We start from the raw sequence: 68,021 nt of genomic DNA, 5'->3' as shown, positions 1-68,021 counted from the left end.
AAAATAGATTGAATAAGCAAATGTATGAGCGTCTGTGAAAGCTTGGAATTAAACAATAGAGAGGCTGATGGAATATTTATTAATTATTCCTTAACTGACTGGTCAAAGTATTGTTATTATTATTATTATCATCTTTAAACTGTAATGTCTGTGCTTCACGCGTTCTCAAGTGCAAGCAGAACAGTGATGGCAGCAGTTTATATGGACCGCTATTTAAAACTTTACACAAAAAGAAGGTATGCAGCAGAAAAGAGTTTTTAAAATCTCATTTTCTTGGTGGAGTACAGTACACACTTCATCTTCTGAGCGCAGAGAAAAGAAAAGAGAATATGAATGAAAAGAACAAGGACAGTTGTGATTCAGTCTCCCACACACCACTGTGTCCCCGGCTGCTTTATTTTCACATGGCTGTCCTCTACACCCCCTCTTGTTCCGTTTCACGTGTTTCGTCCCGTTTTGCTCAAAACACATAGGATCTATTCTCTAAACTTGTATAAGAAAAACAGGGCGAATGCTGCTTTTGCAAGACCCTACTCAAGTGTGGGATTGAGCATTTAGGCTAGTTTTATCAAAGCAATAACGGTTCCTAACTCTAGCACTAAAATGAGAATGTTGAAGTCTACAAAGTGCGTCTTACCTTGTTGCAATGAGCCGTTGTGTGAAAATGTGGCAGACAAAGATTCACAACCATATTCTAGCGATCTGCAGAGACAAAGTGAATTTAGAGCCGTAGAAGATGTCCCATACAGCGATTTTACAGGTCAAGGCAATGTAATGAATAGATCTGTTCAGCACTGCGTCAGAGCATATGCTATAAATATATATATTTGTGTTTGGAATATTAGTTTACAAGCCATTTACCTCACAAAAAAACAACTGAGAACAAAAGAGCTCAACAAAGCAGTTACATATGCAGCTGCTGAAAGAGTAAGTTGAGAAGCAATGAAGTTGGTGAAGCAATCAACATCAAGTCCATAACAGCAAGATGATGAATTAGCCCGTCAATGTTAATGGAAAAAATGCAACACATCTGCTGTTTTCAGCATCTCAAACATGAGGATTTGCTGCACTTCCCCGTTTTATATCACGATCAATTGAACATCTTTAGATCTGAGGATCAGAAATGGCTATGACTTTTTATTCATTTACTGAATATACAAAAAGAGTGCGTCTTATCACATCGTCTTAATTACGCTGAAAAAAAAATCTAAACGTATTGTGCTTATTTGTGCTGCTTTGTCATATTTGAATGTGAACACAATTTTTAAAATTTGGTTAGACAAGGCAACTAATCTGAGGACAGAAACTTACCTCTACCGACAGGGCCAAAAACATTTCATTGATTCAACGAGCAAGTAACTAGTTTGTCTCAGAAGAAAAATGGATGGCATTTCACTGAGGACATCGACTTGCTTAAAGCTATACTCGTAATACTGCAATGGTAAGTCATCACTTAAATATGAATTTGTGTTTTCCTTTCCAAAGTAAACGCATTTGTATATACCTTGTCCGGTTGTAATAAACAAGGTCTTGTCCAGGTTTTTCTAAGAGCTAATCGCAGCTATCAGTCTAGTAGCGACTAACATTTTTTTTAAAGGACCTGGAAGACAATGTTAATAATGGCAACACTACCCTTGGAAACTTGAAAGCAACCAAAAAAAAAGATTAGTTTGCTTGGTTGTTGTCACACTTGCCTGTTTGGAGTCTTTATTTTGCTCCGAATCTATGAAGTAGCTACTAGCTACTAGCATGTAGCTATAACTTTATACCACAAACAAATCGGCAAGTCTACGGAAGCCGATAAGGGTCATTTGAATTGTCGGAATTCGGTAACTCTCAATGGGTCCAGTAGGCGTCGAGTACAGTAATGTATATTGTTCGTGTAATTCGTTACCGTACTACAGTATGAATGGACTTTCCCATTTGCATAGGCGTTTTGTTTACCTTCTCCATCTCACAAATCTGTCTCCTCCTCCATATCAAGGTCATCGGGGTTGGACACCTTCACAAGTTGCAGTCCTGCTGCCAACAACAATTCAAGGATGTCTGAGTAGGATGAATGGTTTTAGTCTGGGAAGAATCCAGACTGCTCTAATTTGAGAAAATATTTCTGTTAAGTTACAAGAATGTGTGTGTTTGTTTCTGTATATCATGTATGTTGTGGCACATACCTACTAAGCAGCAATATATGGATTATCTCCTTTTCCTAGGATTAATTTCTGAGCTCATTAAGTGCTTTGAAATCTGAAATGACTGAGTTTATCATGTAAAAGTAAATCTTCCTGCACTGTAGGAAGAAGTGTGTTGGATCAGCCCCACTTGTCCACTGACCAGATGTTTTTTATTTTCTTATTTCTTCTGATTAATTTATTATTTTACTGCGTGTCTTCCTTTTCTAAGTCGCAGATGGTGGCCGTACTCGGCTGGAATCAGACGACAGATTTTCTGCCAATTCATGATTTCTTTTTAGGTTCAGGGAGCATTGAAATCTGCTCTGGCTTTTAGTTTCTGCAATTTCAAGCCTCAGATAGTTGGTTTACTCTAATCCGTGTTTGGTAGGTGAGACTCGTCAGTGCGTTTGTGATAGATTTTGAGCTCTCCAATTCTCACGAGAAACCTGTCTAATTGTCCTCTATATGCATGAGCAATATTTTTCTGTCTTTACTTTTCAGCACTTACATTCTTGTAAAGCATCTTTCATCTACTGTATTTTCATCCCATAGGACCACTGCTGAGCATGGCATAAAGACTGCCATGGCATGAAGAATAATGTGGTAATTAATCCAATTTGGAGAATTTAGCTCTCCTATCTGTTTTTCTGATGCATCTAGATTTACAACAAGTTTTTCCCTTTAACCGAACATATTTTAACAGCGTTACCAATTGTCGTCTGCTATAAGAACTGTTACTTACATTGGAGAGCTGTTTTCAACTAAAGTAATTGTATTTGTCTCCATTAAATAAACTGTTAAATAGATAAAAAAAAGGTTCTAAGATTTGACTACATCTTCCTTAACTGACCAGTAGAGGTCTTTTTTTTTCTTCAAGGATCTTTTAGAAGAAAATTTGAGATTTTGTTTGTTATCTCAGGATCAGTGAGATGTATCCCTGCAGTTATTAGTCCTGAGCCCCCTGTTGGAAACCTTTTTTCTTTTTTTAAAAAGACATTGTTTCTGTTCTGTCTTTCTATTGCCAGAGTCAGATCGCAAGTCTTTGTTTTAGGGATAAAGGATTTACCCACAAAAACAAAAAGTGCTGAATTATTCACATATCTTTATTAGTTCTGCTGCATGTTAACAAATGGATGGTTTTAATCAAGCCAGAGCAGTTCTAGTAACATAAATGCAAACAATAATTTCAAAACATGTATCAAATCAGTAGCATTTTTGTTCTCTAAACAATGCAATACTTTAGCTACGTCACCTACATCAAAAGGAACATCATTTTTTGGACAAGGTTGCTATGATTGCACCATTATGATCAGCCAAAAGGCTAACTACATAATTTATAAAAACACATAAAGGAAAGCTCAAATGGCACATATTTTCTCTCTCAGTTCACCATAATATAATAACAGTAATAAAGATGATAATACTATGTAATACCTTAGAGATAAGTTAATATTCTTGAGCAACATCTTTTTATGCTGGCATAAACAACACATATAAAAGCCATGGATTTCACATCTGAGCCTACTGTACATCATAACCTGTGTGTAGGACACCACATAGTGCAGTTAGCCTGAATGCTCTCCTTCATCTTCACTCTTCTGCTTTTTTTTTTTTAAACTTCCTTCTCCCTCTGCTTTGTCTAAATGAACTATACAGAAGAAAGTAAGAGTTTTCCAAGACATACACACATCCTCAGTGTAAAATTTCAGTCTCACAAGCTGTGATGTACATGTACTTAAAGAAATCCCTTTTCTGTTAATATATCTTCACTTGTATTGCCACTTGTCCCTCTATCCTCAATCTCATAAGCTGAAGCTTTTCATATGTATGCACTCATGCACACCTGCTTGCACATTCTCGCTCACACACATTTACAATCTCTAACTATTATAAGTGTTTCTTTCTGCTAGTATATCATACATTCTATAAAATGTTTTACTTTGGGGATACTGACTCCGCCGTCTGATTTCTCGGTCTGTGAATGCACAAAGACACAGTTGTCATAATACTCAAATTCAAACTGTGCATGGCCATTCACGTCCTTTAGGTTCAATGAGGGGGGAAGGTGAGTTGGGAGCTCTGTGAAAGTGCTCCCATGACCCCTAGTGTTCATTTTTAGTCACCACAGCGAATTTGAAGTGAAAGCGAACAAGGTTTTCGTATATCCAAAAATGTATACTATATTCCGTTGGGGCTGATTATCTGCTAATAATACTTATTTAAATTCTATTTGTAGAAAATATAAACTCTCTCGGTCTTAATACCGTGTTTAAGTGGGTCTTGCTTGTTGGACCCTGTGCATGAAATGCCTTAAAAACTGAATAATGAATCAATATGTATGAGACCTTTGAGGTCAACATCTGCTGGGAGCTAAAAGAAATACTCCAACCTTGTGTATTAGTGTTGTATTACAGTGTTTGATGATATAATTAAAGCACTGAAAATAATATTCACACTTTTGATATATATATTTTTTCATCTGTTCCCAGCATCATTCTTTTATACATGCTGGGAAGAATGGTGTAAGGCGCTCTCTGGCCAAAAATGCAACTGAACATCACACACTCTGACCACTAATTCTACTTTTACATAACCAGTGACACAAATTTACAATGAATAAATACCGCATTATATTCTTGTTGATCACTTTTGACAATATCCCTGATTGTCGTGGTCCTTTTCTAGCATTAAATGACACGTGTATTAGTGCTGTAATTTAAGCATTGTCATTTAATTCAGCATTTCATTTGTCTGCCAGCCATCACTGTGGCACACTTTTATGAATACTGATCATGTAAGTTGTAGTGTGCAACTTGTGATAGAAAGGCTTCTTAGGAGGTTGAAAAATCTGTGATAATGATGAATGTAGTTCAGCTTCCTGCTCAGACAATCTGTTTGTTTCTGATAATGTTGCATTTTGTTGCTTTTGTTGCTGTTAATTGTCTATGGTTGCTTTGAAAAGTGTGTTAAACTGTCCATATTTATTCGATTTGAACAGTTTTTACTACTGTACGCTGGAATGGTTTTGTGGGAGAGGCCTTGCCACTGTGAGTTTAGAGAAACGGAGCATTTGCTTCATGGAGTTTTCTCTATATCTCTGTTGACTCTATCCTCTCCAGGCGTGAGGGGCCAGCCCACGGAGGGGCCAGCTGATGGAGGGAAGGAGGACCTTTCTGGTCTTCACAGGGTGGCGAGAGGGTAAGGGCGATGGGGCCAGAAAGGGAAGGAGGACCGGAGAGAGAAGGAGGAACTGAGATGGAAGGAGGACCAGAGAGGGAAGGAGGACCAGAGAGGGAAGGAGGACCAGAAAGGGAAGGAGGACCAGAAAGGGAAGGAAGGGGCGGAGGAGATAGAGGTAACAGGGCTGGTGGTGGAGAGTTAGAGGAGGTGGGGGAAGTTGTGGTAGGGGTGGTAACAGTGGTAGTGGTGGAGGTCGCGGTTTGTTTGGCTCCCAACTGACTCATACGTTTTTCCAAAGCTTGGTTCTTCTGCAGCGTTTCCACGTAGCTAAGCTGCAGCTGTGCCTGATATTTCAAAACTCGTTCCTTCTCATCCTGCCAGGTGTGCCTTTCCTGGTCAAAGTTGAGAGCCTGACGTTCCCGTTGCTGCCGCTCCAGGCGCAACGCAGCCTGCAGCTGCTCTAGCTGTCTGCGCAGCTCGCCTGCTTCATCCCAGTGACCCTCTTGGACCCGTTGTGACTGATGGGTTTCTTGACGGAGTTGCACTTCCTGGCAGAGTTGAGACTCGTGACGTAGCTGGGCTTCTTGACGCATTTGGACTTCATGGCGGAGCTGTGCCTCCTGACGGAGCTGTGCCTCTTGACGCAGCTGTGCTTCTTGGCGAAGTTGGGCTTCTTGGCGGATTTGGGCCTCGTGGCGGAAGTGAGCCTCCTGACGAAGCTGGGCCTCCTGGCGGAGTTGAAGCTCAGGTCGGTTCTGTGGGTCCGAACGCATCTGCATATCTTGTGCCAAGTGGGAGTCTTGCCGCTGCTGCACATCACGCCACTGAGCTTCTTCACGTTGCTGCCTCTCCTGCCTCTGAGCTTCCTGCCTTTGAGCTTTAGCTTCATCACTCTGGAGACTCAGCAGGGTGTCAGATGTGGGGGTAAGTGAGTTAGTAGAGGGCTCGGTTGGATTTCGTGGGCAGTGCACAGCTCCCCATGGTGGCAACAGCCCTGCTGCAGCTAAGTTAGGGCTCACCACAACCTCTGCTCCTCTGCTCACTTCACTTAAAGCACGCTTTAAACTTAGCACTTCTGCCTCAAATACACCCAGCTTTTCTCTCAGGATGGACACCTGTGGAAAAGAAAAGCATAGCATTTCATATAAAACCTAGGACAGTTTTAGATATAGATAGACAGTTGACAGCTCTATGTGTGTTCTGAAAAAACTGCATGACAAACAGTATTTTAAAACAATGTAGACAAGTTGCTCTACATCTCATTCAGTGCAAAGGAGGAATAATATTGCAGCTACTGTATATGATGTCACCCAATGCCCAATTTGTTCAAGACTCACAGTAAGATTTTTTAAATCCCTCCAAAGGCTTTTGAGGATTAAACAGTCAAGAATCTAAATTGAGTGGTAAACATTCAATTCCTGCTAGCTCACTGGTTGTAAATCATTTTCTGACTGGTCTAGAGTTTAATCAACACTGCATTGCTCTTTTTTGCAACCCTAAGGCAGTCAACCGATCATTACAACTGCACAACTTGTCTCTTTTTTTTCTAATCATAGTCAGAGCATAGTGTAAACCTTAACTCCCATTGTTTGTGTTAATTCAATGCATTTTTTGAGCGATATGAACATTTGGAATAGAATAAAAGAACAAGTCTTAACATTTACTTTAAATTAGCCTCCTTGAGTAAATCTTTGCTTTGTGTTTAGAGACTTTATTTGTTAGATATGTCTTTCCCAGTAACACCTAAAGGTTCTCTGCACTCTACACTTTCTTTGCTTTAATAATTAAAAAAAAATTGATGTCAACCTGTAAAAGTGTAAATACAAAAAAATTACTAAATTGTTGATGCATAACAATAATCCTGTGTGTCAGGCTTCCCCTTTTTTTTATAAGTTTAAGGTCAAGTGTACTTGAAAGCCCACCTCTGACAGGGTCCTCCTCAGGTCTCCCTCACATTTCTCCAGTTCCAGACTCTTGGTGCTGTAGGAGTCCTTCAGGCCCAGCATGATCTCCTCCCGCTCCCTTAGCTGGGCATTGAGCTCCTTCAGCTGGCCTCTCAGGGCTACCATTTCACCAGCTCGCTGGGTGACTTCAGCCTGACTCTCCCTCAGCTGCTGCTTCAGCAGGGAGATCTCACCTGCTTTCTGACACACCTGCAATACAAAGAAGTGTGAGTGTGAGCAGCACTGCATTTAGTATTAAAGTGGCAAGCATGCTCTCTGTCTCAGTGGATACAGGCTGGTTCTAGACCTACAGAAATAATGACATGTTGAAACCAGGTATCCACTCCTCTCTGTTTCTCATGTAATGTGTCATGTAAATGACAAAGATGATAAAAATACCACGGACAAAAGTACTGTGGTCAATCAATGAAACAAATGCAATCAATAACAATAATTTAAAAAACGAGAAAATAAAGAAATCTAAATGACTTTTTATCCCAAAGAAACTTCCTTAATGTGGAGGTGCCAGTGCCTGTTTAATACATAACAAAAAAGGTACAAACACAGGACAGACAAAAACAGGTACTCTGCTTGAATACCTAAAAAGTAATTGTTACTTACTTTTTAGATCTTTGTTCAACTTTACAATCGTTACCATGAATACTTAATAGAAATAGTACTACTCCTGGTAAATTAAAGGGATTTTTTTATTTTCAAGTGGGGTTGTATGAAATACTTATGAGCAGTCAGTGTCTTATCATCTGTAACTGTCAGAGCAAATAGTGTGGTATCGGGGAGAAATTCTGACAGGGGAATCTCATAAAATTTCACAACAATTGCGGGATAGTTCAGAGTGCTGGGCACTCGGTTTTACTGTCTCATATATGGTAAAAAATGTTTTTGCTCCTCTGTGGCCCACTTATGAGTAGGTTTTAGCTTAGCTCCCTGTCATAATTCCTCTCCAATTCTCCAAACAGAGAACACTTTGATCGCTTTCCACTGCATGACATACACTGACTACTCAAAAACACTTTGAATAAGCTTAACAGAGATTTTTAGATATGTCATACCAGATGTAGCAATGCCGCTGCCTAAGCCAACTAAGCTTCAGCATGCTTCACAGTTGGGACTGTATTCAGATGATGTGACAAAAATATTTTGTCCCATGTCTCCAAAGGTAATTGTAATTGTCAAGTTTACAAGACTTTCACTTTTCTTTTTCAAAAGTGGGATCCTCTCGCGCTTTCATTCAGAAAGAGTTATCTAAAAAAAAGAAAAGAGCATTTACTTCCTCAGCTCTTTACCCAGCAAATCTACTAACATATGTATCGCTGGTAGCTTTACACATATGCCCTTACACTGAATGCTCATGGATTCACTCCACTTTTGTGTAAGCCAGATAACATTATAAGGAACTACTGTACTCAAGCACAACAACTCCTACACTCAAATCTCACCTCCCACTTAGTTTCCTCCAGACGGGGCAGGATGTCAGCCTGCTCCTTCCTGTAATCCAGGCACTTTCTTTCCAACTCCTCTCTCTGGGCCAACAGGGCCGCCATTTCCTCCTGGAGCCTCCGTTTGTCCTGAGACAGACGGGTTATCTGGGCTTGCAGGGCAGTCTGGGAGCGCTGAGCTCGGCGGGTAACCTGCAGACAAAATATACATAGGAATACAAAGTAAGTTGATGACAAAATATGTGTGGATCAAATATGTGCTTTAAGCAAAGACGCTCTGTTACATATCAAGTGTTACTTGTCATAGATTAGATTAGATTTGGCTTAGATGAATTTAGCCAGTATTTTGACTCCAATATTAACCATTGTGTCTTGGTGATGTATTGGACCTCCAAATGCTATCAGAAATGTAACTGGGACTAATTCTAGAAATTTCGAAAACTCTACGTGAGGGGAAAAAAAAAATCACCATCTCCAACAAACATTTCCTCATGAAGTATTTTGACTGTGACGTCAGAGGGCTGTGTCTGGAAACATAAATACAAAGTCAAAAGTTCTGATGGGCTTTCAGTTTCACTGAAATCTAATCACTGTGAAGGCCATTGCGTATCATTCATATCATCATACTCGTCAAATCATTTACTGACTCAATGTGTCCCATGGTGGGTGGGCCCTGTCTTCCTGGAAGAGACTACAATAATCAGGATGGGAATGTTTCATCATAGTACCCTGTGATGGAAAAGTGATTTCTCTAAGAACCTTTGTATTGGTTTGCATCTCCTCTGGATGCAAAGCATGCCAGCAGAACAACCACCCACACCAAAATAGAGCCACTGGATCCAGTCGATGCAGCGATCAAGGTTTCTTGTTTTTTTCTTTTATTTGGAACTCTTCTATAGGTCAAATATGTAAACTGGGGCTCCTACTTTTGCCTTGCACTACATACGTTTTCAGAGCCATCTGTTCAAAGGCTGCAAACGGGTCAGAGGTAGAAAATATATCCCTGCATGCCTCAGCCAGTGGTGTGTAGGTTCCAGGAGTCTTTCTGCTCCTGTGCTAAGACTTTGAAACTAACATTTACACTCAGCTGGATGGGATGAGATTCAGAATTCGAGTGACTGACATGCTCTACACTCTCCCCATTCGAGCTTATATCAGTAAACACATCTCATTTAATGCAGCTCTCTGGTTTCCTGAGCTAAAAAATGTGACATGTATCTTAGTACTCTGGCATAGCCTGCATGCTTTATGTCCATGTGATTGCTGCTCATTTGAGGACAAAATTCTAATACCTAATTCTTTCTCTCCTGGGATACAATCTCCCTAATAAAACAAGGAATCTCTGCATGCTTTTTGCCTATCTTGACAACTCTTCCTCCAATCTACTTCATACCTGAATGCTGGTTGTTGACCTGAATAATTTCATTGTCGAGTTTAGACTTGTTTGGATGAGAGGTGGTTTTCCCCGTTCTTTGGGCGTTTCTTAAGTAGTTAAACAAACTTTGCAAACAAAACTAAAGACTATTGTAAGTCAGACAAAAGGCTTTCTGTCTTTCTATCTAATTTCTTTAGGCCTAGAGGGGATCAAATGATTCATTCACAAAATTTATCTTGTTCTTTTAAATTAATGGACCTAAAAGGATAAGTTCAAAATGATGAGTGAACTACAGTAATTATATATTAATAGATACTTAAATGCTGCCTTTAAATTAAATATCAGAACACCTATGTGTAGACAGCAGCCAATGATATAAAACATAGCAATCAGTTCAAATGACTGTCACACAAACAATGCTCCATTGGCAGAATGTGGACTTTTGCATAAAATCAGGCAATACTGTACCTTCTGACTGGGTTGTATGGGAGTGGAAATAGGTTTATTTGTGCTTTAGAATGTACAAGATCTAAGACAATCATTAAATTACATTTAATTTATGATGTTTTGTTCTGTGACTGACTGCATTTTCTTCCCATTTAACGAGATAATGAGGTATCTTTAAATAAGAAAGGAATATTTTGATTAAAACTTTTGTTTGATCAATTTGCCACTCACAGAGTGATACTTCAGCAACAACTCATTTTAGTTTGATACACTCAGTCCTTTCAGAGTTTGTTCACAGATCATGGAATTTGTTACCAGTTTTCATATAGGTTAGATTAGACCAAGATGTGAGCAAAAAATTCAAACAAAACCCAAAGTGCATCGTGAAGTAATGCGGTCACCTGCTGCAGGCGAGAAGCATAGTTCTGTCTCAGTTCGTCCATCTGTCGCTCCCAGACACGCTGCTTCTCCTCAAACACCTGAATGATTGCTGCCTCACTTTGGTCCAGGTTCCTGCGCATATGCTGCACCTGGGAGGAAGAAAAGAAAAGGATTCAGGTCTACTGACTGCCACTTAAACAGTAAAAGCACAAGAAATCCAACTTGAATAACAAAATGTGACACTAACTACTTTCTGTTGTCAGCTGCCAAAAGAACTGCACAAGATGCCGTTTGCCTTAAAAAAAAAAAAGTCCAACTACGTGAAAACTACAAATTTTTCACCAAACTCAAACTTTTTATCATCTTGTGTTTTGTGTACCAGCAACACTTACAAACAGAGAAAATAATTTTTCTGAAGTACGAACACTTTTTTTAGTTGGAATGCTTAAACCGCATTTATCATCCAAAGCTAAACAGCTCAGTTTGAAGATGTTAAAATCTCACCCATATAATAAGCACCAAACAAAGGAACGATGAAACACTTTTTGTTGCATAATTTCAATGGAAATAACTAAAAGCAGTCCTCTCTAGGATTTTAACTCAATCAGCCAAGTCACAACAAAAGCACTGAGTTTTGATGTATCTATGAAATTTGATGCCTTCTTAATGGAATCGGCATGAATGAAATCCTATTTAGTTCCACTGTACTGGAAATTTTGAAATCCTCGAGAAATAAAATCAACAAAAAGTGTCAATGAATTCACCACAGGTAATATGTGTAAGATGGCTCTTTAAATGTAAACAAACTCTTCTTTTTTAACGGAGAGCTCACGAAACACCTGCAAGTTATACATTTCTGAATGAGCTCATACCTCTTGCTCTTTCTCCCACAGGCGGTCCTCAAGGTCCTGGATGATGTCATCAGATGAGGGAGAGGGTCGAAGAGGTGCTGGAGCATCGCTCAGGTGGCTTAGCCTCTGATAGGATGAGGAGCTCTTTCCTGAGGATGACCGGCCACTGTCTGAGGCACTGAGTCCATTCTGTAGAACAGAGCCACATTATGATGATGATGACGATGAGGATGATAATGATGATTACGATATAGCAAAACGTGGTAACAGCTGGGTGTATGAAACACCCAAGTAAGCCAAATGAGCATGGATGATAGCTGTACCTGGTAGCCAGGCTTTTCCAGCTTGTCCAGGCCTGCACCTGCCCCAGCCATGCCCAGCCTGTTGATGTGGCTGGTAGAAGCACTGAGTGGCCCCAAGACTGCTGGGGGTCCACAACCAGACCCCGAGCCTGTGTAGGTGGGCAGGCTGGTCAGGGAGTTTCTCCCTGAATCTGACATCCCTCCCTGAACCACTTCATTACCATTTCCCCCTCCCTCACTCCTGCTTACCCTAACTGGGCTGTCCTGGTCCAGGAGCAGGGCCTCTGGCACCTCCCCTGTCTCTCCTCCGTCTCTGCCTCTTCTGCCTACTCTGCCCTCACTGAACCCTTCACCTCTGGCTTCAGTCTTTCCCTCGCTCCCAGTCCCTCCTGCCTGGCCCACCAGGTTCTGCATGGAGTGGAAGCTCTTGGGAACCACCGGCTTGAAGGCAGAGGGACGAACAAGGCCGGAGTTGCTCTGCATCGCCTGCGAAAGAGATGATGGAAAGAAATAGGGATAATAAGGGACATATGAGATACATAAGCCGTAACTCTCAGAGAAACTTACACTGTCGCAGATGTTTCAGTGAAAAAATTCTTCATTGTAATGTGTTTAGGATGGCCAGAGCACAGAATATACATAATACATGTGATTCTCTTTGATTTTTGCAAACTGTATGTCTCTTATTAAAGGATAGGTTTTTATGGTTATTATCAGTCATGGATCACAATGAGGGGAACACTTTTGAAAGTGACTCCAGTGAGAGAAAATAAGGAGCATTTCTGGGATTCAAGCTTCCCTTAAGAAAGCAAATGCTTAGTGATATTATGTAGCTTCAGCCTATAAGAAGTAAAGAAACAAATGAAGCTAGTTTTGTTCCTTTTTTCAATATATTTAGCAAGAAAGTGTCCATTCTGTACTGCTAGCCCCCCACAACAACTAACAGTATATAATAGAGTATCAATTTAAAGAAAATTAACAAAAATCATAACCACCTATTTTTTCTATAGGTGAAAGTTAAGCGTTATTAAATAAACTATTTATATGTAATAATAATTTATTAAAAATAAATACTTTATTTTTTTAATAAAGTATTTTTCTATTCTATATACATCAGTGGTGAAAGTATGTGAACATTTGCTTTCAGCCTCTTGTGTAGCAATAACTGCAAAGGAAATGTTTCTAGGAACTGTTGATCTGTTCTGCTCATCAGCTTGGAGGGATTTTTGACCAGTCAACTCTAAGATGTACATAGATTTTTTTCATATGAACTGCTGGCTTCAGGTCCTTCCACAACATTTATGTTGGATTCAGACTTCAACTTTGTCATCCCATATCACTGAATGTATTCTTCTTCTTCAATCATTTTGGGATAGAAAGTTCAATGGGTTGTTGTCTTTTTGCAAGATTACATTTCAATTTAGATTCACTTCATGGACAAACATTTTCTCTCAGGTTTTGGTGGTATAATTCAGCATCGCATTTTTTGGCAAGCTGTCCTTTCTAGGCCAGATGTAATAATACAGGCAAAAACCATGAAACTACCACCACCATGTATTACAGATGGGATCAGGCTTTTATCCTGGGAGGTGGTGCTTTTGTTTCTATAAGAATAATACTGATCTAGAACCAAAAAGCTCAAGTTCATCCACAGTATATTTTTCCATCAGCCCTCTGTCTCGTCCACTTGAGCTTCAAAAAGCTGCAGATAGACCTGTCGTGCAACATTGCTGTCCCATGTTTTTCACATAATGGCAAGAACAGGCTGTAATTTGCTTTAAATACTTCACTCACATATATATAATATTGGGTCATTTTCATCACTAAATGAGTGTGTGTTAGCTGAGTAACTGTTAATTGGGTAAAAACACACCAACTCTCCTTAAACCAGGAGAGTCCAGAATCCTCACAGCAGGCTAACTCTTGCGAACAGTTCAACTAAGGAGTTAGTTTTCCTGTTTGAGTGAGTTTTCCTGCATGTTTTTTTTTGGAATTCTAAAAGACTAAAAGAGGTCAGGAGAATAGTTTTATAGCCAGAATAACAAATTGAATCTTATGTCACAGTTTTTCCACAGCTGTAATCACCGTTTGAAGGTGTGGACCTCCACACTGGGTATCACTGCCCTAAATGCTGAAGTACCTGCTCCAGTTTTCCTGACACCGGCATGATCTTGGGCGGGTTGTGGTTTGGAGGGTTATGGCCAGCTGGATTGTTCTCACTGTCAGTTCTGGCGGTGACCATCTCTCGGTGGTGGTGGTGGTTCATGCCAACGCTGTTCTTCTCACTTGCTCCTCGACCCACAATGTTCCCACAAAGATCCAAACTTGCCGCCTGCATCTCCCTCTCCCTTTCTCTCTCCATCCTCTCATTCTCCAGCCTCTCCCTCTCCCGCTCCCTCTCTCTCTCCCGCTCTCGTTCCCTCTCTCTTTCTATCTTCTCCCTCTCGATTCGCTCCCTTTCCCTCTCCCTGGCCCTCTCCCTCTCCCGTTCCCTCTCACGCTCCAGCCTTTCCCTCTCCACTCGTTCCCGCTCCCTCTCCCGGTTCCTTTCCCTCTCGCGCTCCCGTTCTAGCCTCTCCCGGTCCCAGTCTCGGTCCCGGTCCCGGTCTCTCCCCCTCTCACGCTGCCTCTCCCTCTCCCACTCCCTTTCTCTCCTGCCAGCTGCACCACAGTCCAACTGGTTGTTGTTGGAAGGGGCTGTCATTGTACATTCAGTGTGGGTGGAGGAGGCTGTTTCAGTGGGCCGATCAGTCCCGGTGCAGGTCCCAGTCCCGATACTAACACTCCCTCGTTCATCACTAGACGCCGTCCCGTCTGATATAGTCGCCGGGGGGCGAGGCAACCGCTCTGCACTGCAACTGCGGTCGGCAGGGCAACGGCGAGAGAGAGGAGGGGCTCGGGGCAGGGTGGTCCTCGTGCCCACGGACTTCATGGCAAACTCCTGCTCTCCTGCCACCCCACTGCCAACACTGCCCATAGTGGAGGTCAAAGGTCAGGGATTAGAGGTTAGGAGTCAGGATTGGGGAGGGTCACAGATACATTTGGAAGTAGTGTGGGTCATCACAACCTAATGCAGGTAGTGGGGGCACACACACTAGAGGAACACAGAAAAACGAAAGCAGTTATACAATATTGTAATTGCATAATGACTAGTTATACAATAACAGATGCAGAATAGGCTCCAGCCCACATACAGGGGGTAGCGTGGTCCTGCTACCATGATAAAAATGAAAAGGTCAGGTAGATAAGTCTGGATAATGATCAGTAGATTGAGGGGATAAATGCGGTTTAAAAGTACAACTTGGTCTCCAGTTTGATGATCATGCATACACTTTTAAGGTAAAAACTGAAGACTCTCCAAGTTCTCCCCAAAGTTGTGTGCAGAGGTTGAGGGATGCAAAACACAAATTACACAAACTTTTGCATCAACCAACTCATTAAACTGGAGAAACAGGGTATTCTATCAGGTGTTTGGTGGTTGGCTATTTTTTTAGTTTTTTTGTTTAATTTTTGAGCCACAGATGCAGAAAAAGGAAGAGGTCTAATAAACTTCAAAATATATCCCTACAATAAATTCAGATATTGGAGAACTTTGACGAGTTCAGTTTTCACTCGCTCTGAGAGAACTGAAATGTTATTTTAATCCCACTGGTTTTCTTGTTTTAGAATTCAAACCTGTCTTACTTCCTCATTGGTAAGATTTCCACAGACCAGACTCCTCCAAATATCAACACAAAGTTGCAAAAGAAAACATTACCTACTTCACCTATTCAGAATCTAGATGTAGTAGTTCAGTACATCCAGATAGAATATAAATAGAAATCCAAATAGATACACAACTTTATCCCCTTTCAGAACCAAACTTTAACTCGCTGTTCTAACAGGCCTTGTATAGCACCTATATAGTCTAATTGAGCACTCAAAGTGCTTTTACTCAACAGGAGGCAACGTGGGGTTCAGTGTCTTGTCCTAAGACACTTCGACATGTTGTCCAGGTAAACCTAGGATCAGACTACCAACCTTCCAACTGGCAGATAATTGCTCTTCCTCATGAGCTACAGCCGCCTAATTTTCTAATTACTGTCTCTGCATGTACTGGTGTGTACTGTTAAGTGTAATTTTTTTCTTTTGTGCAGTTTGCTAAACATGCAAGTACTTGATAGTGCTTTTTGGGGGATTGAATTGTATGTTCAATGTGCAATACATTGGATGTACTCGTAGTGAATGAGAGTCTGTATTTCACATGTGCTCTCGTTTATTCTCCAGTGCTGACTATGCTATGTTTTTAAAAAATGTTTTTTCTATGTTTTATTAATATATTCATGAATTGTGTCTCTCATTGTGAAGTGCATTAAGTTTACATACAATGAAATGTGATATATAGATATAACCGCCATTGTGATTATGGGTTAAGGTAGTGATGTAAAGATGCTGTAAATGAAAATCACAGATAAAAACCTTTGGATTCATTCATGCTTTACAGCTGGAGGGTCTGAGACCTCAAAGAAAAAGTGTGTCAGTTTCTGAGACAGGTCTTCATCAAAATCTGTGTTTTTAAAGGATAATAAAGTATGCTAAGAATATTTTAAACAGTTTATGGTCCTGGATGGAACTTTAGAGTTAAGTTTATGGTAACTTTTGATGCAGTAGTTGCGAATTGTGTACACATTCATTTAAAGGCAGTACAATCCAACTCGAAACACCCAAAAACGTGAACACAAAATGTCATTAAAAATTAGCCGACATTATCACCTCCGCATTAAAGCTAGAGTTAGAAAAAAAAAATAGATAAATATTGTGGGGCTGTGTAAATCTATAGAAAGCTGCCTTGTATCCACGTTGAAGAGGTAGTTACTAGTTTGTGATATCAAGATGTGGCATCATTTGTAAATTGTTTCTTTTTCACCCCTCAAGTCTAGATTCTCAATTGGTCAAAGTGAGCCACTGCTACTTCCAAAAGCTGCCTGTGCAGCAATTAGAGGTTTAAATCAAATGTGAATTGATTAAGTGATATGTACCAAACAAACCAAATACAAACTGAAAGGTAACTACAAAAATCTATTTAAGACATCAGTCTTACAGAGAGAATGTCAACAATTTCTGCTGTTCTAATAGTCTGAGTTGATATGGAGCGTGATCACAAACAAAATGTTTAGCTAAATAATCTTATTCTCACGGACAGTTACCAGGTATTCACTGGCTTATGAGTGTAAGAGGCTCAACAGCAGGTATATTTTTTTTTGTAAAGAGACAGGCCTATTCCAAATATCTGATATAGTGTATTAAACAAATGTAAGAAACAACTCCCAGGAAACAACTCAGCAGCAGTACTACCTACATCTACCAAAGTAACCACAACGCTGGATCAACGTCCTTGTAAAATTGTTTTAGGGAAGATCAGGATGTAGCTTTGCTGTGTTAGACTGAATTATTTTCAGCTCGACAAAGTTACATTTCAAGATTGTAGCATTACTCTGAGAAGTGTTGCTAAACTTTTGAAGCATCTCACGATGAGCACCCTGATGGTCTTAGCGGATGTGGATAACATTTCTTCCCCATCTGGGTACATCTTGGGACTTTTGCTGGATGTCATCGGCAGCTATTTTTGTTTATGTCTTGTTAGCCATTCACTGTCTCCAACCCAGTAACTGCAGTAAGGCCATTTAGCATTACCACAATCAGAAGGTGAGCAAAAAATTAATCAAGATCTAATACACAGCGGGGCAATATAACCATAAAAGTAGGATTTATTGCCAGGCTGTTATTACCCTTCATTTCAGCTTGTTGTGCATACATTCATGTGAGTGGATAAGAGGACTGAGATGTTAATGCAGTCACAAGGTACACTGAAGGTATTTAGGCACATTCACATCACGAAAAACACACAGTCCCATAGATAGATAGATAGATAGATAGATAGATAGATAGATAGATAGATAGATAGATAGATAGATAGATAGATAGATAGATAGATAGATAGATAGATAGATAGATAGATAGATAGATAGATATGCAGTCATGCCAGTGCACCAGTGCACCTCCCCTTCTTAACCCATTTACTAGAGGTTTACTTCCACTTGGGTGAATAGTAGTAGTAGTAAAATACACAGGCTATCTATGCGCTGCTCTGCCTCAATCCCCTCCCCTCACGACTCCCTCGCTCTCCCTTTTCTCTGCATCCCTAGGCGGCAAGGGCGGCTTTAGCAGCATCCGCATCAAGCCCTGAATCCACTGCGCTCCCAAACAATTACTTGCTAGGCCTGAGACAAAGAAAACAAACCGCGCAATCCTCACAAAATGACAAAAATAAACAAATCTGGATCAAAATGCACAGCGTCATTGACATTGACGACGTATCATGCAGTGGCTTTGATTTACCGATTGTAGCATCCCGGCGGTCCATCATCAAAGGCTACTCACTATTTTGCAGCTTGGCGGTTTTTAAGATGGCAGCCCCAATAAACAGTATTGTCATCAGACGGCAGCGTCTTTCCTGGTCGGCTGGGCAGTGAATTATTCTGCAGTGGCTGCTGTGGCTCGGTTATATTAAAGATGCTGTCTTCGACCGCTGTCAACGTCGGATGCTGATGATGGAGTCGGTCGGTTGATACGCGCATCAGCTGAGAGACACACACCCACCTCTGGCCCCGCCCCCCGAGCTGCATGATACAAACGCCCCCTTTTGGCATTCATCCAGTGTTCTCCCTTGGGAATAGCCTATAGAGTCATATATTGTACAGTCCCGTGGATGAATGGATGGATGTGACAAATGATGTAAGACTATCACAGAAAAGCTTGTTCATAATGTCACATGGAACATAAATTACTGAATGATAAATATTCACCTCTCACATTAACTCATTTTTGGTAGCTTGGAGGCCAGAACAAACTGTAGCCCAAACGCAACCCTCATTTAGGCTGATCCGGAGGATTGCCTTGGAACAGAAGTGAGTTTTTGAAGAAAAAAAATGTCCTCATAGGGGGACCAGGATATATTTTTAATAGTCTGCCCCAGGAGCTGCTGCTGCAGTTCGACACTGCCCCCTGTGCACCTCCATCAGTGTTTGATTTGGAGCTGCAACCAAGAAGGACAGAACTAGACTGCAGTAAGGACTGCAGAGCACATAATTGGAGCCCTTCTGCCCTCTATCCAGGATCTGTACTGCTCCAGAACTTGAAAGAGGGCAGGCAGCATCATGGAAGTGTCCTCTCACCCCGCACACAGTCTCTTTGAACTGCTTCCGTCTGGCAGGCAGCTCAGAGTCCCCCAGACCAGGACTAACAGGTACCGGTGCAGCTTCTTCCCCACAGCAGTCACCTTGTTGAACAGTTGAAAGAACACTGGAATTACTTGTATGTGTTTATGTACTTGGCGAAATAAAGCTGATTCTGATTCTGATGAAACTCTTCATCCACATGTCAAGATGTGGGGATTTAGACAGTTAAAGCTAAAGGTAATTACATTTTTGAAATGGAAAAAAAAGTTTGAATAACTGAAATCAAATATCCAATAAAGAGCAATCCAACAAATTTGGTGAAAGAGTAGATGCATTGAAATACAACAAAGTATTACAATTCTAAGCTTGAAAACTATATTTTTCTCCCAGAGAAACTATGCAAAACAACTGCTGAAGTAACTCATCTAAGATATCTGCATATCTAACACTCTCTGGCTGCATTAGCAATAGATGAACTTTGTATATGTTCCGAACACAAAAGAATTATGGAAATAAAATCAAATAATGATAAACATCAGTAATATTCTATACTCGTATGTAAAGGATGTACAGACAACACGATTCAAAGTCAGTTCAGACGGTGTGTTTTAAGAAGCTACGTGACACCAGAAAGGTTGGCGTTTAGGGACAATCTGCTCATCTAATTTCAGAAATGTTAATGCTTCACTAACTGAGGTGTTAATAAATTCTATAAATTCCATCAGCAAACTTGGCTCTTGGTCGGAACACACTTAACGCAGTCTGTAGCAGTTGTAGCATCCCTCAGTTAGGTTGTGTTGTGCATCATGACTGTTTATTATTTTTGCTTTCCTCACTGCCTCTCGTGTGTTTTCTTACACCTGTTTGACCTCCATTCAGTGTAATTTCCTATGGTTCTTTTATATTCACTTCAAGGTTTTTTTTAACCACATTAGTGTTCTTATATGTGAGTTTAGATCACAGGTTTGGATATTAACAATAACATACAGTCTTGAGTGTGGCCTTTCAGGCTGGAGCTCATACTTTCATTTGAATCACATAACTTTAAAATTGTTGTGCTATTTTTCAGCATTACAGAAAAGGTTCTTACTCCTATCTCTTGACCAACTCTTGCTTGCCAGAGATGTTGGGAAAATGTGCTCTAATGGGCCCTCTGTAGGACAGGAGATGAACATTCTGAGCACAACATTCCTTTCTAATAACTAGCTACACTGCAGGAGAGCTGTGGTAATTTCAAAATTAAGGCATGCACCAAACATTACTATGTCCTGGCATGAATGGTTGAATATGACTATCATTCAACGTGATCAGTGACACCATAGACACTTCACTGAGCAGGCCAACAAGGCAAAGGGGGCCGAGAGATTCAAGAAGTCAGAGGAGCCTTGGTCTTAAATAGGAGACGGAGACATATAACAACCAACCCAATGTTTATTCATTGAAAATAAATAGTAACAAATATATGTAAAATGACACAAATAAAACAACACACCCCGTGATGGACTGGCAACCTGTCCAGGGTGTACAGGTCACCTAGTGACAGCTGAGAGAGGCAAAACACCCAGCTGGAGACACAACACAGCTCCATTTGCATGTTTTTGATGTCATGTGTGTCTTTACACATTTTAACTAGGACTGCTTAAAAGGTACACAAGCCAAAAAGCGTATCGAATTTAGCCATCAACATGATCACGTTTCTTCTGTTTATTGCTCACAGTGGGCAGTGATAGGTGCTCCTTTGATGTGATTTGCCACCCATTCACAGACGCAGCTTTCTATGTTCATTTAGGCAAATCAAATGGGTTCAGTCTTGTCCCATAAAAATTCCAAATGTCTCATTTTTTTCTGTTAAAAGTAGCTTCATTGTCCATGAGTTGGCAGTGTTGTAGTATGTGTTGGCTTTTGTTGAGTCTCACATCTTCAACACTGATGCAAGAATGCTGGAGAAAGGCAGTGTCACGTCTTCTCAGTGAGTCAGTAGCTCCCTCTTGCCAGAACAGGGCGCTATATTTCCATGCATCCGTGTCTGCCGAATCACTGCACTTACAGAAGAGAAGTACAACTTCTCTGTGATTTAAAAGTTTTCTGACATGTTTGTTTTATCAGTTAATTTGATAATTGCCATAGAAACAGTGCGGTTTGATAACCCGTCATTATGTATGTAAACCATGTGACCTACAAAAGTTAAGTGCTAGGTTTTGGATGTTTCTTTTAAAACTTTTATTACAATGATATACTTCTTTGTTAACTGTTCCTTGATTTATTTTGTGTCTTCCAAAAAACCCAGTTAGGTTTGTTCTAATAGCGGGTGGTATCAATGTGTCCTGAGAGATGATATACCAAATATACCATTGTTGTCAATATTCACTTTTGATGTTAAAAAAACAGCTGAATTTACCCAAATGCAGTTTTTTTCCTGCATTATTTGTGTACTTGTAAGGTTACTGTGATGATTAGAACAATTCAACTTAGAAAGAGAAAGACAAACAGGTATATGTGTCATTTTGTGTCCATAAATCTCTCTTTTTGTTTTGACAAAATTGAACACTCCACCTTTAACAGGGATTTTGTGACCACAGATATGCCACTGTGAAAAATGCCATGAAATTGTACATGTAATACATCCATTGATGAACAGGGCTCTTCATTATAAAAAACATATATCGGGAAACAATGTATTTCTGAAACCAATCATTTGTAAAGACTAATTAATATTTGGTCTATGAAGCACTGCAACCCAAAAGATGTAGTGGAAATTGTAAGAATGTATGTATGTAACAGTAAATTAGTGTTGATATTAAATAAGTCATGTAACAATTAGACAAAGAGAGCATGTTGGAGAAAGCACCAGAACAGAGTAGAGGCTGTGAGACAGAGCAGCTCTTTTTCTGTCAAACCTCCAGCAGCTGTTAAACGTCACCAGCAACTCCTGATGGACAGGCCCAACTGAGGGATGAAAATAACCCTCATGGAGAAGGGCAGCTACCAAGTTATAGTCAGGGGGTGGGAAAAATTTCTGCCAGCTGATTGGACAAAAGTCAAAAAGTGTGAAAAGACATCCGAGAAAATGGACATACCTGATGCACTGGCAACAAGTGTAAGCGGTGCCGTTTCCACACAGGGTTGTTTATTTCATTAACAAGTCTATTCACCGAAGACGTTTAATTTCTCAGTGGCTTAAGGAGACAAATCACCACCAACCCGTTTTCTGTTTCACTTGGTACAGTTCAAGAAGTGTTTGGCTATTTTAGTACCTTGAGTCAGGAATGTGCAGTTGCCATTGAAGAACGCAGAGAGGATAGATTAGACTCCGAGTCCCTCAACTATCCTGTCTTTCTACTGAAACAGCCTTCTTCATCATCTGTCCACCAGAGTCTCAGGAACCAGCGCATCGACAATGGAGAGCGTGGCAATATTTGACTCACCTGGGAAAGGGAGGGGTTTGAAGGCTGCCAAGGAGTTTTGGGCTGGAGATGTAATTTTTTCTGAGAGCAGTCTTGCAGCTGTTGTATTTGACAGGTACAGTGTGAATGCAAGTTGTGGATAGTGGGCAGTGGGTGTGTGTTCAATGGGATATTTACGCTATTCAGTCATTTCCTCCCCTCTAGATTTACTGTCCAGCCACAATATCTTACACATTCTTGTTCGCAAAGACCAAGCTGACTTCCATCCATCCATTTTCTATACCGGCTTAATTCAACTGTCGGGTCGTGGGTGGGCTGGAGCCTATCCCAGCGATCCAACCTGACTTAATTTACTTAGTTAAGATCATTTTATTTTTATTTTGATCAAATCATACTCTTGATGAAATTATTTTGAAACAGAAGCTGTGGTAGACAGGTAAGAAAAAGTTAACTCAGTCGTATCTTTAATGTTTTAAGATATGTTTGACAGGCCAGACACGTCTGCCTGCTCTATCTCAGAACTCTTTTTAATGCTGGTCATGTTTTCCATTGGGAAAATTATTGTGACTTTGACACGGAATGTTATAACACTCATGACGAAAAAAAAAAAAATAATCACGGTGGCCAGGTTGACCTGTGGCACATGTTTCACACTAAATGTTTGCAGTCCCTATTTAATTCATCGGCACAAACATCTCTAAACGTGTGCTTACGTAACGAGATCCACTCTCCATGAGTTGCTGCTGTAAATTTTTCCACAAACACTTATGGAGGAAGGAGGAGATGGTGGAATGTGCAAATCCACAAACGTTAGTTTGAGACTCATTCATTAATTTTCCTCGCAATTTACAGTCAACAATTGTGACACGTGTGGAAAAAGCATACCTCATATTGGTTTTCTGTTGAATCTGTGTCAATCTAGATGTGGGAGACAATCTCAGCTCCAAGTCCACTATATTTTTATGGAACAACATAAGTATATTCTGAAGATAAGATCTGAGGACGAAAATAACAGAAAAAAGAAATTTTGGTGGTTAAAAACTTATTTGCTAAATTTGCCAAACTAAACTGTTGGGAATACATGAAAATGAAGACCAGTAGCTTATCATACCAGCTCATTAGCCTCCACAAAGAACAAACCAACATGCTTAAAAGTCATTTAGGCTTTTAAATGGTGTCATTTATTGATTGTTGTATCTTCTTTTTTTCTGCAGTCTCGCAGAACGTATTTGTCACAGCTGCTTCCGCAGACAAGAAAAGCTCCAGAGATGTGGCCAGTGCAAATTCGCTCACTACTGTGACCGAACTTGCCAGCGTGCCGGCTGGGCTGAACACAAGCAAGAATGCAGCGCCATCAAAGCTTATGGAAAAGCACCAAATGAGAACATCCGGTAAGATGAAATGAAAGAGTCTTATTGGCACTTTTATTTCTTCCTTTTCGTCCACTCTTAACAAGCTGTCCTAATAAATCATTAAACAAGAGAGCCTGTAAAAAGTTTTGTTTGTTGCTTTGTTGTGGTCACTTCAAGGCGATTTGGACGAAGAAGAAAAAAAAGTTTCTTTTTATTTCAGCTTGTTTCAGATATATTGTCCCTCCCCCCCTACAAACCAGTGATTATTGGTATCTGATTTTACTGTGACCACACATGTCCTCTTCTTGGCTGTTCTTTCATGTGGTCAGACTTCTGGCCCGCCTCCTGTGGCGCCTCGACAAGGATGGGAGCGTGGTGTCTGACACACAGCTGATCACTCTCGAGGAGTTGGAGGACCACATTAATGACATGCAAGAGGATGAGCTGAAGGAGTTGAAAGTGGACATCCACAACTTCCTGGACTACTGGCCCCGGACCAGCAAACAGCACACAATCGATGTCATCTCACACATATGTGGAGTGGTGCGTTTCAATATGTAAATCAATATATTGTCAGATCTTTATCGTGGCTGTAATTGGTGCACTGCTTTCTACAGTGACCAAGCAAACCCTAACCCTAACCCAAGTGGAATGAACCACTTACCTAAATAAGACAATGTAGCCTAAAGAGTTTCTGTTTGATAGTACCAAACTTGCTTAGAGTTGACAGTCACGCAGCTTTACTAATTAAGTAACCTCAACATTATAGTTGGCCCTCTATGGCAGTAAGTTAAGCCTGAAATAAAAAATGAACAATGTATACAATAATACTATGTGGAAAACCCTAAAGCAGACCTTTATGCTATGCATATCATCCATGTAATGTACTAAATTCTAAATGTTCCACTTCTTCTCCCAGATCAACTGTAATGGCTTCAGTGTGAGTGACCAGAGGGGTCTTCAGGCAGTAGGAGTTGGTCTTTTTCCAAATTTGTGCCTGGTGAACCATGATTGCTGGCCAAACTGCACTGTGATCCTCAACCACGGCAAGTGAGTGAAAAAACAAAATTCTCCTCAGTGATATTTGGCAACTCAACATTCAACAGTTTGCATTGAGCTTCAAATGATTCAGACTTAATGAAAAAAGCTACGGAATTAAGAGTTGTTGTGCGTGTATATGTGCTTGTGTCTGTGTGTGTGTGTGTTTGTCAGGTGTCATTTGGTGTAAAATGGTTCCTGTTTGTCTTTCAGTCAATCGGCTGTGAATACTATGTTTCATTCTCAACGGAGGTGCGTTACCTCAACCTAAGCCTCTTTTAAGTGTTATTTATGAAGCACTAGTGGGACATTAGACTTCTAATAAACAGATTATATGCACATAACCCTCTTCATCCTTTGTAGAAAATTAAAGTCATTGTCACTCTTGTAGTGTGCACTTGTAGTTTGATGGGACTCTGTTTTCTCATCAAATGTTCTAACCTTCTTTGTTCTTATTTAGTGTAACAGAAGGCTTCACTTTTTCACCCACACATATCTTTATCTAACTGCTTGTCATATTCTCTCGCAAAGTGTGCTGCTGGTTTGTCACTGTGTATGTCTATCCATCATGACAACACAGATGGTTGTAGGAGCTTTTATTTCACTTTGTTCATCTCTAACGCCACATGATAACATCTCTGTAAATACAGTTTTGATGAAGGTGCTCTTAGAAAGGATACAATTTTGAAAAATTCAGTTGTTGCTAACCAGAAAACTGGTGTATTTTTTGTTCTGCAGATGGCTTCCATCTTAACTGTTTTGCACAGCAGCTGACAACAGTAGTCGTTGCTCTGCTCTCGTCTGCTGGAGGAGCAGCTGTAGGGCTGCTCCAACCAGAAGCTGCAGCATGTAGAGAACTGGCTCCACTGCTGTGGAGGTCAAGATAACTGCGAATGGCTGCAGGGCAGAGCAATCATCAACAGCTGCAGTCCAAGACAGAGATACTGGAGTCTAGCCATGGCATGTGAAACTAAAAAGAGGCAGGTGAAAATCAAAGCAAGGACCTGACCAGCAGTCAGAGTACCTGCATGGGCTGTGTGCTCTCAAAAACCGCTGTGTATGTGGTGGTGAGGTCTTAGATATTAATCAGCTCCTATTGTCTACACAGTTATATGATGTACCATTGGCCAGAACACACCGGCACCCAAAGTGGGAAATTATGGTTAAAGTAACCAAAACCGTGGATTTACACAGTCAGTTGCATGCTGCAGTACAGCAGTATAGCACATGCAGCATAAGAGTGGCTTGAGTGTGTTTTTGGCTTAAGAATCCACATGACTCTTCTATGTTTCACATGTCAAAGAAAATATCCTTTAGACAGCAAATGGCTACATTTTTAAAACTAGAAAATAGAAGCACCCCAAGAACAGGCAGGTGCTGATCACTGGAGATGGATGAAACACATTTCATTGATGACTGAATGTTTTTATTTATACAGTCAGCTTATGCTAGGTCACTTGGAGAAGAAAGCGACAGGTCCACATTCTGGTATATTATGGCAGCAGTTGAGTTTTGCTAACCAGACTTTAGAAGGGGAAACACAAGGCAGATAGGGGCTAATGAGAAAGCAGGGACTGAACTTTCAAAATTAAATTCTTACAAAAAGCACCTTTAAATATTCTGATTTATTTATGTAAAAAGAAAAAAAGAAAAAGAGTTAATTCACAATAAGTGAGTTCACTCACTTATTGTTAAATAAAGTGTGTCATCATATTTCAGACATTCACTAACATCTCTCCATCAATGCTTTAACTGGGCTGACTGAACTGAAAGCCACACTATGGCGCAGGGTTTCATCATCAGTGGAAAAACTGTGAATGAAAGACCAAATGAAATCACTCTGCACATATTTGACTATGTTTCTGCTCCTCAGGATTGAGTTGCGTGCTCTGGGTAAGATTGCCGAAGGAGAGGAGCTTACAGTCGCTTATGTGGACTACCTGAATTTGTCAGAGGAGCGACAGAGGCTTCTGAAAACACAATACTTCTTCGACTGCACGTGTGAACACTGCAAGAACAAAATCAAAGATGATTTGAAGATGGGGGGAAGGGAAGTGGATGGAGTCAAGGTGTGTGTCTGTTCTTTTACTGCACAGAGCAAAAAAGACTAAACACTCCTGCGACATTTAGCAGTGAGAGGGGTGATAAGGACAGGCGAGAAACATGAGAAGCAGCCAGCTACAATGACTATTTAAAGCAAAGATAACGCACAAGTGGATTCAGCCTTCTGGGCATTCATACATGCTTTCAAGAAACAGTTAGTAGGGGTCAGAGTAGAGAAACCGTCTGTTCAACAAGAACCAAGTACCATTTATCTACTGCCTTACCATTAAAAATCAATGTTCTCTTATGTTACCTAATTCCACTTGCAAACATGTTTTAACATATGACACCACTGTTGTGTTGTAATAGAGAAGCTGCTTGACATTATCTTAAGCCGTTCAACTAAACAGCTGTGCTTCAGTCTACTCTGTGAGAGAGTCTGTGAGAGAGTATATGTGTATGTCATCTGTTATAAATAGAGAATGTTGGCAAAAAATGTTAGAGGACTTTGTCACATGATCTCTAACAAACCAAAAGTCTGCAGGACTGACCCAGTAATATGCCTGAATTGATTGTCAAGTGATAACATCAATTACAAAGAGTTGTCTTGGAGTAAATCTTGTTTGTTATCATCTTTATCAAGGCCTTGGATGGTGTCACTATGACAGAGCGAAGGTCATTTTCAGATAAAATAATAATCAGGCCATCACTTTTATGGAACTATACAAGGCCCACTTGTGTTATCTTTAAAAAGAAATAACACTTCCTTTTAAACACTTCCTTCTTTTTTTTCTATTTAGTCACATATCAATCATTCAGTTTTCTTTCATTTTAACTTTACTATGGTGCGTTTGACCTGTCTTTCCAATCTTACAGCCTTCAGAGGAACAAGTGAAAGAGGCAACGAATTACTGTTTTGAAACCTTGGAGAAGATGGACGAGGCCAGATTAAATGGTGACTACCACAAGGTATTGCATATGATCACCCTCAGAACCAAATGGCTTTATGAATATAAATGTATTTATAATTTATAACTTTTCTTTGCATTGTTCTCCTTTTTGTAAGGTGGTGAAAATCTGTAAAGAGTGCATCGATAGGATGGAGCCAGTTTTAGCAGACACTCACATCTACCTGCTGAGGATATGGAGCACAATGAGCGAAGTGAAAGCTTATCTGCAGTTCTTTGATGAAGCTGCAGATTACGCCCGCAAAATGGTGGAGGGATACATGTGAGTGCAAAAGCACTCATTATCTTCCTGTGGTGCTCATGAACACTGATTCTACTGTGGTACAGAGGTGCAAAACAAACAAAAACATGAAATCCCTCTGCATTTCAAAGAGCACAATAACATTTCAGAACACAAGAATCAAACAACATTTTATGAAAACATTTATCAACATGCGATTTTCTGATTTGTGTTTTCTGTTTTGTTGTGTTGACTGAAAGTTCATTTCTAAAATGTTGCTTTAAATTCTTTTAAGTCGTTTTGTTTATAGAAATGTTATGTTCTTGGTATTATTTTTGTATTTTGAACCTCAGGGCCACGGTAATATTCAAATAATGATGACAAACACATCGTATTTCCAGATAAACAAATCTGGGTTATTAAACATATCTCCCCCTCTTGCAGGAAGTTGTACCACGAGAACAATGCTGCTCTTGGTATGGCTGCCATGCGAGCAGGGGTGACACACTGGCAGGCTGGGGAGATAGAGGTGGGACACGGTATGATCTGCAAGGCCTACGCCATCCTCATGGTCACACATGGCCCCACACATCCCATCACCAAGGACCTTGAGGTAAACACTTTACAATCACACAATTCGTATTCATTTAATCCAGCCTTTATTTAACCCAGCAAGTCACGAAGAACAAACTTTTAGTTAAAATGACAGCCTGGAAAAAGGCAAAGCTTTCTGAGGAAATTAGATAAAAAGAAATTCCATCCATCTGTTTTCCATACCCGCTTAATCCAACTCAGGGTTGCAGGTGGGGGTGGAGCCTATCCCAGCTATTACTGGGCAAGATGCAGGGTACACCCTGGACAGGTCACCAGTCCATCTTGGAAGTAATGAGAAACAATAGTACATATTAAAATTACTTTTTTTTTTTACCGAAAGAAAATGAATAATGCACTTATGCTCAAGAGGTGACCAGAGACCTGACTGCAAATGTTAAATGTTCCTTAATATTTGTTTGTGTACATTAGCAGGAGTTTGCTCATAAATCGAACATTTAAACGGTTGTTTATGTAGATTGTTTCTAGTGACCCTGATTGCACTGAAAATTTAGTTTGGTTAAAAAAACAAATCAGAATTTTTTTCTGCAAAATTTGAACCTATTTCATTAATAACAGACTGGAGTTATCTTAAATTTGCCTTTTGTATTTTGAAGTTTTCATTCCAATTTCTCTACAGGCGATGCGCGTTCAGACAGAAATGGAGCTGAGGATGTTCAAACAGAACGAGTACGTTTACCACAGTATGAGAGAAGCAGCTCTGAAAAACAAACCAATGACCATGATGCATGAACCAAAGTCTGTGGAGGAGGGAATCAAGAACCTTTTCCACCGGAGGAAGTAGCAAAATCATAGTATTGCAGTGGAGAGAGCCTTTTGCCATTTTGGTGTGAGTCTACACATTTTAGTCACACGGCCAATTTCTGTATTGCTCACATTTTGTAGTAACACTTTTCATTAAAAATATGTCTTGTCACACCTGTCGTTTATAAATGCAGAATTCAGCAAATATGTCTTTCCTATGAATGAAAAAGCTTGTTCACTGGAGCTCAGTACCGATACATGTGACTGGTTCAGCATCTCACTGCCAGAACAGATACTAGGATTCTGATACTGTGGACGAGCAGTACATTTAAGCAAGTCCTAGTAAATAAAAGTGCACCTAATGGGTTTAAGTGCATGCTTGTTTACTTGCCACATTGCATTTTGGAGAAACCTCAGTATGTGGCTAGTTTGATTTTACCTTTTCAGTGAGTTTTGGTTGAACTTCATATCAGTGAAGACTGTTCATAAAAATTTGTTGACTGCTCTGCAGCTCCAGCAAAAAAAGAGAAAAGAAAGTTGTCACTAGTTGAAGTATGTTGATCCTGTGGAATCCTTACAGCACACAACTGGACTTTGCAACTCTACCTTGTGCAGATCTGCAGTCGACCCCTTAATGCACCCAATGCTTCTTTTAAACCCTTCCGACTTAGTCACCTCGTGAACTTTACCCACCAGCATGGAGTGAAAGATGCAAGCAGATTTGGTAAAAGAAAACTACGACAGCAGTTGCTTTTGTTCTTTTATTATCATGTCAAGTGTACACATTTAAATGCGTTTGCTTGTCCTCTTGTATACAATGTTACCAAGAGTCATAGTCTGTTGAAAGAAGAAAACAAAAATTAGTGTTCAAGATGTAGCACTGAGATCAAGTTACCAATCACCTCCATACTCACGTTGACAATTGTGTTCCCATCCACCAGCTCTGTGAGTGATTCTATTCCCTTCAGACAGACTTTCAGCTTGTTGCCTTCACGCTGAACGACCCCCTTTGATACACAGGCCAAGAATTAAAAACTTGGTGTTCAAATCATTTTGAAAATGATGATTCAACAGGCAGTTTTTTTGTTTTAAAACGTATTGGTTTACCTTGACCTTCTCTCCAGTCATCGTCTCCAGCTCAGTCTCCTGTCCAATGGTGAAGGTGTTGGACAAAACTTTTGAGCCAGTAGTAATTGTCACTTTGAAATGATCACCACTCTCCTCAATCTCAGAGATACTCTTGATGTCTTTTCCTTTCTGGATGAGGTCATCAGGAAGACCTGTGACAAAAAGCTAGTTAGAACACTTTAAATAGTGTGCGAACGCTCTAAAACAAAGATGATTTTACCAAAAAAAAACAAAACATGAAACTTTACTGTCGACTCAACTCACCCATAGCCTTCATGAAAGGCTCAAAGTTCTCCTGAGACTCCAGTTGGTACTTTCCAGAAAAAGACATGGTGGTAGAGAGCAACGATAGACCAAAAGGTGGTTATCTGCCTCTTTTATACTCACAGACCACAGCTGCTCAATGATTAACCACAGGTGACACCAATTAAGGCAGCGGCAGGCCACTTCATGCAGCCGCGCTCACAGAGAAGATCGACATAGTAGAATCTGCTAAGTATAAATAAGGGAGGAGAATAACAATAAGATTATTGGTAGATACTGGAATAATTAAAAGAATATAGAAAAGAAAGAAAAAAAAATTTAGTCCAGTAGATGGCGGCATATGCGACACCAAGGATGCCAGCTGCCATTAAACATCAAAGAAGAAGAAGAAGAGAAGATCGACCACAGCAGATAAGAGCCAGCAGGGAGATAAAAGAGGTACAGAACCAATTGACCAAAGTTTGGTAATCCTCAGTGTAGAGAAAAAAGAAGAAAGTAGAGACAGCATTTTGCTGGGTTAAATAAAGGCTGGATTAAAATAAACCAATGACCATGATGCATGAACCAAAGTCTGTGGAGGAGGGAATCAAGAACCTTTTCCACTGGAGGAAGTAGCAAAATCATAGTATTGCAGTGGAGAGAGCCTTTTGTTACCATTTTGGTGTGAGAGTATACATTTTAGTCACACGGCCAATTTTTGTAGTAACACTTTTTATTAAAAATATGTCTTGTCACACCTGTCGTTTATTAACGCAGAATTCAGCAAATACGTCTTTCCTATGAATGAAAAAGCTTGTTCACTGGAGCTCAGTACCGATACATGCGACTGGTTCAGCATCTCACTGCCAGAACAGATACTAGGATTCCGATACCGCAGAAGAACAGTACATTTAAGCAAGTCCTAGTAAATAAAAGTGCACCTAACAGGTTTAAGTTCATGCTTGTTTACTTGCCACATTGCATTAAGGAGAAACCTCAGTATGTGGCTAGTTGTGAGAATGCTTTAAGGCATTCTCACTATTGTTTTCCTGTTTCTCTTTTTTGGCACTTAACTACTCCTGCAATCTTTCACCGATTTCAACAATTTTGGTATCAAACGTTCAGCTCCTTCAGGAGATTTATGCTATGACTTTTGGTGTTGATATCTTTTACACTTTTTAAACTATTTAACTTTTAATTCAAATTTTCCCGTCATTCAAATGAATGGCAATTTCTTTCAACTCTTTAAAAACTTCCTCCTCTTTCCAACCTAACTACTTCAACATACATTCAGCTGGAGACACCATTCAAACTGTAAAATGTTCACAAGACATTAAGCTATTACCAAATTATTCAGCTTTTTAAAATATTAAGTCAATTTTGAAATATGACAGTTTAAAAAACATGAAATTTTTGCTCCTTCTTGATTTTTATGAATGAGAAGATTAGAGTGGCAGACTGATCATTTTAACATTTTCTGATTTTCAAACAAATTCCTCTAACTTTCATGCTGTTTAACTCAGACAAACAAATTATACCTTAAAATGTAGGTACACTTGTCCTCTTTCAGCTGATGCAACTACTAAAGAGCTCACATTTACAGAATTTCAGCTATGAGCCTTGAAGCGAGAGAAACCTTTCAATTTCTCTCACTAACTCCAATGGAAATTTGGTGGAACGCCAGAGACAGGTTCAACTGTGTTCAACTCGCTGCCGTTTAAATTTTTTTCACTCCTTTCAAATAAAAACTACATTGCTGCGTTCCTCCAAGCCTTCTGCTTCTTACGGTCTTCAAATTATTTTCCTCGCTCTTCCGGTTTTCTCACAGGAGGTCATAGTATCCAAAATGCAATTTCTGCAGGTTATACAGGGAGAGAGCTGTTAAGCAGCAGTTGATTACAAACATTCCTGTCACTGATGACATCACTGATGACATCACTCTTCCACTCCCTGCTGTATATTACACTGAAGCCATTTTAACTATTACTCACTTGATTTCTGATAAATTTTCACTAGATTCAGCTTTTTGAGCATGTTCAACTAATCCCATTCAACTTAAAAAGCAGTCTCACAGCTGTTTCGCAGGAACAGCTTTTTCTAGTTTGATTTTACCTTTTCAGTGAGTTTTGGTTGAACTTCATATCAGTGAAGACTTTTCATAAAAATTTGTTGACTGCTCTGCAGCTCCAGCAAAAAAAGAGAAAAGAAAGTTGTCACTAGTTGAAGTATGTTGATCCTGTGGAATCCTTACAGCACACAACTGGACTTTGCAACTCTACCTTGTGCAGATCTGCAGTCGACCCCTTAATGCACCCAATGCATCTTTTAAACCCTTCCGACTTAGTCACCTCGTGAACTTTACCCACCAGCATGGAGTGAAAGATGCAAGCAGATTTGGTAAAAGAAAACTACGACAGCAGTTGCTTTTGTTCTTTTATTATCATGTCAAGTGTACACATTTAAATGCGTTTGCTTGTCCTCTTGTATACAATGTTACCAAGAGTCATAGTCTGTTGAAAGAAGAAAACAAAAATTAGTGTTCAAGATGTAGCACTGAGATCAAGTTACCAATCACCTCCATACTCACGTTGACAATTGTGTTCCCATCCACCAGCTCTGTGAGTGATTCTATTCCCTTCAGACAGACTTTCAGCTTGTTGCCTTCACGCTGAACGACCCCCTTTGATACACAGGCCAAGAATTAAAAACTTGGTGTTCAAATCATTTTGAAAATGATGATTCAACAGGCAGTTTTTTTTTTTTTTTTTTTAAAAACGTATTGGTTTACCTTGACCTTCTCTCCAGTCATCGTCTCCAGCTCAGTCTCCTGTCCAATGGTGAAGGTGTTGGACAAAACTTTTGAGCCAGTAGTAATTGTCACTTTGAAATGATCACCACTCTCCTCAATCTCAGAGATACTCTTGATGTCTTTTCCTTTCTGGATGAGGTCATCAGGAAGACCTGTGACAAAAAGCTAGTTAGAACACTTTAAATAGTGTGCAAACGCTCTAAAACAAAGATGATTTTACCAAAAAAAACAAAACATGAAACTTTACTGTCGACTCAACTCACCCATAGCCTTCATGAAAAGCTCAAAGTTCTCCTGAGACTCCAGTTGGTACTTTCCAGAAAAAGACATGGTGGTAGAGAGAAACGATAGACCAAAAGGTGATTATCTGCCTCTTTTATACTCACAGACCACAGCTGCTCAATGATTAACCACAGGTGACACCAATTAAGGCAGCGGCAGGCCACTTCATGCAGCCGCGCTCACAGAGAAGATCGACATAGTAGAATCTGCTAAGTATAAATAAGGGAGGAGAATAACAAGATTCTTGGTAAATACTGGAATAATCAAAAGAATAAAGAAAAGAAGAAATAAGAAAGAAAAAAAAAGAAATTTAGTCCAGTAGATGGCGGCATATGCAGCACCAAGGATGCCAGCTGCCATTAAACATCAAAGAAGAAGAAGAAGAGAAGATCGACCACAGCAGATAAGAGCCAGCAGGGAGATAAAAGAGGTACAGAACCAATTGACCAAAGTTTGGTAATCCTCAGTGTAGAGAAAAAAGAAGAAAGTAGAGACAGCATTTTGCTGGGTTAAAACAAACCAATGACCATGATACATGAATCAAAGTCTGGAGGAGGGAATCAAGAACCTTTTCCACCCGAGGAAGTAGCAAAATCATAGTATTGCAGTGGAGAGAGCCTTTTGTTGCCATTTTGGTGTGAGAGTCTACACATTTTAGTCACACGGCCAATTTTTGTATTGCTCACATTTTGTAGTAACACTTTTCATTAAAAATATGTCTTGTCACACCTGTCTCGTTTATAAATGCAGAATTCAGCAAATATGTCTTTCCTATGAATGAAAAAGCTTTATGCTGCTGGTGGTCACTGGACGCTACAACTCAATGTTCACTGGAGCTCAGTACCGATACATGCGACTGGTTCAGCATCTCACTGCCAGAACAGATACTAGGATTCTGATACCGCAGAAGAGCTGTACATTTTTTAAGCAAGTCCTAGTAAATAAAAGTGCATGCTTGTTTACTTGCCACATTGCATTAAGGAGAAACCTCAGTATGTGGCTAGTTTTTTGATGTTACCTTTTCAGTGAGTTTTGGTTGAACTTCATATCAGTGAAGACTTTTCATAAAAATTTGTTGACTGCTCTGCAGCTCCAGCAAAAAAAAGAGAAAAGAAAGTTGTCACTAGTTGAAGTATGTTGATCCTGTGGAATCCTTACAGCACACAACTGGACTTTGCAACTCTACCTTGTGCAGATCTGCAGTCGACCCCTTAATGCACCCAATGCTTCTTTTAAACCCTTCCGACTTAATCACCTCGTGAACTTTACCCACCAGCATGGAGTGAAAGATGCAAGCAGATTTGGTAAAAGAAAACTACGACAGCAGTTGCTTTTGTTCTTTTATTATCATGTCAAGTGTACACATTTAAATGCGTTTGCTTGTCCTCTTGTATACAATGTTACCAAGAGTCATAGTCTGTTGAAAGAAGAAAACAAAAATTAGTGTTCAAGATGTAGCACTGAGATCAAGTTACCAATCACCTCCATACTCACGTTGACAATTGTGTTCCCATCCACCAGCTCTGTGAGTGATTCTATTCCCTTCAGACAGACTTTCAGCTTGTTGCCTTCACGCTGAACGACCCCCTTTGATACACAGGCCAAGAATTAAAAACTTGGTGTTCAAATCATTTTGAAAATGATGATTCAACAGGCAGTTTTTTGTTTTAAAACGTATTGGTTTACCTTGACCTTCTCTCCAGTCATCGTCTCCAGCTCAGTCTCCTGTCCAATGGTGAAGGTGTTGGACAAAACTTTTGAGCCAGTAGTAATTGTCACTTTGAAATGATCACCACTCTCCTCAATCTCAGAGATACTCTTGATGTCTTTTCCTTTCTGGATGAGGTCATCAGGAAGACCTGTGACAAAAAGCTAGTTAGAACACTTTAAATAGTGTGCGAACGCTCTAAAACAAAGATGATTTTACCAAAAAAAACAAAACATGAAACTTTACTGTCGACTCAACTCACCCATAGCCTTCATGAAAGGCTCAAAGTTCTCCTGAGACTCCAGTTGGTACTTTCCAGAAAAAGACATGGTGGTAGAGAGCAACGATAGACCAAAAGGTGGTTATCTGCCTCTTTTATACTCACAGACCACAGCGGCTCAATGATTAACCACAGGTGACACCAATTAAGGCAGCGGCAGGCCACTTCATGCAGCCGCGCTCACAGAGAAGATCGACCACAGCAGATAAGAGCCAGCAGGGAGATAAAAGAGGTACAGAGCCAATTGACCAAAGTTTGGTAATCCTCAGTGTAGAGAAAAAAGAAGAAAGTAGAGACAGCATTTTGATGTATACAAATGGGGGGATGGATCGCAAAAGTCCAAAACAAAAGTATGATGACATTGCATGTATCCTGCCCCAACAACTGTCCACGGTTTCGATCACTTTCCTAGTTGATGTTTTCTCACATACTTATTCCTACCTTCCTTCCATGCACCCTGAAATCTGTTCCTTCTTTTAATTTGTTATTTTTTCTAGACAGCTTTCACTAAGGTTTTGTTTCCATCTTTTGTCCAGGACTTTCTCTTTTTCTTCTTGTCATCATTTGAAAATGTTTAAGATAAATCAGTTGTAGAGATTTTTTTTTTCTTCCCAGTGAATGTCTTATTTTAAATCAAGTTGCTACAATTTAGCTGCAGTTGGGCTGCAAATACTGCTGGAAAACATGAAAATGCAGATAGTACTTATAAGATAATGTTAAAAGAAAAACTGCTTAGAAAGATTTCACAGTGTATGTGTAAGTTATACTTGCAACGATCTTGTCTTAAAATGCATGTTGAATTCATGTTTTCTGGGATATCATTGCTCTGTCAATAATCTAAAGAATACTTTACTTTTTAGCAATTGGTAAAACCCTCTTTGTGCACATTTGCACAATGTGAACTATGGTCAACATTTGACTCCAAAGGTACTTTAGTCAGATGTCATTTTTGAAGATAAGATTTTTTTTGAAGAATATAGAGAGCACTCAGAGTACAGACTAGCTGTAGCTAATATTTAGCTAAATATTTCAGTCCTGTACAACTTCAGCGTGAATTTATAGTTATGTTATGATAATTCTTCCTTCTGCTGTCTTTAACCTTTTTTTGTTTTCACCTCAAGAATATGATATGGTTTCACCACGAAGTTAAAAAAAAATGGACCAAAGGTGATAAGATAATCACCTCAACTGTTGCAACATTGATATTGTGTCACTGGAGGTACTAGAAAAACACACAGTGAGGAGGATCTTAGAGATTAAGACGGCTGTGGGCTTTGTACGCTAATGATAGCGGAACACAATCGAACACAGATCCTGACAATACCTATGCTGAATTGTTCTTTAATGTGTAGCAGATATATATTTTTTAATTTTGAAAAGTGTTTTCAATCAGGCACCTTTGAAATAAAAAGCAACGTCTTATACTCTCTCCAAACTTTATTTCAGCATGCAGATATCTGGATGATCTGTCTGTATTCATCCCTATTTTCATACATAAAAATATATTGACGGAGGCACTCTACAGAAGCATTCCAAAGCAAAGAGCAAAAAGTGATGACAAACATACAGAAACACAACTATACAGTATGAACTCTTTGTTCCATTTATGGTCCAAGCAGCAGCTCATTGGTGGGTTCGGTGAGAAGTGCGGCCAGTCAGATGCAGGAGCCTGAGGATGATATCGCTGGGGTCGCTGCCTTCGAACTGGCTGGTTTGGTCATATCCATCCTCATCAATGAGGCAGGATTGATCTGTGGTGCAGCTTTCTGTGGCAGGATTTTCACAACAATGCAATAGATGCTATTACTTCAATAATTTTTTTCAGCTTTACACTATTTGATTAGCTGTATTTCTTTCAGATCAACAGGGCAAATTTAGAAGTTTACCATAGCTGAAGCAATACATTTAATTCCATATTTAAAAAAAAATCTATTTATCTTCATTAGGAATCGATACAAAAAAACAGTAAAAACTTTAAAATGTATTCAAATGTAAGGAACTGGAATGAAAACCAAATTGCACATGCTACAGTCAATATTGGAGAAAGTCACATAGATTAATCAAGTACTTTTTCTTCTTGAACTTTATAATATGTATGAGAGAGATTTTACCTCTAATGAGAATGTAAACTAAACATATGTCTGTCAGCTAATAAAATTTTAATGTTTAAATCTTAGTGAAAAATATTAAATATGACACTACAACTTGCTCTCTTGCAGACTGACTAACTCTCATGAGTTGAGCAAATTTGGTTTAGAGTACAATACTTTTGTTGGATTACATTAAAGGCAGGTTGAATTACAGAACTTTTACTTCCCAGGAAGTATTTTGACAGTTTGGGATCATTGGTTTCTGCTCATGCTTATATACGCTAACATTTCTGACCTGCATCACAGCAGAGTCCTGTAGCAGCACAACGTCCTCCCTCTGACCCACAGGGTCTACCTCCTGCTTGGCAGGGAGTCAGCAGGTAGTTCTCCTCCACACAGTGAGCAGCCTCTGGGGAGCCCAGTACACAGCCCAGACCCTCCCCACAGCAGATGCTGGGGCCAAAGCAGTGACCCCTGTCTCCAGGACCACAAGACATGCACTAAAGGAGGGGAAAAGCGGTTATTCTTGATGTTTTACTGAATTTGAACCTCAACTATTTAAAGTTTGTCTGTGATGGAGGATGGTTCCAACATTCTTTGCTCCGCCAGAGATTTCCATCTTTTTTTCCACTGATGTTTTCCCTACGTTTAATTTTTCTACTATGACAGCTCTTACATTGGAATTTGCAGCCTCAAAATGAAATGTAAAGATGGATAAAAGCAGCTCACCTTGCGCAGTGGTGCGTCCATGATGGCCCTCTTACCACCAATGGGGCAGTTAGAGATGTAACACGCTGAACATACAGACAGGAGGAAAAGCAGGCAAACGTAGACAGCAGCTCTAGTCATTTCTGTTCAAAATGAAGTTAAAAACAGGAAAGATATTTAGACGTATGTCAAAATCTAAGCCACGCAAATGTTCCAAGATTAAACCCTACTCAATAGTTTCTTCAAGTTTCTGTTTAAGTTGCTCCCAGGTGATTGCTGAGGTCTCTGTCTTGTCTGGTACTACAGACATGTCTTATATACTTCCAAAGCACCTTTTGAGAGTGACAGAGAAAGCCAAAAGCCACTTAGAAATCCGTAATGAGCCCTTTTTAGTTACAGTCACCTCCTAAGATGAAGCTGACCACTGAGCAGGGGGCAGGTCAAAGGGCCAGGAAGTTTCGTGGCTCGTTTTGCTACTTTTTGTGAAGACTGATTAAAGAAGGGCTCGTGGAGCGTGACCGTGCATGTTAGAATTGGTTGGAAATCAGGGAGGTCAAGAAGGGCATATGGAAATAAAATTATTCATATTATCAGTGGGCATGAGGGTGGTCCAACTTTGATCTGTTTCTTTAAAAAAACAACTACATTTTTTAAGAACATTTCCCTGCCATGTCGAGAGGAAATCCAAAAGCTCCTGGATTACAGCTGGACTGAAAGGTCATGAGAAGAGGCCTGTTTCTGTGCCTCGGCCTGCGGAGTCAATGCCACGTTTTTTGCAGAGCAGATGTATGTAAGCTAACGCACTGATGACGACAACAGAGACACACTTTCGATTTTCCTTTTGTGTTAATAAAGTGTTTAATTCCTCACAGGAACTGACACACATGTTGCCCAGGTCTTAGGTTAATTGGTCTTATGAGCTAATTAACACAGCTAATGATTGCCCACAACCCATAAAAGACCACTCCACCTCCACAATGATAAGAGCTCAATTACTGCAATTTCCACCTCTTTTCAGTTAATAATAGATAACTGTTATGCTAAAAGTGAGCAGCAGGAAGTCGGTTTATTTAGATTTCATACCCGGAGTCAGCTCATACTACATGACCGCAGTCACAAATAAGACATTGAAGTGGAATGAATTGGACTCTTGGTCACTCTTGCCTCCTAGTGGTTGTGCAAACACATTTAATGTATTTATGCCTACATTTCTGAGGGTTTGTTAGTGTTTTCCTCCGCCATGCTTTTCCAAGGGATAGACAGTATAAAATAATAAATCTATAGGGTAATAAACTACAAGAAAACCACAAACAAGGGAGTGAAAATAAAAAAAAAGGGGTAACAGAATGTGTTTGTGTTGTGCAGTGCTGTCACAGCTCACGACCCCTCAATTATGAACACTATGACCTGATATCTGACTGTTGCCTTTGTCTCTTGCAACTAACCCATTCAGTTCAACAGACATATTTTAGATTCAATCTAAAAAAAGAAGATTTCACTCATGTAATCTTATGAAAACAAAATATAAATAGCTGAATGGTTTTAACAGACGGATCATGACCCATCATGACCTGTCACCTTTCGGCTCTTAATCATTCAAATCGTATTGTTTGTTTATGAAACATCAACTCTTGCCTCCTCACGGTCCTCCAAAAGTCGTGCAAATCCCTATTTCATAGAGAAATGGAGATGTCTATCTAGTGTTTCCTTATTTTTCTGCAGGAAGGCACTAGGCTTGTTGACTTCCTCTCCCCTCCCTTCCTTCCTTCTCTCCGAAGGTACTCATCTGAAAAATGAGAACAAAGTGATTGTTCCTGTTCTCTTTCTTAAGTCACTTCAAATGCTATCCGTGGACGGGCGGCTCATTGTCAGGAGAGCTGCAGTGCAAGCAAGAGGAAGAGAACGTTGGTTCAGGTACAGCAGCGGCAGCACCTCAGCCACAGCATCACAGAAAACACACTCTGCTACACTCAGCTGGTAAGTTACACATAAACAGGCTACCCTGCAGCTTCACAGGATACACACTTGCATGGCACGGACTGGTATGTAAGGAGGAGCTTCAATTTTAATGGATTGTTTGGAATGTACACTGTGGCAAACAGGCAGGAGTCTCTGCGTGGAGCTACTTAAGCAGGAAAAGTGAAGAGCAGTGTCCAGGAGAGCATTTAAGATAAAAACTTTGCTTATTTTTGAGGCTGTTACAAAATACCAAGAAGAGGCTGTATAACATTCGTCTTGCACTCTGCATGTGGATTATTTTCCCTGTACATCACCTCTCACACATTTACATCCAATTCTCTGTAATGCATTTTCATCATCCACCTATACGAAGAGACATCTCTTGATCTTGCATGGGTTGCACTGTCTGTTTCATGTAGATAGATTTACAAAATCATCTCAAAACCTAATCTTTTCAGTGTGCCATTCTACGCGTTCTTAAAGTATGTAAGTCCGGATGCATACGTTAAGAACAGAAAAAGTTGTGTAATTGAGGAAATCAAGATTTGCAAATTTGCTGTTCTGGTAAAGTTAATATATTTCAAGCATCTGTACCAAAATAAAACAAAATGAGAGCCTCTAGATTATGAGCATTCATGACGTTTAATTTAATTTAATTTTTTTTACCTTCATAACTATCTTTAGGTTTTAGTTTAGAAAACTAAACAAGACATCTTAAGATGCACACTTTCTCTGAATGTTCCACTGTGTTCTGAGCTGCTTGAGCATGTAACCTGGTGATTGATACACCTTGAAATAATCTTCACTCGCCGATCTATATCTGTTCAAATGTGAATTTACATCTAATATGGGAAGAGCAGTTTAAGCCTCTGCATAAGCAACCAGGATTCTTATCTCTAATAGAAAAAAAAGATGATGTTGGGGTCATGGTACAGTGCATCGGAATAGATCTCTTCAGATATTTATCAATAAGCTGTGTATTAGTTATAGGAATAGAATGATGATAATGATGTGAACAACAAAGTGCTATTTTGAATGTCATGCAGAAGTAAGACAGTTCCCCTTTAACAGTTACCATCTTTTCATCCACAACAATCATCATCTACCTTAACGTACGCACAAGCTGAAGTTGAGATATAATTTATATCCCCATCTTGTTGTTCTGATTTCACAATTCGTGCTGCTTCCAGAGATCCGGATGAAAACACCATGTAGCACAGACAGTGAAGGAGAAAATGGAGAAGTTCTTCAATTAGTAGGAAAAAAAAGATGAGCAGGGTAGAGAAAAAAGAGATAGAGAAGCGAAAAGTGCATGCAAGAGGTAAAGGTGGCGATTTCATAGAGAACTTCCTAATTTCAGGAGATCTGTGAAAAAGAAAGAAGTGAAACGTTTCAGGCTGAGCACTGAAAGGTGTGGGTGTTGACAACACAATGCACCCACAAGGATTCTTCCCCAGAGCTCTTCTGAGTAATAGCTTCGCATCATCAACAGAAACCAGACACAGAGTCACTGCATGCCCTTTCTTCTATTCTTCATCCAAATGATGTGTTTGATACTGATACCAGATGTGAAATTGTGAATTGGTGAATATTTTGATTTATCAAAGGTTTTTTTTTTTTCCTTCTTCTTCTCTGCTGTGGCCAGAGTGCAAAACAAAACAACATAGGACAAAATACAACAAAATTCCCTGCCCAGTTTCACAAGAATATGAGTAATATGAACATTTGTGCACATGTGGAAAACACAGTAATGTAATTCATGGTTAAAAATTGTGGGATGGAAAAGCCTTACTATGGTTTTGTTTTGTATTGGACAGCATCAGTGTTATGAGACTGAAACAACGACCCAGGAGTTTAAAAATGTATTAACATGTTTACTTAACCATGTGACCTAACCATGTATTTTGAGCATCTAACCTCACCCCTTATGTATATCTGGAGATTCTAAAAAAAAAAGAATTGGAACTGCACCTGAAACATAATGGATACTCCTTTAACCTATGCTCTATATGTCCACCAAATTTCATCAAATCTGCATCAGTTAGAAAGTGTCTACCCTGGCTGACATGCCAACAAACCAACAAACAAAATGACCTTAGTGAAGGTCAAAGACTCCATGCAGCTTGTCTATTGATAAATTATTATCATTTTAATCTAAATGATGATAATGATAAATGTTCAAATGACTAATTTAGGTTTAAAAGAGCTCTTCACTAGTTGTGTGCTGAGATTTCTGTGCATTTCTGTTGCAATTCAAGAAAAATCCATTCATCCATCCATTTTCTATACCCGCTTAATCCACTTTTAGAGTCACAGGGGGGCTGGAGCCTAACCCAGCTGTCATTGGGTGGGATGGAGGGTACACCTTGGACAGGTTTAAAAAATCTGAAAATCCAAATTGATGGATCAGAACTGGAGACAGGGTTCTTTTAATTCCACATCTAATCAATATAGAATTGACAGAAATGACTGTCAGATATTTGCATTTGTGTTTTGAGTTTATATGGCCCCAAACTGAGATGAGGTGAAGCCGCAGATGTCTGGGAAGCTCACTGGTTTTCCCCCGAACCTGCAAAAGACTACAGTATGTTCAGAATGTGTTAATTTAGTGGATTTTTGGTTAAAGACAATTAAACACTTTTCTTTTCTGTGCAGAAAAAAATATGGAAAAAGACGCGGCAAACTTCTCACCAAGTGGAAGTCCTCCCCGTAGAGATGAGCTGCGACAAACATCTCAGCGCAGTTTCTACCTAAGCCCAGCCCCGCTTTATATCAAGCCACCAAGGTTCTCCCCAACCAGTTATCCTGTCATATCACCCACCAGAGACACCTACAGTCCTTTCAGCTCACCTGCATTCTTTTCTATGCTTGGCTCCGGGTACACCCAAAAGGAAGGATCCCAAAAACGGAAAAGAATTCCTCTCAAAATGGACGCCCAGGAAGGTGAATCTCCTGATAGAGAAGCTGAGGAGGCAGAAGAGAGCAGCAGTAAGAAGACAATGGACCTCTCCCACAGCCCCTTCTCCCTCCTTCCTCGATCCATTTCCTCCTCATCTTCTAAACCAATCCCAGGGATGATTGAGCTCAACAGGCTGCAGTTTCATCACAGATCACCAGGTGTGAGTCTACCTGTCCAGGTGAAACAGGAGCCTCTTAGTCCATCCCCTGTTTGGCCCCCCTCTCCTTTCCTTCTCCATCCTCCCTACTTCCCACCCCTTCCTCACAGCCTTCTACCATTCCCCTTCTTCATGCCCGGGCCTGTCATGCACCTCTCTCCAGGTGCTTTCTACCCCAGAGAGGACCTCCGCTCCAGTCAGTCTGCCTGTGACGGACCTCCTCGAAGTGGGACAACAAGCACTGAGAAGCTCAGTCTCAATGTGCACGTGGACGACAGCTACTACGTGGATGTCGGTGGGGACCAGAAGCGGTGGAAGTGCCGCATGTGTGAAAAGTCTTACACCTCCAAGTACAATCTGGTCACACACATCCTGGGCCACAGCGGCATTAAGCCACATGGCTGTCACCTCTGTGGGAAGCTGTTTAAGCAGCTGAGCCACCTGCACACACACCTGCTCACCCACCAGGGCATGAGGCCTCACAAGTGCCAGGTGTGCCACAAAGCATTCACTCAGACCAGTCACTTGAAGAGACACATGATGCAACACAGTGATGTGAAGCCATACAGGTAGCTGAATTTTCCCAGGCAAATTTTACTTTTCATTGCAACCCTTCTTTTTAACCTCCTGCTCCTCATCTATATTTTCTTTCTGCAGCTGCAGCGTCTGTGGTAGAGGTTTTGCTTATCCCAGCGAGCTTCGTGCCCATGAGCTGAAGCATGAAAAAGGGCAGGAGAACGTGTGTGTGGAGTGTGGTCTGGATTTCCCTACTCTGGCCCAGCTGAAGAGGCACCTGACTGTCCATCGTGGTCCCACCCTGTACAGGTGATCATGAAATCCCTCTTTTGTTCATAACTGAGTTTATTTTAAGATGTTTTAGCAGATGCTCATAGTCTTAGAAATGTCATTTTACTGGTGACCAGTAAGATTAGCATCATTACTAGAAATAATAATGTTTTGTAAGATTTGGACAGAAACAAATAGTTTGTTTACACCTGCTTTTACCATTCATTATGTTCAGCTAACCTGCTATTGTCTGCTATTGGCCTCACACTAAGCAAACGCAAGAGAGTAGTATCAGTTTTCTCAAGCCAAAAATATACAATAAAGTGCATATGCATTTCCAAAAGAACTGTATTAGTGCATTAACATTTTGTTTTCTGTATTTGGCTCAGTATGAACATTGCTTGTTGTTCCTGCAGGTGCACGGAGTGTCAGAAGACTTTCCAGTATCCAAGTCAGCTTCAGAACCACATGATGAAACACAAAGACATCAGACCGTACATCTGCAGTGAGTGTGGGATGGAGTTCATCCAGTCACACCACCTGAAACAGCACACGCTCACTCACAAAGTAGGTTGAAAACAAACCAAGGGGAGAATAAATGTCACTATTTTTGACTGGAGTTGGCAATAAAAACAGGTTTTAGGCTTTAAACTGTTGTAACAGTCACGGTTGTCACTGTTTTATTGTCAAGGCATTTTATTTATAATTTACATTTTTAACAGAAAAGATGATCTACAGAGTTTGGACGCTAGCCAAACAGGTTGTTCACAGCAGCTTCAAAGCAAAACCTCTTTAAATTCTGCCTCTTAAAATAATTTATAGCCTCTTGAATTTCAGTTTTCATGTTGCATTCCCTATTTCAGTAGCTTTATTGGTAGCTTCTTATAAACGTATACATATTTGCTGCATTAACCAGGTCCAGCTCCTTAATGAAACAAAAACATTGATCATTCAATGTTAATTTATTTTTTTGCAAAATCTTATAGATATATGCATAAAAAAAAAAGAGAGAAAAAGATTCAAGCAAAAGATTGACTCATCTTTCTCATGCCACTCATTCTGTCACTTCAGGGGGTAAAGGAGCACAAGTGTCGTATTTGTGGTCGGGAGTTTACGCTGTTGGCCAACATGAAGCGCCATGTCCTCATCCACACCAACATACGAGCCTATCAGTGCCACATGTGCTTCAAGAGTTTTGTCCAAAAACAGACCCTCAAGGCTCATATGATTGTGCACTCAGACATCAAGCCCTACAAATGCAAGGTTGGTCAAATGTGGCTCTTGGGTGACATTTTTGGGTTTTGTTTCTCTTTCGTTTGCCAGTTAAAGGCATTGTTCAACATTTTTTTAAATGCTCTGTCCTCACAGGGAAAAATGTTGTTATCAGTTTAGTAATTAGTGGTGATCATAATTACTAAAGAAACTGAGTTAGGGTGGTGTTGTCATTCTGTAGAATCAGAAACTCTAAAATGCAATGATGTGTACATGACAAAACATTATAGTTTTATCATGCAGGGCTGCGTTTTCTAAAGCTTTCATGTCTCCTCGACATCTTTTTAAACCAACCCCTTTGTCCTCTCCTTACCATAACCACCTGATTATCTGTATTGCCAGAACAAACAAAAGTGTTACAGCAGAACTTTTCAGTTGCAGCATCAAAGTCCATGTGCTGCTTTTATTTTGTAAGAATTAACCAATCTGAACCAGTAAAATTTTGTAGCGGCTGCATTAAAGAATTTTCCCACTTTTGGAGTGTTTGTTTTGCCCTTAGTGTGTGGTGTGAGGACTGAGACGATGACCAGATAGCAGGGAGGCTTATGGGAGTGGGAGCCTCCTTGTCCATAGGAAGGATATTGCCGAACAAACTGCCTCTCTAACAATGGCCCCCCCAGCCTCCCCGGAGAACAGGGGCCGCAAATAGATTTCATCTCGCTTTCTCTGCTGCTGGAGGGAGCTTCCTGTTTTCTCACGGTCCTCTTGGACAGTTTACAGTCCCTCTCTCCTCCTGAAGGAAAGGACCACCCTAATAAAAAAGAATGCAGAGGAAGGACAGCGCAGGAGTTGCCCTTCCCTGTTCTCCTCCTGGCCCTGTCTCAGTGTTGCTTCCTCTCTCTTTCTGTGTCTAAAGCTTTCTGTTTTTCTTGTGTGTGTGCGAAGCGGAATGAGAGAGGGGGGAAGACAGAGAGAAAGAGGGAAACAGGGATAGAGGGAGGAAGAAAGGGTGTGTGTGTGTATCTAAATGCCCACACATTCATTCATGATTACGTGTAGCTCTGCTCCTCGGCATTGTGAGAAAAATTACTCATCTAACAAAGAAGATGTGTTGGAGAAAGAACGATAATACACAGCTGACGTTGGCCTGTTGTCTTGTGATTCTTTCACAGTGTTTACTACAGTCACAGGTGGAAGTTGTCTTTACTAAACTGATTTACTGAATTCTGATGATTATGTAACTCTATGAGAAGCTTTGATTCCCACTGCATTTTTGTTCCAATGAACTACTTTAATCGGACTGCTTACAATAACCTTGTAGCTCAAGATTTTTTATTGAACAGTCTGTCGCCTTCCAAATCCTTTGCAATTATTGTGGATAAATCCATCCAAAAACAAGATAATCAATAATATTATGAGACTAATGGGGCTTAACTTACCTTTAGTTAATAATATAACTGTACTTGAACTTAAAAAACAAGTTTGATGATAAATAAAGCTGCACATAAAAACATCTGATACACCTTTGTGTTAAGTTCACACCTACCAGCACCACTAAAGCTTACTTTAACACGTTACGGTTAATTTGTTTAATCCCTTAGCTGCTGGGGTATTTATTTGAAATCTCCTGAAAAATATCAAACAGCTCTTCAACTGTGAGCAGAAACTTCTGGACCCTGCTGAAAAGAGACTCTCTTAAGAATACTAAAATATGAAATGTTCGTTTATCCTTATTACCCAGCCAAAATTAAATCTAAAAAAATCTGACATTTTTACTTTTGTCAAATCTAATCTTCAGAGAGGAAATAAAGGCCACACAACAATTAATCAGTGAGGCTCATTGTGATGAGCATCTTAAGTGATCTGAACTCTGTTGGTTTGCTTTAAAGGCAGTCAGGTTGCAGTGAGATCTTGTCACTACTTTTGGACTTGTGGAATACAAATGAGTCCTGGGCCAAGGGAGCACTTACTCACCTGCCGTGCCTCTCCACAGGCAACACTGACACTTATGTTGCTGAAGATTTTTGAAAACTGTTGCGCTGCTGAATTTGTTGCAATAGCAAGAAATCCCAGCTAATGCAACATCCATTTTAGTAATTTAATCAGTGAATGTGTTTTTTTTTACACAGAATGACACATGCAGACGGATAGTTATGTCAGACTTATCAAATGGAAAGAACTGAGAATAGAGCAGTAATTACTTAATTACTTTTAACATTGTGTAAAAAATGTTTGCTTTGTAAGGAAAACTGACATGACAATGCACTTCTTGTCTTTCAGCTTTGTGGTAAGGAGTTTAACAGGATGCACAACCTAATGGGCCACATGCATCTCCACTCAGACAGCAAACCTTTCAAATGCCTCTACTGCCCGAGCAAGTTCACCTTGAAGGGAAACCTCACCAGACACATGAAGGTCAAACATGGAGTCATGGACAGAGGCCTGGATGAGAGACGTAAGCATGTACATGTTGTAAATGGCTTAGATTTTTTTGTCACAAAAAGTTGCCCAATACGATCACTTATTTCTTTGTTTTCAGTCTTTCAGCAAAGAGGGCGGTTCTGCCTGTCCACCTCAATGGGCCTCCTCTCCCACTTCAGCCAAGAGCAGCCATTTGACCTCTCCCAGAAGCCCACGGGTCTGCCCAACCTCCGTCTCTCCCAGTCGGACGGCGAGAGCGTCCCAGGAAGCTCTTGTCAGGAAGAGGATGAGGAGAGCTTGTACAGAAGGAGCCAGTACAGCCCTGAGGTAGACCAACAAGAGCCTGCAGCTGAGGAACAGTACATCCAAGAGCTGGAAGAAAGAAGGCAGGAATGCCCTGATGAGCTGAGGCCAGACAAGAGACAGAAACAACAAAAGTACCAACAAGATTTAGAGGATGAGACATTTGAAGGGGAGGCAGCAGCAGGTGGAAAATCTATAGATCCCAGAGGTGGCCAGGTGGACCTCTTAGAGTCAGAGACATCTTCTGAATCTGATACTGAGCGAGATGAGCAGGGGTACCGCCGTGAAACAGTCCTCAGACAGTCATATGTCTATGACTCAAGTTCAGAAGATCAGCAACAGGAGCTAGATGAGCCAGAGCAAAACAAGTTGGATGGCACTTATGAGGCCACTGATGTCTCAGAGAGAAACTAGAACACGGTGGAGACAGAGTGGTGATACAGTGCACACAAGTAAATTTACGGGTCCCAGGATGAACAACGACAGAATTAATTAAAGACTAGTGAGAATATGTAGGTTTGAAGGAACATTGATTTCAGTCTTGACAGGAAAATGAAGAGGATGTTCAAGAGACACTCCCCTGCAGAGAAAGGAGGTCTCTAAGCACAAGTGATTAAAGAGGATGTGGTATTGTAGCTTATAGCGCAAAAGAGAGCAGATCAGATTAACAGATCAGAACTGAAAAATGAAGTAACTGAAAGCTGTGAAGCATGTTGCATGTACAGATCAGACACTGTTAAAAATGGTGACTGGCAGAGAGTTGATGTGAATTAAAGAGAGGGAACGTGTGATTAGTATGTTTTGTAAATAAAAACCAATAAATATAATTAATGTTTTAGTTTTTTACAAACCTTTTTGCAATGTTGACTAAAAATATGCAACTTTTCTGTAACTGTGACTCTTATCAACGATGCTAAAATCAAAAATGTGTTATCACTCAGATGATTGTGTATGCTTTGAGGTTATTTTTGTTTGCGTCTGCATGGAACATTGTGTTAAAAGTAAACATATAATTTACTGGGAGTAATAATTAATGTTATACAGGCACTGCAACACAGCTTGACTGTATTCATGAAATAAACTGTGATTTTGTTCTGTTATGTCTAATGTTTGAATCAATTTTGATTTTCTTTGATCATTGTGGATGGGCTGATGTCTGAATTTTCACTGTATGGAAGTGTAATAATAGCGATCTGAATATGATTCTGCTGAATAAATCTACAAATAAAAGCTTGAACTGGTGCAATGTGTGCCTTCTAAAAATCTCTGTGAGCGCTTTTAAAGAACATAAGCTTAGACATTAGGTTTTAATCCTTCCATGACCGACACATGCCTTTCCGAGCAAGAGATGATTGCTGCATGTTTCACACAGCATGCCTGTCTCCCTATGCTTCTCTTTCAAAGCAGCGGAAGAGGAAGAGAAAACACCTCTCCCCTTCTGTTTTTTAGGATGCGATCAAACAGCAGTGACAGACGCAGTAGGTGTCCCAGACAAAAGCTTCATATGTCTGTATGACTCAGAGTAAAGCATTGTTTCTGATCATTGCAGAAGCCCCACTTAAAAAAGAAATACTACTGGATTCAAGGAATGTTTTTTTTTTATTGTTATTCCTATAAAGTAGAGGATGATATTGTGTGGGACAGCTCAGAAATATCACTTGAGTAACAAGAAAATAAGGAAAATGTAAATGTTAAATGTATTGTTTACTTAGTTTTATCCCACAGGCTGCCTATTTAACTTTATCGTGCCAGTTCAGGTAAACACTGTCACTTCTTGTCAAATGAAATGCAGAACAGCAGCTTCTCTTTTTCAACCAGCCACGACCACCGTGTCCCAAAGGGTGAAACTGCAAACAGTATGAGGAAGTTCTCACATCCTCCTCTTCTTTCCTTTCCTCACCTACACGTTTCAATCTTGGCCGCTAGTGTCGAGAAAAACCACAGAGAGTGAATGTGTGCCGTCAAAACCAGCTCCTCTCTGCAGCATCACCTTCTGTCACATATAACCGAGTCCAGCCCAGACATTCAATGAAAGGTGGAGTTTTGTGGGGTGATTCTGTCTCTCTGTGTGTTTTTCATGAACTGAAACCTAGGAGAGCATGAGAATTCATAGGTGTGGGTGACACACAGGAGAACATGTACTAACATATCTGACGGGAAAAAGAAGCTTGTGGTAACAAACTGAAGAGGCTCTGCTTTGTGGGGAAAACTAAAACATTAATCATAACCAAGCTAGGAAGATCATGTCTCATTAGGACGAGAACAAACTGTTAATCAGTTCATTTTAGAAGCCATGGAAACAATTAAAACCATACATGTGCTGGGAATTATTATTAAGAGAAGATTTTGAGGACAGAATCTGTAACAAATGTTGGCTATTTCAGTGTTCATTTTAGTCTTCAGAAATGTCAAAAATGTTTATGATAAGCCAGCAGGCTAATACTCTTTAACCTGCTGGGTGATTTTGCCACCCATTGATTTAGCACAAAAAACATTATTTTGTCAATTGATTTGTCGTCAACAGCAAATGATAGTGAAGTATTCGAACGATTCAAGTCGATTAATCTTAGTTATTTGTCAAGGATGATGGTCCACCTTCAGGCTGCTGCTTTTGCTGATGTTCACAGTTTCATTCACTTTATTTCAATTCAAATTTCAGAATTTTGGCTATCATCTGTTGACTGAAGTGACACAGTAACCAATACTGAAAATAACATTGTTCCCCATGGACAAAAACCCAACAAAACTCATGTGTTTTCAGTTTAAAATCCTTTAAGGGTCAATCCCAGAGCTAAAGGACAAATTTTTTAAAGGTAGATAAAGGAATATGTGGTTGGATGTTACAGGGTGGCTCCCATCTTGTTGTATCCTCTTCAAAACGTACAGAATTGTAAGATAAGCCTGTTAGCTAGTTTGTTCAAAGACAGAATTTTCAATATTTACACTATATTTCTAGTTTCTGTCTGACATTTACTCCACACCGATCGATACGATCACACGTGTTTTAAAAGCCTGGATTCAGGGGAGATTTGAATGACAGATTCACACCACAACTGTAACCCATAGTAGTCCTCAGTCAGATGAAGTTTTCGCACATCACTTATAGCAGAATAAACCCAAGATAACAACAGATAAAACCTGGGACTTCAATGATGCGGCTCAGCCCATCTTTTATATACAAATCATTGAAGTGTTTTCACAACTTCAAAGCAGCACTAATGCAGTAAAACTTTCTTTCAGAAAATGCACTAGTTTAATGAATTGGTTTAATTGTTATATTCCATAGAGATTCATTAGCATTCAAGTCCTCCAAAATGCCTTGTCATTCTGTATGGACACATTTTAAACAATACTGCTTTCGTGTCACATGGTTTTACCCTCAACTACGTGCACCACAGTCGTACAATGCCATGGATGTGACAAAAAAAGGAAGCAGAGAGGGGTACTGAAAACAAATACTTCTTAAATCTTTGCATCACTAGACCACAATCACAAAATAATGCCATTTTTTTACAAGGGTGGGACTATAGAAACAAAGTTTGGAGCATTCTGCATATCTCATCTGCAAAATGATGAAGTCGGGTTGTAAAAATCTTGAGAATAGACCTGAGATTTAGACTGGAAAAGAGGGGTGTGCCCGTAAAAATGATTACTTCCTTTTACTTCTCTCTCCTGTGCATCTCAGGTACGAGTTTCCTGTTTTGTTGGTCAGTGAAAAAACGAGATGGTGTTAAAATTCTTCCATGTTTTGTTTAACAAATCTGTCCCACCCCAGTCTTAACCTGTCACCTCCTTTGACCCATAGCCAGACAGCTTACTGTAATAATAGCTGAGGGCTGTCCTCCAGCAGTACTTGTGGAGAAGAAAAACACTGATTCACTGACAGAGAGGTGATGAAGGACAGCAGGTCAGCAGCCCTGCTTTTCACAGGACAAATGAATGCAAGATTTAAAAAGCACAGCTGTGTATTTTTCTAGCTGCACAGTGGCTTTCTGCTCTATATTAGGGTTTGTTACTATTTTGGGGTCTGTTTGCAGCCTTTGACTGGACAAATTCATTGGAAGCTTCAGGAATCAGTCATCTATCAACACTGGCACTGATCATGGCTTTAAAATCAGTGTCTCAGGGCAAAGAGAAGCATTGCACTTACAGAGTTTTACTGATGTGTCTCTTCCTTATTTAAAGAGTGCCCTCTACTGATATGTATTCTTAAAAAGTGCTGCTTTTATATGTATACATATATATATATATATTAAAAAATGAGATACTTTTGTTTAGATTAATCAGACAATCAAATAATCAGATAATCCAATTTTAAACTGTGCTGCATTACCAAAGCCAAATAAATTCTGGACATTTTAGTGATAAATAAAAAATCATTATAGATTCAAATGTTACTGTAAACTGTAAAATAAAAGAGCATATTATTTTTTTAAAAAAAAGCTTAATATTCAACCTGTCAACATGATGATTTGCTGAATTTATCCCACAGAGGATGCTTTGCAAAGGAGTAAGCAAAATAATTAATCTTGTGTGAAATTGAAATTTGTTAGTTTCACTCATAGTTTACAGTAATTTGGGGGTAAAAAAGGAGAATTTGTGAAATTGATATAAAAATAGAACTGTACTGCACACGGTTCATTGTAGTTAACTGAATTTATCCTACATCCACCATCACTGTAGAATGTCCTCATTGCTGAAGAAGAAGAAGAAGAAATTACTTTAATAAATTGATAGAAAATACGTGTGTATCTTAAATCACTATCACTTATTTCATGAATAGCTAATGTACCTGTTATAATTTCTGGTTTAATCTACTAATCTACTGGGTTTAAACCACTGGGTCAAAACATAACGAATTTTAAAATGCCCCCCTGCTTCAGCTCTGAAATGGTATCATCCAAGATGGCAGCCTCCGTGTTGAAGCGATGTCTTACAGCAGCTGTCAAAGTTAAATGTTTATCTCCTTCGCTTACAGGTAGATACATTCAATTTCTGTCTATGAAAACATACATATTTTACTTTGACTTCATATTTGTCTGCAGCCTGTTTTTGTTTTGTCTTTTTTAACCATAATGACAGTTGAAATAGGAGAAGCTAAATGTCCCTGGCTCGTTAGCTAACCATATGTTGTTTAATTAACCTGCTGGGTTGATGTGTTCTTCGGTTTTAAAGGATAAGAGACACCCTTTGACTGCACCTATGGCATTCAAATCTTCATTTCCCGGTTGACTCTTTGTGTTCACAGCCAGACGATGGCTGCTCTCGGCAGCCTATACAGACACCAAAACGTGGGAGGCAAGACAGAAAGACCCTCACAACCTGGGTAAGACGTACAACTTTGTACTGTTCAGCCATCACTTTCAGTGAACAGCCCAGACAGAAGTGACTGAGGGCAGGCCAGTGAGATGTAGGACCTACATTCATACAAACTGCATTGTTGTACGTGTTATAAGCAGCTGAACTGTCGGCAGCGTTTTTAACCATAAAGTATTCAGATCCGGTACCTTTGATCTTAATCCTATCAGAGATTGGCCCTGTGGCTGTTATACAGTTGTATATGTTGCATTATTGTTATCCATGCATAAGCAGGCTTTTTATTTGGTTATTCTTTCTATTTTTGAACAATTATATGATTAACTGCAACAAACGCATATTTTCATCATGAGTACATTTGCAGATTATTTATTTTCTTTATTTAATCAATCATTTGTTTCGTAAAAGATCAGGTGAGAAATGCTCTTTATCGCGACATCCTCACATTGTTGGTTTTGTTCAACCCGAACTTCAGACCTCTGTTTTTATTATGGAACTACTATTGGGTATCAAAAAGGAAAGGCAGGAAATATTCACCACCACATGAAAAATGTTCAGAATAGTTGCTAACTGGCTATTTTTGTTTTTGGACAGTACTTGAGTAAAATGCATCATTAGTTTTGGAATCTAACTATAAAATGGATGGGCGAAGACTTCTTTGTCACATACTTGTACCTGTCAGATACTGAAAGCTGGCATTTAATGCAAGGCTATATTCTGAGCTTTTTCTGCCCCTCTACAATCAAATGTTCATTTTGAGGTAACAGCCTGAGAGGGCTTCATTAGGATTTTTTTAATGATGTTAGATAAATAATCTGTTGTTCATGACGTTGAACACCAAACTGAATATGAGTTGAACAATTGCATTGACACCAGTAATGAGCATTTATGCATCATAGCACTGTTTTAATACACAAGCACTTTAATGGCATGCAACACATACATGGGTGACAAATGTTTTGTGAGAATGACGAACAAGTAGTTTTTATGATAGATGGTTGCTTGCAGCATTCTTTCAGATAGTGCTATTGTGAGTGCACTCCATCAACACATGGTGGCACTGCAGCCTCATGATGTAATGGTAACTGGCATCCATTCAAGAATTTGTGCATAATTTACATATCTAACTTTGACTTATATAGAATTAAGATCATTAACATTGCAGTTTAAACATTTCTAATGGATTACAGATGATTAAACATTGTATTACATGATCATATACATTTGTGGATGTGTGGCGTTCCGTTGGCAGTTGCATCACAGTTGCATCACAGTTGTACGATGCTGCTGAATATTTAGTGAATTGGTCATGACATTGTAAAGTTTGTAATAGTATTGCTGTGTTTTGTTTTAACCCACAGCTGTGCTGGCCAACACCATGGACAGAACATATGATAGGAACCTCCCTGTCAGCTCTCTGACTATCTCACGGGTAAGCTGTATCTACACTTAAATTGACTGCATCTTCTTTGTTTTTTTGTATATTTAATGGTAATATGTAAACATGTTAGTGACTACATTCTCTTTTTCAGTTTGTTGACAACATTTCTTCTAGAGAAGAAGTCGATCAGGCAGAGTACTACCTTTTCAAGTACGAGGAGTCATTTTTCTTCTTCTGCATCATCATTTCTGTGCTGAATATCTGCTGCTTTCTTGTTGTTTTTTTTTTTTCTGGTACCAGCTTATGTATTTTTCTTGGAATGAATTGTCTGTTTGGCTTGTCTGTTTTGGTTTATATTCGGTCACATAGCTGTCTTTGTTCGGGGCAACTCCAGACCTTTCCTGTTTACTCCTTCCTCTGGAATCTGCACCCATTCTTGTGATTTCTAGATTTAGTATGTTTCCCAATAGCACCTTTGTTCAGGAAACATTTATTTTCATGATCAAGTTTTGGTTTGATAGTAGTTTTTGGGAGATTCAATTGTTTTTGCTGTGTTTGGACTCTTACATTTCTTTTATTACGCTGGTTGTCAGGATAAGTTTGTCATATTTGAAGTTTGCTCTTTGCTGAGCCTTAGCAGATGATGTTGTATACCACTGATTAATCAAATGTCATCTCCTCTTTTCCTCACATCTTTCTTGCATTTTGTCTCTTGCCTTAGTTGACCCGACTGAGATGGATAGATCATAATAAAAAAAATGTCTTTGTTTTTTTGTTCTTTTTAAGGTTTCGTCACAGTCCCAACTGTTGGTACTTGCGAGACTGGACTATTCATGACTGGATCCAACAGTGTCTAAAATACGGGGCTCGAGATAAGGCCATGCACACACTTAAAAACAAGGTACACAGCATCTTATGTTTGGTGTATTCCTTGGAAAGGAAATAGATGTTGGTTACTTGATGAGCTCATGCTTGTAATCGGAGAGGAAGCCTGATCAGAGTCAGCTGATCACCTCTGACAGCTACAGCTACTTGTCAGTGTGAGATGTTACAGGTCCAATCTTAACCTCTCACATTTATGCTCAGACTGATTTGAGCAACACAGTTAATGTCAAGCATTCTGTAGGATTGAAATATCTGTGAATTGTTCCAAAAGCAGAGACATCCGCTCACATGTGAGGTGTTTACAGAAAAGTAAAACAAGGCGCACTTAACCCATTATTTTGTTTGGCGAGACGTTTCGGAGAGATAAATCAGCTGTATGTCTGTATAACATTCACATCAAACTGTCTGTTGTAAACATTTGTTGAGCTATTGCACAAATACTATAGTAGTGTTAGATGTGATACAAATCTTTTCAAATCTGTACAAATCTGTGTTTAGGTCCAGTATGGAATATTCCCAGATGACTTCACCTTCAACTTGTTGTTAGATTCTTTCATCAAGGATGGAGACTTTAAAAGTAAGGCTTTTTAAAACGTTTTTCTGGTTCCAACAGTGGGTGGTAAACATGAGGCCTACAGAGGCCAAAATACGAATCAAATCCTTGCAGGTTTCCAAACATATCTGTGTTGACTTTGAATACAGCCTGAAATGGGTACAGACTGTCAGTCACTAAAATCAGATTTCAGGCCTTTCATTGCTTGTTTGGAAGAAACACAGCTAAAGGGGAAGCCTGATTATTTTCCTCTGTGATAACAGCAGATGACAACAATACATCATTGTGGAGACTTGGGTTTTGCAGCTGTAAGTCGAGGTTTTGATTAGATTTGTCAAAGTTTGTATGTCTTATAACTTTGGAAGTGCAACGCAAATCTAATATTGTTTAAATACCTTTGATATTCCACACCAGTCACTATCAAACATTTTGTCATTCCCGATAGCTAAAGGCCAGCTAGATAAACTCAATAATCCTGTCTTGACACCAGACGTCAGCAATTGCCTTTATAAAAAAAAAAAATTAAAAAAAAGACCAAAATTAGAACTTAGACCAAAAAAACTACTCAAAACCCATCAAAGGCGCAAAATGTAGGATCTCATGTTCATCTTTTGCTTTAGATATGGCAGATTCAAAAGGGCTCAATACCACATACACTGTCCTGTGAATACTTGAAGTGTATTACTGTGCAGATGTCAGTAGTTTAACAAATGTACTATTTACTGCAACATTCACAAAAAACTTCAGCATCCAGATGTTTTTGATGTGATATGACCCCATTTTAAAAATGAAAATAAGAAGTGGGACCAGATGGAAACTTATCTGGTAATTTTTTTTTCAGTTTGTAACCAATGTGATGGCTATAATACTAAAGACAGGGTTGAAATATTGTGATTTTATCCTTTTAAAAGCAGAAGCGCTGTTCCGTAACTAAAAAAGAAATAGTGTGTGCAACGGATCATTAGCTCGCGGGATGGTTACATTCCTCTGCAGTGATTAGATGCCACCCTGCAGCTAGGATTTTGGTCATATAGATTAACACCATTTCACCTTTTCTGTGATCTCTCCAAAGATAAACCTGAGAAAAACAAACGACAAAAAAAGAAAAGAAATCCGCTTTAACATAAATGATTTGTATGTGATGTCATAGGTGCCTGTTCTGTGGTTGAAGAGGTGATGCTTCAGGAGGCCTTCAACCTTCCCTCCACACAGATATTGTCTCTGTACGCTTTGGGCAATTTCTTAGGAACTAGACCACAACTCACTGTGAGTGACAACAGAATATTGTTATGTTTTGAAACACTATACGTTATCCTTGATGATAAGTGTGATGAATACATTTTTTTGATGCCTGGGATTAACAAACATTGTTTGTCACTGTGTTCAGGTGTCTGAGGAGCGAGCTTTGGGAGCGTCTTTGCTCATTTGTGGGCTGAACCAAGACAACACTGTTGGCCACAGCGCTCAGCTGCTGGGCAATGCCTTCCTTGGTGTGTGTTTGAGTTTCTTCCGCACAGTGTTGGGTTTATTATTGACACTGTGATTGATTTATCCTGCATTCTTTCATTAGTTCCTTGTCTCATTTATTTTCCTCCTTACACCTAATCCAGGCAAAGTGGAGATTTTAAAGGGCATACATGCCGTGTTTAAAGGGATGCCTCTCTTCTGGGCTCGAGGGTATCTGGACCGAGCGCTGGCTGTCATGGAGAAAGTTGCTGCTACGTCTGGTGATATCAAGCTGTCCAAAGACACAGTAAGAACCCACAATTTCACAGGACTATTTCACTTTGTGTGTGAACACGTCCGGCTGAAGTTGGTCTTCACAAGGAGGAAACTTTCCTGCAGATGCATGGATATAATCTTTGTTTATAAGAATGCCCACAGGCTGAGAATGTCTCAGATGCAGGCTGTCGCAGTTGCAAAAGCGTAATGGAAAAATCGAAGTATCGTAAACCAATAATCTACATGACTTCAAATTCTCAATTCCTCAGTGTTTCAACAACACGCCTGCCAAGTCTGAAGAAGATCAGATAAACTCAGTTAAGAAAAAGCAAAATATACACACACAAAGACGTGCAGAGAGTCACAGATTTATTAGCATGATCATGAGAATCAGCAAGGGGAGCGAACAAGATTTACGTAACCAATTATCCCCAGTTTATATGCGGTTGCTCATTTTCTGGTTAACAGCTCCTTTAAGATGAATGCATTGATTAACTTAACACAGTCTACAAAGGACAATGGCATAATATTGATTACCGAAACCACGGTTGTTCTTTGTTGCTCTGCAACATACAACGCAAGTGTATGTGTTCATAAAACAGATATAGTAGAGCACAAAAGAAATGAGGACAATATTAAACACATAAACATCACAGCATTATTGCACTCAGTTGGACTGGGATTTCGTGGTCAAAACAGACATATTTTCCAAAGTTGCTGTAAAGTCAGGATTTAACTGTCTTAAAGAAATGTTAGAAATACAAAATGGTGCGGAGTGACATGTGCTGCAAAACAAACGGCTTTACACACCGCATACAGTCTGTTTCTCAGTTTTCACCTGCTGTGATGGACGACACGCCGATATTTTTACGTACATGCGGTACTGGCTCTAATCCGGCCTCTGCTGTCCAGTTTGATAGTTCAGCTTTGTCCACATCTAATGAGATTTTGAAGAGCCCGGAGCACTGAGGGTGTCTGTGATAATCACTGAAACAAGAACCAAAGAGCCAGTGTCGGGCAGCGACATGGCAATAATGTAGACAGAGAAGATAACACAGTAGGACGGAGAGGATGTATTACATCTCAGGTGCTGGTGACTGCTGCCTCAGGTCACAGTAAATCATCCTCTTCCAAGATTAAGAGGTGAGTTGCCAAGAAAGGCGTTCTGGCTCTTGCGTCATCACCTGTCTGTTCTTTAGTCAAACATATTAGGAACTGCGTCTTTGTAAAAAAGCTGACTGCATTACACAAAAAAAAGAACTTTTCAGGCAGCAACAGCTGTTTTAGAACTTAAAATGACTTTAAAGCTATAATGTGCATACTCAGGATTGATTTTAATGTTTTTCCCAGCTGGACTACGTGAATGTCTTGCTGCAGGAACTGTCCTCGACCTCAGGCACAGATTCCTCTGGAGAGGAGTCAGGGGCTGAGGAAAACAAGAAAGAGGGTGATGTAGATGAAGAAGATGAGGCTGAGCAGGCTAAGCTCCCTCTGTATGTCAGCAGATTCACGGTGGGTGTTTGAAGTGTGTGTGCTTTTGTTTGTCATCTCAGTTAAATTTACATCAGTGTTCCTTGTCGGGGCAAACCACCAAACAGTGTTTCCTGTTATGTCTGGGTTTGGAACTCCGATTTCGAGTCAAATTGGAGCGAGCCGCTGACTGTGGGTTTATTATTAAGAATATAACGGAAAAGTATTTACTTCTACGCAAATCCTGAACATAAACTTAAAGATTTAAAGCATGTCTGGTCCGCCTCTGTCCAAATTCTATCTTTTTTAACCTGTACATCCGTACTCCCCAGTACAGCAGAGCTCATGTCCGTTATGCTGACTGGATCATCTCCATGATAAAAAAACCCCCAAAACATTGATTAATCTGCCAGGATGCAGCTTTTTCAGCTTAATCACATCTATTTTTTTCTGTTTTTTGTTAGAAATAGTAAGTCTTTGACCACTGATTGACAGCACTGAAATGAACGGGGAGGCCTTTGCATGAATGGTGCTCGGTGGAGTTTTCTTTGAAGCAAAGTTTTTGTTTACATTTAGTGTTACTCACCAAGATACACTATACATTGAATGCCATTCCTTTTCAGTCGCATATGGCAGTTTGAATTCTTTTTTTTCCCTGCCTTTGTTGGTGCATCAGAGCTTTTGACATGTTGCCACCACCTGTGAATCAGCCAAATGGTGTGAAACAGTCAGCTGGAATGTGGATTTCATTGATTGTGTGCAAGATTGTTCATATGCTTCCTTGTGCTCCCACAAAGGGAGCAAAGAATTCAGAGGCCCGCTTGGAGTAAAAATTTCCATCGCTATATTAGTAGTTAAGAACTCCTCAGTTTCTTTTCTACAATTACTTGCAGGACCCAGAAGTTTTAATGGTGATTGCATATTTTAAATGTTAGTTTTTATGTTCTGTGTCTGATATAGAGGAGACACATGGGTGTAAAATGTGCAGATTTGAGTAATGCAAGTAAAGTTTACATTTTGAAAAAAGAGCCTTCATTATCCAAATTTCCCAAAGCAACATAGCAGAAACTGTGTCTCAAGTCCTCCAAACACGAGTTTCTAGAATCAAATGTTTTTCGCTTTTCACTATCCAAACATTTGAATCCATTTTTATCCATTTTCTCCACACAAGCTCCTGAAAATGTGTCAACAATAAGGTGCAGTCATGGTCAGGTGTTGCTCATTCACATATGTAGAAGATTGTAGGAGATTCTATGTGTGAGACACATTCCTACTACCATGAATACTTCAGTGTTGTCCCTATGGAAAGCTCACAGGAGGCAGAACATGATGCACAAAGTTGTGCTTGTCCCTCCCGACTTTACAGCTAATGGTTGACTTTTTGTTGCATATTTGTAAGGAATATGTTCAGGGACTCCTTCACAGTTTTAGCTGCAGTACTTTGATTTGGCCCCTCACCCCTTTCTGTCTCTCACACAAACACCAGTCCCTTTCCCCGAACTTCATATGCACCGATCAATACATAATCTTGCACAGAAGGTTTGCTTGTTGATCATATTGTTGCCAACTGGATGTGGAAAAATTTAGGCTTTTCTTTTCCCAGATCATTTTAATATGTATATATATATATTTTTTTTAAAAAACACCTGCCAAAAAATGTGGCAGCATTGTTTTAATAAAGGCATTATTTTGTATGTGAAAATACGAGCATAGGCAAAAAATACATGGTAGAGTACCAATCCCTCCCCAACAAATGAACAGATCAAAGGCAATTTATCTCACCAAGATTTTTCTATCATAGGTTTAAGCTTAGTTAACGACTAGGAGATCTCTGTTTGGTTCCCTGAACATCTTCTTGTTTCCTTGCCTCTACCAGGAGCTGAGCAGCAAGCTGGAGTCTCAGAATAAAGTAGACCCTGCCTCCTTCCAGGCTTTAGTGACAGCTCTGGCCCAGCAGAACCTAGTTGCTGCAGAGAAACGGGACCTGGAGCAGCATGAGAGCCGGATGCGGGCCTGGGAGGCTGAGAAGAGGCAGCTTATCCAGAGAGAGAAGGAGATGAGGGAGAAGGCCGAACAGGAGAGACAGGAGCAATTAGCTGTCAGGGCTGCAGCTCAGCAGGTTTAGAGATCTGGTCCAACATCACTGAACTGTCCGCTGAGTGTGTGTTAGATTTGCGTGTACATCTACACGTCACCAGTTACTTCTGTACATATATATATCAATCATTGTGTGCTTGGGGCTTCTCATCGTGTGAAATAAAATGTTATTTGTACCAGAAATTCTGTGTCCCACTCTGTTGTGGCCTGTGAGATGATAACATCATTGGAGCGAATGCAGATATAAATTGTTAAACCCGATTGTTTGGTGACCTCATGAAAGCAAAAAAGGGAAACTGGGGAAAAGACCGTACTGTCAACCCTCCCCATTTCCCTCTCCGCCTGCAGCTGTCTTTGTCATGCGTTTGTGTGTTTTCAGTGGATGTGTCTTGTCAAAACCAATTTTTTCTCACAGAGCAGAATAAAAGGGGTGTTTGCACAAAAGAATTTGTTGATAGAATCTGCAGAAAACCACATTCTTTGCCTGGAAAGGAAGACATTTATGACCAGTAACCTTTCCGTTCACAAAGGAAGACATAAGTCATGCAATATAGATCCTGATTACCAGTGGAATAAATAGAAAGTGCCCTTCAGTGTTTTTTGAAAAGTCAGTATATCAACAAATCAATACAAAATCCGCTAATGCACAAACAGCGCAAGCTAACTTGGAAGCTGGGCTGTTTGGAACTGCGAACAGATCAGATTTGGAGATCTTTGCCGTAGAAAATGCCGTTGTGGTGGTGCATATAGTGCATTCATTCCACATTATGCTGCCTCTATTCAGTATTCAGAGCATGATGTTGGGAAACAGCCTGGTATGCAATCCAAGATGAATGAGCTGCACAAAATGCTGAAACGAGCTATTGTGATTCAGTAGTTCCTCAGTGTGTATCAGAGAACAACTTTGCATGTTTTTGTAATGGCTCTGAATGTTTTTTTGTTTTCTTTTTCTATTTTGATTGAGTCTGGATATGAGAGCATAAAGATGTTGCATCAGCTTTTAAGCCTGACTGAGACAGTGGTCAACATATCAGCTTCAACTCCGGAGCTACATGTTCGGTCAATGGTGACAACAGTGGTGACTTTAAATTCAAGGAACATTTATTTATGGCTTCATTAAGATAAGCTATGCCATGCATTTGTTTGTTCAGGGAGAATGACCATGATTGCTGGACAGTTATGACTCAGCTGAACTGTATCAGCTCAGTTAGTCATAAAAGATCTACCCAGAATGTTATTTACTGTATGCATCTTTGTTCAAACACAAATAGGTGTAACTACTTCCTTCCTTTAATATAAGGATTTGTGAGAAATTTCTATGAAAGTGCAAACTATAATTGAGATTTTGATCTTTCTTGCAGGGGCTGAGATGGGGGGCACACTGCATGTTCAACACAACCAGGCTTTCTTTGCATTAGCTTGCATGAAAATGCTTGAAAGTTCAGTCAGAAATAATGATGGTGGTTATCGGCTTACTTTTTGTAGGCAGGCTTGTTCAGGTTTTGGTTGCTCACCAGTAAAAGAGAGTTTGTTACAGAGTGTTCAAAATGCACAAAAGAGCCGAAGCCATTCACTGCAGTCAAGAGGATTAAGTCGTTGTAATCCATGATGAATGTAAAATAAAGACTGTACCAAAAATATTACTGTTGTTGGTAAGGCAACAGATGTAAATGCTGATGTCATGTGTTTATGTCATCTCACAATGCAATCCAATTGGTAGAATTTTTTTAAAGAAATATCAGAGCTGTTTTCTATATATCCATCATGATAGGAAAGTGTCTGACCTAACCTTTGTTTGAATAAGTAAAGTTTGAGGTCTAATTTGAAGCTGTGACATATATTGACGGCATTTAAACATTATTATTACTTCTTTTATGAGCAAACAAATCCATTTTCTAATAGATGCTCTGGTAAGTGTAGTTTAGGCAGCAGAAGACAGATTATGACCTCACATAAAAAACATTTTTGCATCTAAAACAAACTCTGGTTTCCAACGGCAACGAGACTCATGCAGTTTGTGCAACAAACTTTAGGCCGTAGTTGGGTTACATTACTTAAGATAATGTATAATACGTATCCATTAGTTAAGAATCGTGAATTGCTGCTCAAAATTGCCATAAAAACAAAAACCTGAAATGGTGAAACTTTTATTTTTTTTTAGAGTTTATTTAAATCCAAAAGTCTGGAGTAGGCTAATGTGCCACACAGGTTACCATGGCGATCCAGCCAGTTTGAACGAGAACAACTTTGACATGTCAACCCTGACTTTAGGCTCAACGCGCCTCATAAGCATATTAATCTCAGTTCGTAGAACAGCATGTTACAGTTTTTCCAGGGATTTATCAAGAAAATGATAAAATATCAGCAGCCTTATTTTCATTTTATTTAGCTTCTCATGAGAGTTGTTAGTTCCGAAGTGGTGTGAATATTTGAATTTGCTGCCGCTGTCTCTGAGGTGTCTGTTAATATCGCTGATGAAGGCAGCCAAGTGAGACGTCAGGAAGTTTGACATTCACATCACTGATGCCTAGAGCCTTTTAAGTGTTTTAAACGACGGATGTTGGTTGAGATGTGTCTATATAACAGAGCCTGAGAGAGAAAATGGGCCGCATTAGACATGCTGGGTTTGGATACAAAACAACTGCTACTGTACAAACCTTTTAACCCTGCACCAGGGAAGCTTGTTTGTGGAATCTGCACTTCAGCTGATAGGAAAGGTTTTGAAGAACTCAGCAAATCCTCATTTAATCTTTTATCTTTAGTTCATGCTGTCTCTGAACAGTATGTTCATCTGAGACTTCAGGTCACTGTTTCTCCTGTTCGCTGGGTTTTAATCACATTGCAATTTTTATCTCTCCATTCCTGCAATTTTCCCATGTACATATAAACTATGTTGTCTTTGATCTTTTAACTTGAGTCAACAGGATTCAGGTACCATTTGTGATTCATAAGAGTGATTTATACCTGAAATACGCAGACACAGAGTTTGTCCTGCTCTGTGGAGCAGATGACGTGATAAGATGCTGCTTTTGTTGGACTTGAGTGGTCTGCCCACAGAGTCTCCATGGAAACATGTTTATTAATCTTTCATTATTCATCAAGGTCAGTTGCTTCATATTTAACATTTCAAAGAGAAAACAAATATTGTTTAATTTATCCATCAGTTTGTTTAGAGGCTATGCATGCCTTTCATGTATTCTGACACTGGTGAATTGTTCATATATTAATCTGTTAAATTAGGGAGATGCGAAGTGTGAATTAGAACTTGGATTTATGTGCTGTCTGATCCATTAGCTGGTTATTCTGTCATCAGCAGCTAATATGTACAACCTTTAAAAGCAGTTAAGATGTGTTTTTTCTCATCAAAAGTTAAACTTTACAGGACACTTTATTTATGTTTTTTCATGGGTTTTGAGATTTTGATGCATTCTGCTTTTATATAGTTTGGTTTATATAGTTCGGTCTTTAAGTCAAGGTCACCAACTACCCATGAGCTCCAAAACATTAAGCACTCTTTGCATGCATTTTTTTAAATTACAAACTGTAAAGAAAGTAGATCTATTTTTAAATATTATATAAAGGCCTTACACAAAATCGTAAAAGTAAAATGAACAAGAATAAATAAAAAGTAGTGCACGCATATGTATCCATCCCCAGGCTATAAATATGAAGTTAGGAAAACTTGGGTTACTTGAATTTCACACAGTGGTGTTAAATCTATCATTAAAAAATTGAAAATACATGGCAGCACAGCAAATGTGCCAAGAAAGTCCACGGGAACACTTGAAGCTGCACACTCCACAAAAAATGGCCCTCATGGAAAACAACTTTATTAGATTCAATTCAGCACAAGCCTGTTACCCCAAGAACTCCATCTGTACAGTGAAGCATGGCATTACACTGTGGAGATTTTCTTTTATTTCTTTTTCTTTTCAGCAGCAGGTTCTGCTGAAACTGGTCAGAATTTAAGGGAATAATGGATAGTACAAAATAAAGGTAAATGCTTGTGGAAATTGAGACTGGATATGAGTTTCAGCATTTAGAATGACAAAGACCCGAAGCACTTTGGAAAAGCAATGCTAAAGTGGTTTAAGGGGAAACATTTGAATGTCTTGGAATATTCTAGTTGAAGCCATGAACCCAATCTAAGTGAGAATCTATGGTATAACTCTAAAATGGCCAAACTTTAGCACAACCCATCGAAAGGGGCAGGAGCAGTTGTAATTGTTGCTCGATGAAACATTGACTTTGGGGGATTAATCCTCATCCAAGTTTAGGTTTTGTTACGTTGATCAAATTAAATAAAGCCCCAAGAAATCCAATTTAATTCCAGATTGCAAGGCAACCAAATTGGAATATGCTGAAGTGGATGAATACTTTCATAGGGAAGTATAGTTCCTTGTTTTCTGGCACATAATCCTGCTGCACAATGAGTCCATGCAAACCATAGGGTTTAGCATCGCTCAGAAGAATGAGTAGAGTCAGACTGGAACAGATATGCAGTGTCCAATTCCACAATAGCAAAACCACAGCAGTGTTGCTCTACTCAGCTATACCTACAGCATAGTCGTGTTCCTTATGCTGATCTGCGCATCATAGCAAGAAGAGCACCTCTGCAGAAATTCACCCATTGTGACGAGGTAAATGCATAATGGCTTTGTATGTCAAGGTTACACAGCGTGTTGTTTTTGTTTTTGCAATGACCAGTCTTCAGCCTGTTTACCTGCACTCTGCACTAATCTTATTCATTAGCATAAATCAAGCTTCAGCCCACCCTAAATGTTCAGCCTTATTTCTACTTCTGTGACCAAGTTTGTAGACGGCTTCACACCCTCTTAGGCTACAGCTGGACACCCTGATTTTGGGAGGCATTATGCTGATCGGAATCTTGTGTTTTTTATCTGTGATAAAAGTTTGATCCACTATTCTCCTGACTGTCTGATTGCTTTTGGAGTGCCTGGTCGTGATCTGGACACAACACATTCAATTTCCACACAGCTTTATCGAGTTCCTGTAACCTTCAGTCTAGTCTTGATTTATTACTAAGAAACTCTCTCTCCTTGGAATAACAATTTGGTTTCTGTCAGTTTAATTTTTTTTATTGATGTTTCCAACTAATGCAGTATCGTTTAGGAGTGGTGTTCCTAGAAACTCGAGTCACAGCCCTATTTATAAAAGGTAAATAGTGACTGCCGGTTGATTTGCTTTAACAAACTCCCATAAGTAGATCAAATCAGTCTGAGTGTCTGATCACAACTTCAGCTGAAGGATACAAGTCAAAGAAATTTTGCCTTCCAAATTGATATTATGTATGTTGCTGCAAATTTACTTTAATTTGATGGCTGAAATTATAAAGAATCTTGAATATTTCTTCATTGTTTTAAATTTAAGGACTTGTGTTTTTCAAGTATTCTTTAAATTTCCAAACTTTCAGATGATTTTTAAGTTTATTTTAAAGTATGACAGATTTCTTATGTAGTCTAGAAACTGTTGTTTAAGGAAAATACACTTGGCTTCTTTGGATCTATGTAGGGGGAAGTCTTTATTGAGGTAAAGAAAGATGGTTATTGTCTAATCTTTTTTGACGTGTTACTAAATATCATTTGTTGTTTTGCTTTTTTTCTATGAATGATTTCTGCTACAGGAGTTGTTAATTGCAGGGTAAAAGTTTCACACAGTTCTTGGAAAAATAAGGCGAGGTTCTTACGGCTTCTTACATGGCAAGAACATTTTACTCGAATACTTGAATCCAGGGGGATGACAATGACAATAAATTGTGGCATGCATTGTAAAAAACACCAGAAAATGTGCCGACCCCACCCCCATCACAAACCGAAGTCTTTTCAC

General features: G+C 39.6%; 9 protein-coding genes across 15 annotated transcripts in view; 3 read left to right on the top strand and 6 right to left on the bottom strand.

Moving 5' to 3' along the window:
* The window catches only part of ubox5 (U-box domain containing 5), a 5,303-nt gene extending 4,538 nt beyond the window's left edge, over window positions 1-765 (bottom strand). The window contains exon 1 of the mRNA XM_072387701.1: window positions 638-765. Coding sequence (XP_072243802.1) covers window positions 638-691 — 54 coding nt within the window. The 5' untranslated portion in view covers window positions 692-765. The remainder of the gene's footprint in view (window positions 1-637) is intronic.
* Window positions 766-4,325: 3,560 nt separating this feature from the next.
* On the bottom strand, window positions 4,326-18,714 carry lzts3b (leucine zipper, putative tumor suppressor family member 3b). Of its 5 annotated transcripts, none has more exons than XM_072387696.1 (8): window positions 18,486-18,714; window positions 14,248-15,201; window positions 12,129-12,593; window positions 11,827-11,994; window positions 10,975-11,103; window positions 8,752-8,943; window positions 7,274-7,504; window positions 4,326-6,466 (listed from the first exon to the last, which is right to left on the bottom strand). In XM_072387696.1, exons 2-8 carry the CDS (start codon window positions 15,082-15,084, stop codon window positions 5,261-5,263), a joined length of 3,228 nt encoding a protein of 1,075 aa, XP_072243797.1. In that variant the 5' UTR covers window positions 15,085-15,201; window positions 18,486-18,714; the 3' UTR covers window positions 4,326-5,260. The 5 variants fall into 5 exon arrangements, with proteins under 5 accessions (XP_072243797.1, XP_072243801.1, XP_072243799.1 ...); XM_072387700.1 differs by having other exon boundaries at window positions 12,357-12,593; XM_072387698.1 differs by having other exon boundaries at window positions 14,248-15,076.
* A 3,861-nt stretch (window positions 18,715-22,575) lies between these two features.
* Window positions 22,576-29,859, top strand: smyd1b (SET and MYND domain containing 1b). 2 transcript variants are annotated; one of them, XM_072387694.1, is made up of 10 exons: window positions 22,578-22,843; window positions 23,943-24,119; window positions 24,410-24,623; window positions 25,000-25,130; window positions 25,332-25,370; window positions 26,992-27,187; window positions 28,038-28,130; window positions 28,228-28,391; window positions 28,794-28,962; window positions 29,581-29,859. In XM_072387694.1, exons 1-10 carry the CDS (start codon window positions 22,722-22,724, stop codon window positions 29,743-29,745), a joined length of 1,470 nt encoding a protein of 489 aa, XP_072243795.1. In that variant the 5' UTR covers window positions 22,578-22,721; the 3' UTR covers window positions 29,746-29,859. The 2 variants fall into 2 exon arrangements, with proteins under 2 accessions (XP_072243796.1, XP_072243795.1); XM_072387695.1 differs by lacking the exon at window positions 25,332-25,370 and having other exon boundaries at window positions 22,576-22,843.
* Window positions 29,860-30,461: 602 nt separating this feature from the next.
* Window positions 30,462-31,205, bottom strand: LOC140309720 (fatty acid-binding protein, liver-type-like). Its single transcript, XM_072387693.1, has 4 exons — window positions 31,098-31,205; window positions 30,813-30,985; window positions 30,620-30,712; window positions 30,462-30,542 (listed from the first exon to the last, which is right to left on the bottom strand). Exons 1-4 carry the CDS (start codon window positions 31,162-31,164, stop codon window positions 30,492-30,494), a joined length of 384 nt encoding a protein of 127 aa, XP_072243794.1. The 5' UTR covers window positions 31,165-31,205; the 3' UTR covers window positions 30,462-30,491.
* A 2,291-nt stretch (window positions 31,206-33,496) lies between these two features.
* LOC140309719 (fatty acid-binding protein, liver-type-like) lies at window positions 33,497-34,240 on the bottom strand. Its single transcript, XM_072387692.1, has 4 exons — window positions 34,149-34,240; window positions 33,865-34,037; window positions 33,664-33,756; window positions 33,497-33,586 (listed from the first exon to the last, which is right to left on the bottom strand). The coding sequence occupies exons 1-4, from the start codon at window positions 34,213-34,215 to the stop codon at window positions 33,536-33,538; spliced, it is 384 nt and encodes a 127-aa protein (XP_072243793.1). The 5' UTR covers window positions 34,216-34,240; the 3' UTR covers window positions 33,497-33,535.
* A 1,254-nt stretch (window positions 34,241-35,494) lies between these two features.
* On the bottom strand, window positions 35,495-36,245 carry LOC140309718 (fatty acid-binding protein, liver-type-like). Its single transcript, XM_072387691.1, has 4 exons — window positions 36,138-36,245; window positions 35,854-36,026; window positions 35,662-35,754; window positions 35,495-35,584 (listed from the first exon to the last, which is right to left on the bottom strand). The coding sequence occupies exons 1-4, from the start codon at window positions 36,202-36,204 to the stop codon at window positions 35,534-35,536; spliced, it is 384 nt and encodes a 127-aa protein (XP_072243792.1). The 5' UTR covers window positions 36,205-36,245; the 3' UTR covers window positions 35,495-35,533.
* Window positions 36,246-37,565: 1,320 nt separating this feature from the next.
* Window positions 37,566-39,264, bottom strand: LOC140309125 (isotocin-neurophysin IT 1-like). Its single transcript, XM_072386954.1, has 4 exons — window positions 39,184-39,264; window positions 38,975-39,096; window positions 38,541-38,745; window positions 37,566-37,921 (listed from the first exon to the last, which is right to left on the bottom strand). The coding sequence occupies exons 2-4, from the start codon at window positions 39,092-39,094 to the stop codon at window positions 37,779-37,781; spliced, it is 468 nt and encodes a 155-aa protein (XP_072243055.1). The 5' UTR covers window positions 39,095-39,096; window positions 39,184-39,264; the 3' UTR covers window positions 37,566-37,778.
* Window positions 39,265-43,551: 4,287 nt separating this feature from the next.
* On the top strand, window positions 43,552-49,987 carry znf366 (zinc finger protein 366). Of its 2 annotated transcripts, XM_072387689.1 has the most exons (6): window positions 43,552-44,597; window positions 44,686-44,853; window positions 45,231-45,381; window positions 45,886-46,077; window positions 48,307-48,481; window positions 48,566-49,987. In XM_072387689.1, exons 1-6 carry the CDS (start codon window positions 43,576-43,578, stop codon window positions 49,162-49,164), a joined length of 2,307 nt encoding a protein of 768 aa, XP_072243790.1. In that variant the 5' UTR covers window positions 43,552-43,575; the 3' UTR covers window positions 49,165-49,987. The 2 variants fall into 2 exon arrangements, with proteins under 2 accessions (XP_072243790.1, XP_072243791.1); XM_072387690.1 differs by lacking the exon at window positions 45,886-46,077.
* A 3,656-nt stretch (window positions 49,988-53,643) lies between these two features.
* mrps27 (mitochondrial ribosomal protein S27) lies at window positions 53,644-62,725 on the top strand. Its single transcript, XM_072387688.1, has 11 exons — window positions 53,644-53,728; window positions 53,999-54,076; window positions 55,428-55,498; window positions 55,599-55,657; window positions 56,234-56,348; window positions 56,831-56,909; window positions 58,036-58,151; window positions 58,273-58,375; window positions 58,496-58,638; window positions 59,958-60,119; window positions 61,954-62,725. The coding sequence occupies exons 1-11, from the start codon at window positions 53,656-53,658 to the stop codon at window positions 62,200-62,202; spliced, it is 1,248 nt and encodes a 415-aa protein (XP_072243789.1). The 5' UTR covers window positions 53,644-53,655; the 3' UTR covers window positions 62,203-62,725.
* The last annotated feature ends 5,296 nt before the right edge of the window (window positions 62,726-68,021 follow it).

This window comes from Leuresthes tenuis, unplaced genomic scaffold, assembly GCF_036924035.1.
Source record: "Leuresthes tenuis unplaced genomic scaffold, fLeuTen1.0.hap1 SCAF_6, whole genome shotgun sequence".
Taxonomy (NCBI): domain Eukaryota; kingdom Metazoa; phylum Chordata; class Actinopteri; order Atheriniformes; family Atherinopsidae; genus Leuresthes; species Leuresthes tenuis.
Note: the sequence above shows the minus strand (reverse complement) of the source record. Positions and strands in the feature narration are given on the sequence as shown.

Bases quoted from the DNA above. Each gene is read 5' to 3' on its own strand.
- lzts3b (XM_072387696.1), bottom strand. From the start codon at position 15,084: ATGGGCAGTGTTGGCAGTGGGGTGGCAGGAGAGCAGGAGTTTGCCATG. The intron at 8,944-10,974 runs GTGACCGCATTA...TTTTGTCTGCAG, and splicing joins ATGCTTCTCGCCTGCAGCAG to GTTACCCGCCGAGCTCAGCG. The intron at 6,467-7,273 runs GTGGGCTTTCAA...TCTTTTCCACAG, and splicing joins TGAGGAGGACCCTGTCAGAG to GTGTCCATCCTGAGAGAAAA.
- smyd1b (XM_072387694.1), top strand. From the start codon at position 22,722: ATGGAGAGCGTGGCAATATTTGACTCACCTGGGAAAGGGAGGGGTTTG. The intron at 22,844-23,942 runs GTACAGTGTGAA...TTTTTTCTGCAG, and splicing joins GCAGCTGTTGTATTTGACAG to TCTCGCAGAACGTATTTGTC. The intron at 28,392-28,793 runs GTGAGTGCAAAA...CCCCTCTTGCAG, and splicing joins AAAATGGTGGAGGGATACAT to GAAGTTGTACCACGAGAACA.
- LOC140309720 (XM_072387693.1), bottom strand. From the start codon at position 31,164: ATGTCTTTTTCTGGAAAGTACCAACTGGAGTCTCAGGAGAACTTTGAG. The intron at 30,713-30,812 runs GTAAACCAATAC...TGTGTATCAAAG, and splicing joins TGACTGGAGAGAAGGTCAAG to GGGGTCGTTCAGCGTGAAGG. The intron at 30,543-30,619 runs GTGAGTATGGAG...TTCTTTCAACAG, and splicing joins ATGGGAACACAATTGTCAAC to ACTATGACTCTTGGTAACAT.
- LOC140309719 (XM_072387692.1), bottom strand. From the start codon at position 34,215: ATGTCTTTTTCTGGAAAGTACCAACTGGAGTCTCAGGAGAACTTTGAG. The intron at 34,038-34,148 runs GTGAGTTGAGTC...TTTTTGTCACAG, and splicing joins GCTTTTCATGAAGGCTATGG to GTCTTCCTGATGACCTCATC. The intron at 33,757-33,864 runs GTAAACCAATAC...TGTGTATCAAAG, and splicing joins TGACTGGAGAGAAGGTCAAG to GGGGTCGTTCAGCGTGAAGG.
- LOC140309718 (XM_072387691.1), bottom strand. From the start codon at position 36,204: ATGTCTTTTTCTGGAAAGTACCAACTGGAGTCTCAGGAGAACTTTGAG. The intron at 35,755-35,853 runs GTAAACCAATAC...TGTGTATCAAAG, and splicing joins TGACTGGAGAGAAGGTCAAG to GGGGTCGTTCAGCGTGAAGG. The intron at 35,585-35,661 runs GTGAGTATGGAG...TTCTTTCAACAG, and splicing joins ATGGGAACACAATTGTCAAC to ACTATGACTCTTGGTAACAT.
- LOC140309125 (XM_072386954.1), bottom strand. From the start codon at position 39,094: ATGACTAGAGCTGCTGTCTACGTTTGCCTGCTTTTCCTCCTGTCTGTA. The intron at 38,746-38,974 runs GTGAGCTGCTTT...CCCCTCCTTTAG, and splicing joins TGGACGCACCACTGCGCAAG to TGCATGTCTTGTGGTCCTGG. The intron at 37,922-38,540 runs GTCAGAAATGTT...ATCCTGCCACAG, and splicing joins AGGACTCTGCTGTGATGCAG to AAAGCTGCACCACAGATCAA.
- znf366 (XM_072387689.1), top strand. From the start codon at position 43,576: ATGGAAAAAGACGCGGCAAACTTCTCACCAAGTGGAAGTCCTCCCCGT. The intron at 45,382-45,885 runs GTAGGTTGAAAA...CTGTCACTTCAG, and splicing joins AGCACACGCTCACTCACAAA to GGGGTAAAGGAGCACAAGTG. The intron at 48,482-48,565 runs GTAAGCATGTAC...CTTTGTTTTCAG, and splicing joins CAGAGGCCTGGATGAGAGAC to TCTTTCAGCAAAGAGGGCGG.
- mrps27 (XM_072387688.1), top strand. From the start codon at position 53,656: ATGGCAGCCTCCGTGTTGAAGCGATGTCTTACAGCAGCTGTCAAAGTT. The intron at 56,349-56,830 runs GTACACAGCATC...ATCTGTGTTTAG, and splicing joins TGCACACACTTAAAAACAAG to GTCCAGTATGGAATATTCCC. The intron at 56,910-58,035 runs GTAAGGCTTTTT...GTGATGTCATAG, and splicing joins CAAGGATGGAGACTTTAAAA to GTGCCTGTTCTGTGGTTGAA.